This window comes from Callithrix jacchus, chromosome 10 (genome assembly GCF_049354715.1).
Source record: "Callithrix jacchus isolate 240 chromosome 10, calJac240_pri, whole genome shotgun sequence".
In the NCBI taxonomy this organism is placed as follows: Eukaryota; Metazoa; Chordata; class Mammalia; order Primates; family Cebidae; genus Callithrix; species Callithrix jacchus.
In genome coordinates, this window is record NC_133511.1 from 70,001,850 (window position 1) to 70,059,201 (window position 57,352).

General features: G+C 41.3%; 4 protein-coding genes across 7 annotated transcripts; 3 read left to right on the forward strand and 1 right to left on the reverse strand.

The window, feature by feature from the left end:
- Positions 1-8,284: 8,284 nt before the first annotated feature.
- Positions 8,285-9,825, forward strand: OR52I2 (olfactory receptor, family 52, subfamily I, member 2). Its single transcript, XM_002754856.6, has one exon. It carries the CDS (start codon positions 8,307-8,309, stop codon positions 9,354-9,356), a length of 1,050 nt encoding a protein of 349 aa, XP_002754902.4. The 5' UTR covers positions 8,285-8,306; the 3' UTR covers positions 9,357-9,825.
- Positions 9,826-13,891: 4,066 nt separating this feature from the next.
- Positions 13,892-14,920, forward strand: OR52I1 (olfactory receptor, family 52, subfamily I, member 1). Its single transcript, XM_035265588.2, has one exon. The coding sequence runs from the start codon at positions 13,907-13,909 to the stop codon at positions 14,852-14,854; it is 948 nt and encodes a 315-aa protein (XP_035121479.2). The 5' UTR covers positions 13,892-13,906; the 3' UTR covers positions 14,855-14,920.
- A 3,130-nt stretch (positions 14,921-18,050) lies between these two features.
- Positions 18,051-27,212, reverse strand: TRIM68 (tripartite motif containing 68). 4 transcript variants are annotated; one of them, XM_035265587.3, is made up of 8 exons: positions 27,014-27,212; positions 25,423-25,494; positions 24,115-24,597; positions 22,293-22,388; positions 21,231-21,491; positions 20,739-20,761; positions 20,101-20,201; positions 18,051-19,896 (listed from the first exon to the last, which is right to left on the reverse strand). In XM_035265587.3, exons 3-8 carry the CDS (start codon positions 24,538-24,540, stop codon positions 19,346-19,348), a joined length of 1,458 nt encoding a protein of 485 aa, XP_035121478.2. In that variant the 5' UTR covers positions 24,541-24,597; positions 25,423-25,494; positions 27,014-27,212; the 3' UTR covers positions 18,051-19,345. The 4 variants fall into 4 exon arrangements, with proteins under 4 accessions (XP_035121478.2, XP_078195369.1, XP_002754903.2 ...); XM_078339243.1 differs by having other exon boundaries at positions 25,281-25,494; XM_002754857.7 differs by lacking the exon at positions 25,423-25,494.
- Positions 27,213-54,333: 27,121 nt separating this feature from the next.
- On the forward strand, positions 54,334-55,362 carry LOC100406262 (olfactory receptor 51D1). Its single transcript, XM_002754885.4, has one exon. It carries the CDS (start codon positions 54,334-54,336, stop codon positions 55,360-55,362), a length of 1,029 nt encoding a protein of 342 aa, XP_002754931.2.
- Positions 55,363-57,352: the final 1,990 nt, after the last annotated feature.

Below are 57,352 nucleotides of genomic sequence, written 5' to 3' on the forward strand. Positions count from 1 at the left end.
GGCTGAGGCAGGAGAATTGTCTGAACCCAGGAGGCGGAGGCTGCGGTGAGCCGAGATCGCACCATTGCACTCCAGCCTGGGTAACGAGTGAAACTCCGTCTCAAAAAAAAAAAAAAAAAAAAAGAAAATTAGCTCAAGCAAAAAGGGCTGTGTGATTGAAATGGGACTTGTGTATCAATACTTGCATGCATGCATGTATGCACACACAAACACATGTACACACATAAGCCTGACACTTGCTTTTATGCCTAGGTGGAAAATATGAACAAAGCTTTGGCCTAGTGAATTATAGACTTACTCCTTAGATCCCCTCAACATAACTTCTGAGGTTATGATGTCTACAAGCAAAAATTTCCACTACACCCTAAAATCCATCCACTTGTCTACTATATCATCTCCTTTTTTATGCTATACTTTCTTCAGCTGTCCAATGTGTGTCCTAGTCCATTTTAAGTGCAGATTTCCATTCTAAAAAGACTACAAAACTGATCCAAACAGGTTGGAGTCATTAGAGTAACCAAATATAGACCTATATGTCAACTTTAGTTAGTCTATCTAGTTGATAGACCTTTATCAACTAGAACTTCAGCATCTAAATTCTCCTTGGCTTCACTCTGGAGCTTAACATACCACTGATTCCTACAGCACTGATGTAAAAAGTATACATATTAACATTTGAGGAGTCCCTATTCTAAACCACTCCAATATTTACTAATATTTTATTTTGTATTTTTGGGTCATTTCTTATGAGAAGATGAGTTTTTCTTTTTTGCACACTCTTTGCCAAGTTCAGCCATCGACATTAATCATCAATACTGTGTTACCTCTGAAAGGGTGAGAAAGGCAGTAAGACAGAGTAAGATGGAGAGCATTGTATGTTTACAACTAATTTGGACAGTGAAATCTCATCACTTTTGCAGAATTCTGTTTATTAGAAGTGAACCATTAGGTTCAGTCCCACTCAGGAAGAGGGACTTACACACTGGGGCATGAATGCTAGAAGGGGAACACTGGGTTTCATCTGTGATACGTACTACAGGTATCTCCTGGGGAATCTTGGGGCAGGGGACTTTGAGGACCTGAAGATTCTGCATCACTCATGTAAATAGCCAAGTTAATAGATTTAGATGTCATGTGTACTCCTGAGGACAGATCTTTGAGGTATTTCTAAGTGTCTCCCTTGTGTTGGAGTACAGAGTGGAGATTTGAAAAGAGAAAGACAAAGGAGTTGAACTGTTTTCTGAAGTTTGAAGACCTAGGTCAATATTGCTTAGGTTTCTTTAGCTTTATTATCTTGCACACAAGAAGGCAATTTTAGCTGGACACAAAATCAAACATTTCTACTCAATTTTTGAGATATACAACTCTTACCTATTTTTCTATGCTTTTTCTGTTATCTTACAGGCTATGGCAGCTTTGTTCAATGATTGGTTTTATGTAATCCTAGGCTTTCTTCCATATGATGTGGGTTATAAAGGTTGAATGGCAAGGATTGTGAGCCAATAATGACAAGTGGGGGACAATCAAGATGTTAAAAGCTCTTGCTTCCACATAGAATACCTTCTCTTGTGTCGTTACTCTGTTATCTCAGGTCTTCATCCTTTTTGGAATATTTCTATTTGGAAGTCTTCTGCCATGGGATTGGGAATGGTGAAGTGAGTTTAAGATACCACCTGTGTGGAGGATCCACTACTGCTCTGAACGCTTCAGTAGGAACAGGTTGAATCTTAGCAGAGAGTATCACAGTTGAGCTGACTCATCTCATGTTGGGGCTGCTTCAATCATGTCTTGTCTTCTGCATTTGATAGGTCACTTATCAATATTCAATATGTTAGTTGATGTTTCTGTTCTGGCCTGCTCTCTGAATGATCCTACAGGAAATAGGAAACAGGATGCTTAGTTTAAAAGACTAAGCAGGTGTTGGTAGGACTAGTTGTTTTTCAGGTTTGAAGAATGGGTCTTCTATTAGATGTTAAACTGAAGTCCACCTGGTCTTTAGGCATGTGCTAGTTTAGGATGAAGAAGGCACAAAGTCCCTTTCCACTCCCTGCTCGCCACCCCTCAAGATAATACAACAAATGGCCTCTCACCATTCTCTTAATAAATACCTATGTCTCCACTGAGGATTGGGCAAACTAGAAATATGCAGCATTGTCTCCTGATTTTTTGTATTTCCAAATATTTATATATTCTTTGCCATTAAAAAATGCAGTAAACTTTATATCTTGTTCCTGTTGACTTCTTTCTCTCAACTTTATGTCTGCCCAAAAATAATGCCCAGGCAGAAGTCATGACCTTTAAAACATGGCCCCATGTGCTCCTCTAGCCTCTTTCATTCCTTTTGAAGTCCCTTGACTGTACCACCTCTAGTTTATTATCTATTTGGAGACCATTTCCTTTTTCATATCTTTGTGCTCAGGCACATGTCATATTTCCAGTTTGAAAAGCTTATCTTCCTTGCTCTCCCCAACATCCTATTTCCCTTATCCATTCAACAGGGCATTATAATAGTATTATGGAAAATATTTAACTAGCAAAACCTACCCTGAGCCCCCTGGCATAACTGAGGAAAGGTGAACTAGATTTTGAGATATTAAGTACACTATTGGTGTGAATAGTTTTACAATACAATAAAGTGACTTATGGTTATCAAAATTTAGATCTTAACTCTCTGGCTTACTAACTTTGCGACCTTTATGAACCTTAGCTTCATCTGTAAGATGTCAATGCAATGATGGCAGCTACTTCAGGAGGTTCTGAAAACTGAGATAATTTTTGATAAGCATTTATTAGGATGCCTGGCACATAGTGAGCTTTCACAAAACCTACCAATATTGGATATTATTTTTTTCCTTCAAGATGCACTCTATATTCTTGGTCTAATTTTCAGGTATCCTTTAGAACTTGAAGAAAGGAGAACTCTCTAGCCACTAAGCATCTGCCTCCTTCTGCAATCTGGAAAGCCCTTGGGGCCAGAGCACAAAGAAAAACCAGTCTCTGGAGGAGTTGCAGTGTTTAGCTCTAGGCAGAGGCCAAGGGAAGGTGGGTGCCCAGGGACAAGGCAGGATGATTGAGTATCCAGAGGGAAAAGAGAGCTCTCAATGGGAAGTCTTTGGAAAAGAAAATACTCTCCATGACTCTCCATTGTTCATTGATTTTGTGCTATTCTTCCTGCTCCCCTCGAAGAGTCCTGTACAAATCCCTCTTCTTTTGAGTAAAATAAATGTGGACTACCAGACATCAACCCATCAGGGAAAGTTGAATAGAGAAAACTCCAGGGATGTAGGTAACTGATCTGGGAATCAGATGTTCAGCTGATAGAGATCAAATGTTGGGCTGAAGACCTGACGTCAATGCTGGGTCACCCGAGAATGAAAGTTATAAGCTCTCATACCTCTTATACAGAGCTGGCTAGGTCTAGTGGTATATCTGCTGTCAACAACTTATGGAAATAATGTTTGGATGAGAGAGGTGGAGACGAAATGGACACATGATTACTTTGCTTCAAAGAAGAGAGAGGAAAGGGTAAGTCCAATCTAGAGTTGGTAGAGTAACAGTTTTCAGGGACCAAGACTTATAAGAAAAGAATCCAGGCAGTAGAGGTGACTGGGAGTACGCTTACTTGGACAGTGGAGATACTCAGAAACAGGCACACGGTTGTCATAAATGGAAAGGCTCCATTCAGATGAGTTATGCATTCTTTATTTTACCTTTAAGACAATTTCAACTTGAATTGTGTACTTCCCACTCTTTTCAATAGAAATGAAAAATCGTCACAGGTCTTGTACTTTGTAAATCATGAATTACTGACATTAAGCAACTGTTTATATTCTGTTTTCCTTTTTTTTTTTTTTCTTTTGAGATGGTATCTCCATTCTGTCACCCAGGTTGGAGTGCAGTGGTATGATCTTGGCTCACAGCAGCCTCTGCCTTATGGATTCAAGTGATTCTTGTGCCTCAGCCTCCTGAGTAGCTGGGACTACAGGCACCCACCACCACACCCAGCTACTTTTTTGTATTTTTAGTAGAGATGGGGTTTTGCCATGTTTTTCAGGCTGGTCTTGAACTCCTGAGCTCAGGCAATCTGCCCACCTTGGCCTCCCAAAGTACTAGGATTACAGGCTGAGCCACTGCACCTGGCTGGGCTTTTTAAAGCTACTTTTCAGTGATCGGCCCTCCAGGTCTGCATGTGAATGTGAAAACAAAGGTAGCTGCAGGGCTAGAACTTAGGAGATGACTAGCTAGAACTTAGGCTAGAACTGCATGTGAATGTGAAAACAAAGGTAGGTGCAGGGCTAGAACTATGTCTTAGGAGAGCTTGGACAGAGCATTCTGAACAATTTGCCTTAACAGCCAGAGAGCAAGAGTATGCATATCTTGATTTGTGTCTACATAGGTATGTTCATGTGTTTACATTGTGATTATTCATCTAAGGAACACTTGGGATTTGTGCATTTTCCAGTATGTCCATAATGTTTCAAAAATAAAACAAAAAATGAAGGAAAAGGCAGTTGTATGAGATGTTTTGGTAAAATAGAGAGAAAAAGAGTCACTGGACTGGCAACAGATCCTTGATGGAGATCACATTTGATCTCAGCCAAGACATTTTTAGTATGAATACATTGAATAAAATATATACTTTTTTTTTAAAAAAAAACAGCCAACAAAATCAAATATCCTGTTTTTTGAAAATAATACTAATAATTAAATCTCTAGCAGTGCTAATCAAGAAGAAAAGCAAATGAAGATTAAAAAAAAAAGCACTCTTAAGGGCATGAAAGTTATTCCCAGTTAGTTTCCAGGCTGGCGAGAGGAGGGATGGGGCAAGCATCAGCTGAGGCTGCCTCCTGAAGAAAGGTGAATTTACACAGGGCAGCCAGGGGAGGAACACTCTGGATCAGAGGTGAGTTGGGAAGAGGCAGTTTTGATCCCCAAACTTTCTGCAGTTCTTCATGCAGTAATGCACAAGGCTGAGTTTGTGGCATCCAGAACACATGCGGCAGTCTCAAGCATATCCTGAATTTTCCTTTCACTCTTCACTATCATTCTACTTCAAAAGCTTCCCCTCATCTTCTTGTGATCCATCACCGAAGATGTCTCACCCAGTGTTTGAGCAGTTTATAGTAAGCTCCTGCAAACTGACTGTGATGTGGAGCTCACTACTCTATTCAATCTGTTCCATGATATAGCATTTCTAAAACTTAGGGATTTTCTTCTTGTTGTAGGTTTATTTGTTTTATACAGAGCACAGTTTGTAATCATGTCCCAGAAATTTGGCTTTTCAGAAAACAACAGAGGACTCCTATCACAGCTGTTATTGGCACCTGGGTGTAGAGCAAATCAGTGCTAGGCTCTCCAGGAGGTTAATTGAAGGGGCAAACATAGGTCTTTTTGTTAGGATTGAGAACCTGGTAAACTTTCCTCTAGTGCTTGGCTAACAGAGAAAATGTCTACTGTAGTAGATGGGATTCTGTGCATAGAATTCCATTGATCTGATCTATCTCATCACTCAGGTAGAAGTGATGCCCCATGAGAATTTAAAAAGGGGAAATTAGAGACAGTATACAAGGGTAGATATATGGCAGATTCTTACTATGGAAACACTTTATTCAGGAGATACACAGGAAGTAATAGATAAAGCAACTAGTCTTGAGGCTTGGCAAATAAACACACATCATTTAAGAATGCCTGAACACCTAAGATAGTTCTTGGGCTATATATGACTACTGTGATTTCAACACAAATCACACAATTGATGTGGTGAACTAGGCTGAGGCCTTGAGAGATGCAAATTAAAGGGTTTGAGAAAAGAGATCACATGTCCTTAACATATTCGAGTCCATTCTTGGCATCTGGAGTCCAGGTCTGTGACCAACCTACATGTCCCTTTCTCTAGGAAGTGAAATGATCTAACAGCAATAGAAAAAGAGTTGAAGTAGCAATTTAGCCTGAAAAAGAAATATTTGTCATACCTGCCTCCACTGCATCCTTAATCTGAATTCAGTTTGGCAAAAGTTGTTATATGATAGCAGAAGTGGAGTCACTCTTAGGCTTTCTTTCTTTTCTTTGAGACAGAGTCTCACATTGTTGCCCCAGCTGGAGTGCAGTGGTGCGATTTCAGCTCACTGCAATCTCTGCCTCTTGGGTTCAAATGATTCTTGTGCCTCAGCCTTTTGAGTAGCTGGGATTATAGGCACCTGCCACCAGGCCCAACTAATTTTGTGTATTTTTAGTAGAGATGGGGTTTCACCATGTTGGCCAGGCTGGTCTCGAACTCCTGGCTCCATGATTCCCCCACCTTGGCCTCCCAAAGTGCTGGAATTAAAGGCATCAGCCACTGTGCCAGGCTGACAGAGTGGATTTTTAAGTCTACGGGTATGAATCTAGAACAGCGTTTTTTCCTCTTTGCTATCCTGTCTCTTGATGATGTAGGATCAGTACCACATTTTGAGTGTGGTACATGAAAGTATGCAGGATTTGTATGCTGTATTCTGAGGAAGAAAACCTAGGGGATCCATGAAAATCAACCAATGTCTCCCAAAGCTAAATGTTACCATTATAAGAAGCTGTGCCCCTTGCAAGGAGTATTCTCACATGGCTGGGAAAATGTGCCCATGACCAGACACCATATGAAATCATGGAAACCAATCAACCTAAGGAGAAGGTAACTAAAGGGCTGTCACACAGAATGTAATGGTAGTTTAGGCTGACTACTTGTATTTCGGGTTCTCCAGCCAGATTATTACACATGATACGATATGGTAATCAGGTATTACACCTGAAAGCGGCAATGGATAGTGAATGCAGCAATAAACAGAGATCAACAAGTTGTGGAGCTTAGCTGCTGCCTGTGCACAGCAGGAGTTCTCTTTGTCTTACGAGACCTGGCCAAGTGAAGCCTATAGTGTTTGTTTTGTCAGGACTCATAGTTTTCTTGACTGTCCATATTGGGCTGGATGGACACCTGGGAGTCACAGCTGGAAAGACTGGATTTGAACCTCAAATTTATCACACACTTGATACATGATCTTGGATAAAATATTAATGTAATTGTGTTAAGTTATACAAACTGTATTGCATGGAAGGGATATTTGTCCTGTTTTACAAATGGAGAAATATACTCAAATTATGAATACTGCACTTTTTTTTTTTTTGAGACGGAGTTTCACTCTTGTTACCCAGGCTGGAGTGCAATGGCGTGATCTCGGCTCACCGCAACCTCTGCCTCCTGGGTTCAGGCAATTCTGCCTCAGCCTCTTGAGTAGCTGGGATTACAGGCACATGCCACCATGCCCAGCTAATTTTTGTATTTTTACATGTATTTTTTGTGGTTTCACCATGTTGACCAGGATGGTCTCAATCTCTTGACCTCGTGATCCACCTGCCTCGGTCTCCCAGAATACTACACTTTTTAACACAGCAATAGCAATGCTATATTCATAATAAAGTACCTGACATTATAAAAGATAAAGCTTTCTTGTTGCCTGGAATATTTAGGTAGTTTATCAGGAAAAAGGAGTTAGCTGATTGAAAAATCATAAAAGCTTCTTGGGGAAAGTTTATCTATAAGGTAGCCCCAAGGTTCTCTTTGTAGAAATTTAAACTATTAATTGAATCTAAGTGAACAGGATATTCAAAACAAAGTTTAGATAAGGTCAGATTTCCAGATAGTTTATCATCTCCTATGGAAGGTGACTATGTTGTTATCCAATGACTTTATTTTTCCCAACTCATTCATGTATTTCTTCACAAGGACACTTCCTTCATATTTTTTATATGTGCTGTATCAAGTATAAAAAATATGATATGTTTGACCTCAGGAAGTTTTTGTTTATACAATTAGTAACAGCATACAGAGATGAAAGACAGTTTCATTTCTCTGTTTATCCTTGATTCTGTGGCAAATTTACTGTAATAAAGATACATTAATAGACTTCTTTTAGTAGGCTTGTGACCACAATTATGGATTATATCCTTGGTATAAGATCATAAACAAGAGACATACACGTAAGTGTATATGATAAAGTCCAGGGAGAGCATTACAACGATTAGTTTAGTCTCTCTGAGGTCATGATGGATTGCATGAAAGCCCAGAAGAAAGGGTATGGAATGGGGAAGAAGGAAAGCAGAAAAGGCTTTCCAAAGGAGGGAAGCCATGAGCTGATCCATGAACAATAAATAAAAGTTTGTAAGGCAAGAATATTAAGAAGAAAGAAAGTGGCACAGGATAATTTTGTCAGATGCCACATATTTTATCTTGAGATTACCACCAAGCTGAGAATATCCCTAGATTTTTCCAGCACCACATGTATCAACAAATCTTACAGGACTGCATTCTTGTCGTACATCGTTATTGCATTAAGAGGAAAGAAGTCTCACCTGTGATGCTGGGTCCAGCCTACAACCACACAATGGAAACCCCTGCCTCCTTCATCCTTGTGGGTATCCCAGGACTGCAATCTTCACATCTTTGGCTGGCTATCTCACTGAGCACCATGTACATCATAGCCCTATTAGGAAACACCCTCATCGTGACTGCAATCTGGATGAATTCTACTCTACATGAGCCCATGTATTGCTTTCTGTGTGTTCTGGCTGCTGTGGACATGGGCATGGCCTCCTCAGTGGTACCCAAGATGGTGAACATCTTCTGCTCAGGAGACAGCTCCATCAGCTTTAATGCTTGTTTCACTCAGATGTTTTTTGTCCACTTAGCCACAGCCATAGAGACAGGCCTGCTGCTCGCCATGGCTTTTGACCGCTATGTAGCCATCTGCAAGCCCCTACACTACAAGAGAATTCTCAGACCTCAAGTGATGCTGGGAATGAGTGTGACCATCGCCATTAGAGCTATCATAGCCATTACTCCACTGAGTTGGATGATGAGTAATCTACCTTTCTGTGGCTCCAATGTGGTTCTTCACTCCTACTGTGAGCACTTAGCTTTGGCCAGGTTAGCATGTGCAGACCCTATGCCCAGCAGTCTCTACAGTCTAATTGGTTCCTCTATTATGGTGGGCTCTGATGTGGCCATCATTGCTGCTTCCTATATCTTGATTCTCAGGGCAGTATTTGGGCTCTCCTCAAAGAATGCTCAGTTGAAAGCATTAAGCACATGTGGCTCCCACATGGGAGTTATGGCTTTGTACTATCTACCTGGAATGGCATCCATCTATGTGGCCTGGCTGGGGCAGGATGTAGTGCCCTTGCACACTCAAGTGCTGCTAGCTGACCTGTACCTGATCATCCCAGCCACTTTAAATCCCATCATCTATGGCATGAGGACCAAACAATTGCGGGAGAGAATATGGAGTTTTCTGAAGCACTTCTTTGATCACTCCAACTTGGGTTCATGAACATAATATCTGTTCAGATCTGGAGCCAACTTCAAAGAAAGATGTCTTAGGCATCTGGAGCTGGATTGGTTTACCTGGGAATTCTAAGATAAGGTGTAAAGGATATCTTTGCATAGCTTTTCAATTACTAGGAGGAGTGTGAATGAAATGTTTCTGATTTTCTGATAGCTTCAGTGGATTCAATCAACTTGATCTGAATCAGAGATAAGTTTTGGTAGAGAATATAGATTTGGTTGAACTTAGGTCCACCTAATCTTTAGTAATGTGTTAGGTTAGCCTGACAAGGCACAAATCTCCTTCTGGCTTCCCCCTCACCATCCCTCAAAATAAAAGACAACAAAAAGACCACTCACTTTTTATGAACTATTATGTGTCCAGTTAGGATCTGGGGAACTGAGAGCATGCATGCAACAGTGTGTCTTAGTCTTCCATATTTCCAAATAGTTATGTGTCTTTTGCATTAAAATAATACAAGAAACGTTATAGCTTGTGCCTGTTGACTCTTTTCTCCCAATTTTATTCCTTCCCACAGAAGATGCCCAGGCAGAAGTCATGACCTTTAAAACATGGCCCCAACACCCTTCTAGTCTCTTGTAATTTCAATCCCTTTCAAGTCTCCTGACTCTACCAACTCTGGTTTATTCTCTGTTTGGAAAACATGTTTATACTCCATTTGGAGCAGAACACAAGTCCAAAGGAGGGGACTTAAAAGCTGATCCTTCAAAAATGAATAGAAATTTTTAAGAAGTAAGAAAAGTAGCATAGCATTAGAAGTCATTTTTTTTTTTTTGGACCCTGCAATATCACCAAGCTGAGAATAGCCCTGTTCTCATACTTTTGTGCTCAGGTGCATGTCCTACATCCAGTTGAAAAACTCATCTTCCTTGCTCTGTCCTACATCCCATTTCCCTTCTCTGTTCAACAGGACATTATAACATCATGGGAAACATTTAACCAGTGAAGCCTGGCCTGAGTTCCAGGCAGAACTGAGGAAATGTGAGCTCAGCTTTGAGATATTGAGTACACTATCAGTGTGAATAGTTCTACAATAAAGTGAAATGAATTATGGTTTTTGGAATTGAGATCTTGACTCTCTGGCTTACTAGTTTTGTGACCTTTATGAACCTCAGCTTCATCTATAAGATGTCAATGTGATGATGGCAGCTACTTCAGGAGGTTCTGAAAATTGACTGAGATAATATTTGAAGAAAGCATTTACTGGGATGCAAGGCACATAGTGGGCTTTCACAAATCCTACCAATCACAAGTCTTTGGTTTTCCCAGGATGCACTCTATACTCTTAGTCTAACTTTTAGGTATCCTTTGAGGACCTGAAGACACAAAGACTCCTCAGCCACTAAGCATTTGCTTCCTCCTACAATCTGGAAATCCCCAGGGTCCAGAGCACAAAGAAAACCCAGTCTCTTGAGGAGTTGCAATGTTTGTTTGCTGGGCAAAGGCCACGGGAAGATGGGTATCCAGGGACAATGCAGGATGATTAAGTATCCAGAGGGAATAGAGAGTCCCCAGTGGGAAGTTTTTTGAAAAGACAATATGACTCTCCATTGTTTGCTTATGTTAGATTTTGTTTGCTCTTTCTGCTCCTCCCCAGGTGTCCTGTATTAACCCCTCTTCTTTTGCATGAAAGAAATGTGGACTATGAGGCCACATTTAGAGAAAGTTAAACAGAGAAAACTCTTGGACTATGGGTAACCGACTTGGGCATTGGTGTTGGGCTGACAGAGTATGAAGGTCAGGTCACCCCAGAGTGGAAAATATAAGCCCCCACTCCTTTTGTACAGGGCTGATCAGGTGTGCTGGGTATTTCTGATACCAAGAGCTCATGAAAATGATAGTTGGATAGGAAAGGTTGGAGGGAAAATGGACATAGAATTACTGTGAAAGCAGAGAAGGTAAGAAGCACAATACTGGGCATGGTGGAGAGACAGTTTTAAGAGACTAAGTAGAGTTGTGAGAACGGAACTCAAACAGTAGGGGCTGGATGGGAGCAGTTCAGTCAGAGATCAGAATAACTCAAAATTATCATAAACCAGACAGGCCCCATTCAAATGTGTTGTTATTAGTTCTTTTTTTTTTTTTTTTTTTAAATTTTTTATTGGATTATAGGTTTTGGGGTACATGAGCAGAGCATGCAAGACAGTTGCGTAGGTACACACATGGCAGTGTGCTTTGCTTTTCTTCTCCCCTTCACCCACATTTGGCATTTCTCCCCAGGCTATCCCTCCCCACCTCCCCCTCCCACTGGCCCTCCCCTTTTCCCCCCAATAGACCCCAGTGTTTAGTACTCCCCTTTCTGTGTCCATGTGTTCTCATTTTTCATCTCCCACCTATGAGTGAGAATATGCGGTGTTTCATTTTCTGTTCTTGTGTCAGTTTGCTGAGGATGATGTTTTCCAGATTCATCCATGTCCCTACAAACGACACGAACTCATCATTTCTGATTGCTGCATAATATTCCATGGTGTATATTAGTTCTTTTACCATTAATACAATTTCAATTTCAATTATGCATTGCCTATCCTTTTAATAGGAATGAAAAATCCTCACATATTTTATGGTCTGTAAATCATAGGTTATTGAAGTTAAAGAACTTTCCCAAGTTGGTTTTCAGTGACTGACCCTCCAGGTCTGCATGTGAATGTCTTCACAGGATGAAGGCAAAGGCAGGTGCAGGACTGAAATATATCTTAGTTGAACTTGGCCAAAACATTCTGAAAACAGTAAACCTTAACAACCAGAGAACAACAGTGTGTCTATCTTGATCTCAGTACACATTGTGGTGTCTAGGTATGTGTCTTCCTGTCTTCTAATAATAATTATTTATAAGGATATATGCCTCATATTTTTGTATTTTACAGTATGCTCATAGTGTTTTAAAAAGTTAACAAAAAATCAGGGAACAGGCAGTTGTATTAAATGTTTTGGAGATGTCAAGTAAAATAAATAAAGAAAAAGAGTCACTAAACTGGCAACAGATCCTTGGAGATCACTGTTGATCTTAGCCAGAAAATTTTAAGTATCAATAGGCTGACTGAAGTAAACATTTAGAAAAAGAAATAACGAACCAAACCAAGTGCCCTGTTCTTTGCAAAGACTGACAACAACTGTAAATCTCCAGCAATGTGAATTGAGAAGAAAAGTAAATGGAGATTAAAAAGAAAAGCCCACTCAAGGGTATGAAAGGCATGCCCAGTTTAGTTTCCAGGGCTGGCAAGAGGACCAATGCGGCAACATCAGCTGAGGCTGCCTCCTAAGGAAAGGTGAGTTTACACAGGGCAGCCAGGGGAGGAACATCCTGAATCAGAGGTGAGTGGGGAAGAGGCTGTTTGGACCCCTGAACTTTTCTACAGTCCTTGTACAATAATGCAGAACCCGGAGTTTGTGGCATCCAGAACGCATGTAGCAGTCTCAAGGATCTCCTGAATTTTCCGTTCACTCTTCACTACCATTCTACTTCAGTAGCTTTCCTCATCTTCTCATGCTCTGTCATTGAAGATGTCTCACTCAGTATCTCTAGACAGTAAGCCTCCTATAAACTGACTGTGATGTGAGCTACGTACTGTATTCTATCTCTTCTAGGATGTAGCATTTCTTAAGAATAGGGATTTTGATTTGTTTCATAAGGAACACAGCTTGCAATCATATCCCAGAAAGTTGTCCTTTTAAAAGACTCCTGAAGTTGCTGCTGGAACCTGAGTGTGGAGTCAACAATCAGTGCTAAGCTTTCTAGGAGGTAAAAGGAAGGGACAAATATATGTTCCATGATTAGGATTGAGAACTTGGTGAATGCTCGTCTAGTTTTTATTTAACAGAGAAAATGTCTACTGCAGCAAATGGGATCACAAGCACAGAATTCCATTAATCTAATCTATCCCATTACTCAAGGAGGAGACACATTTCTAATAATAAGTTAAAAATGGGTCACTAGAGACAGTATCTAAGGGTAGGCATATGGAACCTTCTCATAATGGAAGCTTTTTAAAATTTTTTTAGGAGAGGCAATAGTAAGTGATAAAGTCGGCTTATCCTGAGTAGTAGTATCTTTTAAGAGACTTAAGACCACAGTTATGAATCATATCTTTGCTATAAGGCTATGAATAATATACATGCACTTAAGTGTATACCATAAAGTCATAGGTAGAGTTTTAGAATTGTCCATTTAGTCCATTAGAGGTCACTATGGCAGATTGTGTGAAAGCTCAGAAAAAGGTAACTAACTTAGCCTGCACATGGAATAGGGGAGGAAGAAAACAGACTTCCTAATTGAGGTAACCCTCGAGCTAATCCTTCAACAATGAACAGTAAGTTTTAAGGCAAAGAATACTGAAGGGGATAAAAGGTGGAGCATGATAACCTTATTAGATGTCCCTTTTCTGATCCTAAGAATACCACCAAGCTGAGATATCCCTCTGCTTTCCTATCATCACAGATGGGAATAAATCTTGGTGGACTGCACTCTTCTCTTAAATTATTTATACAATAGTCAAGAAGTCTCACCTGTGATCCTGGGTCCAGCCTACAACCACACAATGGAAACCCCTGCCTCCTTCATCCTTGTGGGCATCCCAGGACTACAATCTTCACATCTTTGGCTGGCTATCTCATTGAGCACCATGTACATCATAGCCCTGTTAGGAAACACCCTCATCGTGACTGCAATCTGGATGAATTTTACTCTACATAAGCCCATGTATTGCTTTCTGTGTGTTCTGGCTGCTGTGGACATGGGCATGGCCTCCTCAGTGGTACCCAAGATGGTGACCATCTTCTGCTCAGGAGACAGCTCCATCAGCTTTAATGCTTGTTTCACTCAGATGTTTTTTGTTCACTTAGCCACAGCCATAGAGACAGGCCTGCTGCTGGCCATGGCTTTTGACCGCTATGTAGCCATCTGCAAGCCCCTACACTACGAGAGCATTCTCAGACCTCAAGTGATGCTGGGAATGAGTGTGACCATCGCCATTAGAGCTATCATAGCCATTACTCCACTGAGTTGGATGGTGAGTCATCTACCTTTCTGTGGCTCCAACGTGGTTCTTCACTCCTACTGTGAGCACTTAGCTTTGGCCAGGTTAGCATGTGCAGACCCCATGCCCAGCAGTCTCTACAGTCTAATTGGTTCCTCTATTATGGTGGGCTCTGATGTGGCCTTCATTGCTGCCTTCTATTTCTTGATTCTCAGAGCAGTATTTGGGCTCTCCTCAAAGAATGCTCAGTTGAAAGCATTAAGCACATGTGGCTCCCACATGGGAGTTATGGCTTTGTACTATCTACCTGGAATGGCATCCATCTATGTGGCCTGGCTGGGGCAGGATGTAGTGCCCTTGCACACTCAAGTGCTTCTATCTGACCTGTACCTGATCATCCCAGCCACCTTAAATCCCATCATCTATAGCATGAGGACCAAACGACTGCTGGAGGGAATATGGAGTTATCTGAAACCCTTCCTCTTTCACCACTCCAACCTGGGTTCATGAATACAGTATCTGTTCAGATCTGGAGCATTCCAAATTCAAAGATGCCTTAGAGATCTGTGGAGCTAGACTGGTTTACCTGGTACTATAAGGAATTCTAAGATGAATGTAAAGGGTATCTTTGTGCAACCTTTAAATTTCTACCAAGAATATGAATGAAATGTTTCAAATTTTCTGACATTTTAAATGAGATAATACAATAGTGTCTGAATCAGAGTAAGTTTGGTACGGAATAGAACTTTGGAATTTTTCCTTCTATAATTTCTGACCCATGTTTCCTACCTAATATTCCACCATCCCCTCTGCTGAAGAAACCACCTATTTGGTATCTCCCTCTAAAACTGACTGATATTCTCAGAACTGTTCTTCCCTCCATGTGATTACATGGAAAAAGTTATTAATGTATGACCCTGCCCTCTGGGCCAATAGTGATCTCACTCCATTTGACTCCTATGCTCACACCCAGACCAGAGTCCTTCCTAAACCATATGGTTTACTGTGCCTCTGGGGAGATATGGACTTGTGATCAGAGATTATGGTAATTCTACAACACATAAACTGGAAGGAGAAAAGTGGCCCATGCAACAAAAGCCAACTGCCAAGAATGGATGAAGAGATTAAGACTTTGGTTCTCTGATTCCAAATCACTTTGAACACCCAGGTATATTGTTATGTTCTGTAAAATACCACTAAACTTTTAAATGTATCCTCTATTGTTAACCTAGTTGGAGTTAGTATACCAATTACCAGCTTTTTGTTTTTGAGGAACAGAAGCTAACTAAGTTTGCTTTTGGAAATCTTTCTTGTTACTTCCTAGTCCTGGTCTATGTAACTCAACCTTAAGACATAGAAGATGGGGATCAAATATACACAGGTCTTTCTTCTTGTGGGCACCTCTTGTGGGGTGTGCGCTGGGATAAAGAGGTTAATAGACAGCAATACAGATAAAGAAGTTGAAATGTAACCACTATTCTCCAGGTCACTGGATGCTTATGTGATTTTTGGTTTTGTTTTTCCCCTTCAGAAAGTCATGAACTGAGTAATCAGTATATGTTAAAAAAAAAAAGATCTCACATATAAGAGAAACATGTATTTAACTCTGGTACATTTGAAAATCTTAATAAAAAATAATTTCCTAATAGTGTTAAAATTCAAAGTGCAAGAAGAAACTGGGCAAGTTATTGTATCTGACTCAACACTTCCTGTCTACTGATAGAGAAAACAACATTAATTCATAGAGTATTAAAGATTAAATAAATGAAACACGGAAAGCATATAACACAATCTCTGACATATTATATGAACTTAAAAATATACCCAACACATTTCTAATTCCATAATTTTAAGGGAGTAGTCTTATACGGACCAGTACTTATATGACAACTCTTTCAAACAGACAAGCTACTTAGTAACTTAACATCCATACCTTTTGCTAATAGTAGACTTGTTTACCTGCCAACAATGTATTCAATTTCTGAACACCAGCAGAGTAGAAATCAGCCTTTTAAAAATCTGTTAGAGGTCCCAAAGAGCAGTAAAGTGAAATTTTTTTTCCCTCACAATCCCCTAACATAAAAACGAGATTATAAGGTTGTTAAACACATTTGATAAGATTTTCATTTTGAAATGTCACATGATTCTTTCTCCATAAGAAACCTGAAAAATGGGCTATGTCCATTAAATGAAAGCATATTGGATGTATTACAGAACCTGATGTAAAGCAACAAAGGTATAGTCCAGCCGGCACCCCAAACAGTAATTTCTCCACAGCATTTCCATCAGGAAGCTTGCCCTACCAGCTTTGTGTTTCATTCTCGTTGGTTTTTCCTAAAACCAGGTGGAACCCACTGCTAGAACTCAAATATTTACTGAACCACATACTTCCCAAAGTGTGCTGATTCCTTTCCATGGCTATGCCGAATGGGAAATCCTGTGCTTCTCACCTTACATTCAGATATGGTCCTGGCCCATCACATGAAGCAATGCATGCTCTCTTAATTAGTGCCTGGGATGCACAGTAGCCCCTTCATGTTTAGATTTTAAGAGATTACAACCAATCTTGACTGAACAAATGAAGACTGCATTTCTGTGGGTAGTTTTGAACTGAAGGATTTGCCCCTATGTCTCTCTCTTTTTTTTTTGTTATTGCAGTACCCAGGCATTTTACCCTCTTTGCAGTCTTCTTCCGTAAGGCTCAGGTATTGCATCCCTCAGTTTCTCTACAAAACATGGGTAGGCAAAGCTCCTCCCTGCCTTGCAGTGAATGCTTGGACCAAACTGGGGATGCCACCCTATGCATTTCAGGGAGCAGTGCAGTCTCTCCACCGCCACATGGCCACCTGCCTCCTGTCCTACTAGACCACTTATGAAAGGTACAGTAAAAGAAAATTTCCATTAAATTCATATTTGAACACGAATATAATTAGGTATCCTCTAGTTTTTACTACTTTAATATAAAAGCAGGTTACTTTTGTTTTGATTCTAGTCACACGAAAGTTCCCCCACTTAAATATTTAATACACACACAACCCCACCCCCACCCCCACACACATACGTGTGCACACACACACAGTACTAGGCTAGGGCTACAATGGTGAACAGACAAATAAGGTCCTTGTTTTCATATGGTTCTCAGGAGGGAAGTGTAAACAACTACTCTGTAGAGAAGGGTTTTCAGGCACTTAAGAGCTTTAATCTTCTTGTCTGGTCTTAAAAATCAGACAATTTGTAATAATGTAGCATTGTTTAACCTTACAACTCTTCTAACAAATAAGCAGAGTGCCCAAACAGGCTTATACATGTAAAATAAATAAATAAATAAATAAAACTAACCCAAAAAAAGTATATTATGAATGAGACCATTTCATTCCTTCCTTCATTCTAGATTTGAATGAATTTATCACCTAATAATCTTCTATTTCAAGGAAACTTCCAAAATTTGTCCTAATAGCGAAAGAACATTGATTTTCCCTTAACCCTTTGTGCCAAGTGTTCACAGACATAACTGAAGTCTTTTCTAAGGACCTACTTCTCAATTATCCCTTTGCCAGGGAATCCCCCGACAAAGATACTCCTCTAACAAAGGAAGGCTCAACCCTTTGCCAGCACCAGGGTCTGTGACTCACCAGCTCATTCCCCTCCAAGCAGCTGCTGGAAACCTCCCCTCCTACTGCTAATTCTCAAGAAGCAACCTGGAAGCATGGTGAGCAGAATGAGTTTATTTCTCCAGTTTGGCCTGTTTTAATTCCTACATACATGAACAGCCAATACAATTAAAGTAGAAACACAATTTTTAATAGTCCTTATCACAGCCATTTGAAGCACCTTTCTGCCCAAAAGGCTCTCTAGACTGTCAGGAGAGTCCTGAGACAAAGGCGCTGCTGTAAGATGCAGGCTGTATCATGGCACAGTGGGAAGGTCACCACGTGACTTCCACAGCTTGCCTTCCTCTATGCCTCAGAAAGGAACAAATGCATGGGATGCATCTGGGATCTATACAACAACTCTACGAGGAAGGACAATAATATGAGGTTTTATGCTGAATTACACTCATTTTCCCAATGGGGACACATAAAACCTTCCGAACATGTGAGATATTTTAGACTCAAATGTAATAAATGATGTAGAGACATGTAATCTGAGAAGTGAGTTTGTCAACCTTGTTTGAGTGTGAAAAATGCTTTATAGTTTTTATAATCTTATCTTCAATAGCTCTGTAAAACATAACTTGCTTCATTAAGGCCATTTCAGTTTCCTCATTCATAAAGTGAAAATACAAACTAAGGCTCACAGGTTTTCTGATCCTGCCACTTAGAGAAAAAAAGCAGGACTAGGACACTGGTCTCCTGGGAGTCCGAGGAACAGTGATTTGCCCAGCTTGTGCTCAAGAGGGAATGGAGGTGGGGTGGCCTGGGCAGCTTTGTTTGTGTCCCCTGCTGCACTGAATTTCTCTCACCAGGAGGTCACAGAGTGAGGGTCACATAAAGGTTGCTTAGTTGTAGTAAACCTCAGGGGAAGTATCCTCTGACTGGCCTCAGCACAACAACCAGCTCTGGGTATGGGCAGCATTTTTTTTTTTGGCCTACTGGGAAAGCCTACCTAATGAGGTCCTGAAGATTATACCAACTTCATCATCTTCAATGACTTAGCTGTGACACTGGACAGGAATAAGGGAAGAGGGGTGTGGGCTACCAAATGGACAAAGCCCTGATCCTTACCCCAGCAAGTCACCTTAGAAGTGCTCTGATCCTCACCATCAGCCCTGATGCTTCCCCTTTGGGGTGCAATGCTCATTTGACTGGGCCTGTGCTTTTTAAAATAAGTGGTTTCATGACAGACTTTAGCCTGATAGCAAGAAACCAAAGGATCAGACAGAGGAATCCTTGGATTCTGGGCTCAGCTCAGTTTGAGGGGATACCTGTCAGTGGCTGGGTCCTCCAAGCCCCGTGGGGGCTAGCCCCAGTTCCAAGGCCTCTCCTTAGGATGGTAGCTCTCTTAGTCCTCCCCGTTCAGGGAGCAGATGGCTAGAGGGGCAGTGTTGTTGGTTCCAATGCTGTAGCAAGGACTAAAATAGGGCAGGAGGCGCCCAGGGAAGGGAAAGTGGGGGAAAGTGAAGATGTGGGAGCCATTGTCAGTCACATTGTAGAAGGAAATGTCATGAGCCTCGTAATCCACAAAGATTCCCACCCGCCGAGGAGGGACTGGCAAGGACAGGAGTGGGTACTCATCGGTGCCTGCTCGGTACTCATTTCCCTTCCTCAGCCTTATCACCCAGAATCCATAGTGGGGGGATAAATAGACCACCTCCTTCCGGTCTACATTCTCCTTACATACTCCCAGGCCCCACTCAGACCTGTCTCCCACCTCCACCTCCCAGTAGTGCCGGCCTGAGGAGATGCACTGGCTGCCCAGGACAATATTATAGCGGTAAAATCTCTCAGGATTGTCAGGCAGTTTCTGGTTGGTGTCTCCATAGTGCACACATTTTCTGTCTTCAGACACAATGAGACGGGAGTAAGCAGTATCTGGATCCAGGTGCACGTCAGCTAGAAAAAAAAAGGTCCTGGTTGGTAATAGTGATATAAAGCTAGGGGTCAGGGGTGAGGTCTCTCTGATAAATACAGCCACAGATTTATCAATGATGAGTGAAAGTCAGGCTGGATAGAGTACCCAGAGGGCACTGAACCATTTTATTTCTCTGGGTGGGGTGCCTCCCACTGCCCAGTATAATCTCCCCCAGCATCCATTACCTGCATAGGTCTTTAGGATCTCTCTTAGCCCCAGCACACGACAATCTGTCTTCAACTCCAGGGAGATTGGTTCTGGCTGCTGCAGGCTCCAAGACTTGCTCCTGGTAGAGTAGCGTGAACCTCAGGGCCAGGAGTCCTGGCTTTGCCACATGGGCCTTATCTTAGTACAGGGAAGAGGGGCTTGGCCAATGAGGTAGTGAAGTGCCCCACCCCAGCAAAGCAGAGACATGATGGTTATTTGGCTGAGCCTCAAACTGTTTGTGTGCAGAGGTGAGAACACTCACATGCCCATGCTGTGGGAGGGGCTGGATGTGTATTTGATTCTGGGAGAGGAAGAAGTATATACATTTTCTGTTGGACATGCAGGAGTCACGGGCAGTCTTTTTCCTCTTTGAGCAATCTACTTGAAACCACATATTTTATTGCTTCACTTGATATACATTTGATCAAGTACAAAGAAGAAAAAGGAAAGATCAACAAAGATTCCTTAGCAAGTACAATGTAAGAGGGATGAGACGTCAGACTAGCACCTGCTTTTCTGTGTGTACTGAGTCTGTGCTCTGTCCCTACTTCTGGCTCTAGCCAGGCCCCACTATCCTTTACAGGGCTGCTTAGAGGCTCCAAGGGTGAGAACATACCTGTTTAACACTTCCTGAATATCCTGGAAGGAGAGAAAAAAAATGCAGCACTTGAGTATGTGCTGTTCCTCAGAGGGAACAGTCACTGAACTCTGGCAGGGAGTTTCTCTAAGGGAAGGGAGACAGATACCAAGAATGGAGAGATGCCATGCAGAAGTGAAAGAGAAGCCTACGGGAAGGATGGAAGAGCAGGCTGAGCTTTGGCTGGACCGGCCAACTTCAGGCTCCATCTCTTGAGCTAAACGAGAGGGGCTGGAATGACACCAGAGCTGCCTGAGCACTGCCCCACCTATGACGCTATAACAGACCAGGTCATCCACCAGCCAGGGATAGGAAAATAGCATGTATTAGGTGGGGAAACACAGGATCCACGACCAGCTAGAAGAGTGCTGAGTGCTGGCAGTCCCTGCTGGAGACTAACTGATGCTGTCTCCTGGAGTTTCAGTCTATCTTCAGCCATCACTCAGGGTCCCAGGAAAACCTCCTCCTCACCTGCAACATCCAGCGGACAGGCCTCTGAGATCTCTCTTTCAACTCTGCAATCATCCTCCACAGGACCCGGCTCTGCTGGATGAGCTCACTACGGTTCAGCTCCAGTTTCTGCATGGTCTCCTCCTCCTCCCTCTGTAGGCTGGCCAGAGCTGATGCTACCTCTGCCTCCAGCTGCCGACGTGATGGCTGCTTTTTCTCTAGTAATCGCTGATATTTCTCAAACTCCCACACAATACTCTGTTTTCGGGTTTCCACCTGTATCTGTGGAGTCAAGATTGAAATCAGCGCTGACACTTTCAGTCACCCAGTATCAAGGATACTGACATACGCTTACACACATACTCTGCAATGGTACCAACCACGTGACAGGCTATGCAGGGGCAAAGGTAAAGGATACTATTTGTCCTAGCTTCCTGTTCTCCCAGCTCCACCACATGCATCTAGGTCTCTATTTCCAAGCTCATTAATTCCAGTAGGGTGCAGGATATTATCTTAGTACTACATTCTCTAGATTGTTTTCCATTTTGAGAATAATGACAAGACGTGTTACATTTAAGTCTTTAAGGCAGTATAACTTAACTACAGTTAGGTGGTTCATTTTCATGTTGATATTATAGCTGTTCAATGTGCTATTTCAGATTCGTTTGGTGTTACTTTCTGTTGATAAAAAGTTCTAGTAGTTTGATACTTATTGGCCTCAAATTTATTTCAGAGGTGATTTTCCAATATTCTAGTAACCAAACTCTTACCAAATATGATCTAACTTGGGAAAGTCAAAGAGAAACTCTGCTTTACTTACTAAGCATGATGTAAGCCATGCCACTGTGAGCTGACACATGTACAAGACCAGAGGTTATCCCTATTATCACCATCAAGAAACTGGAATTAAGAGGTGGCGTGGCCTACCTAAGCCTGGTACAGAGAAGGCAGGGATTAGAACCCCAGGCTCTCTGATTTTAAGCATCACATTCTGCCTCACAGAGATGGGAATGCTACCCCCAGGCCAGCTCCAGGACCACACAGGACAACCGACATGAACTCCTTTCCCCACGAGCAACCTGCCTTCCAGGTGGCAGTTTGTTTCCTCTCGCCAATTTCCAGCTTCCAGGCTTTTTCTTGCTCTTTCTTCAGATGTTCGAGGGCCTCATGAAGTTCCCACTGCAAGAGACAAAAACCTCATGAGGCCACCTCCAGCAGCCTAGGCTTCCTAGCATTGGCAGGCTATGGGAGAGAACCAGAGTCCTTCAGGCAACTGGCCATAGTGAAGGCTGTGGGGGAACAGAATGCCACAGAGGAAGCAGACTCTGCCCAGGTGACATCCAAGGTAGCTCTCTGAGCTGAGACTCACTTCAACTCCTATAGTCTCTAAATGTCTGTACAGTGTGAAAAAGGGTTGATTTCCAACCTCTCCAGAAAAGTACCTTGGACTTTCCTTTCCATGCTGATTTTTATCCTTATCTTACTTATTTTTAGCTTACTGTCTGCTAGAACCTTGTTACTCTAAATACGGTTCAAGTGGATCAGTGGCATCCACATCATGTAGGAAGATGTTTGAAATGCAGAATCTTGGCCTCATCCTAGACCTACCCAATGAGAATCTCAACTTTAGCCAGATGTCCCAGGTGGTTCATATGCATATGAGGGGTAAGAAGCACTTTCCGAGAATAGTAATGCAAGGGATTTCTACTGAAAAGCATAAAGTGTGCAGATATACCACTTAATTATGATATTTTAACAAAATAGCAACTATTTTGTTAAAATTTATCAAGTGCCAGATATATTTTAAGCTCTAAATATGCATGTGATACTTACAATCCCCGCAGGCTGGTACTAACCTTATTTTATAGACAAGAAAGCTGAGACTTAGAAAGTGACCTACCCAAAGTCATTCAGCTTATAAATGGTTGAGCTGGGATTTAATCCAGCCCTTTACCCCTATGTTATACTATCTCCCTTTTCTAATATTCTCAAAAGCAGAGTTTGTAAATACTTTTCACATTTTAGAATCCTTCCCATATAGGAAAAGCTAATTCAGGGGATTTACAATCTCACTTTCCAATTTCAACTCCAAAAAAAGAAGACTAGTGATGGATCACTGAATAACAGAATCGCTGAGATAATCCCTCAGGGGACTGTAAGTATCACATGCATATTTATCTGAGGAATCAGTAAAGAGAGGCCCAGAAGCTGAGATTTGATGAGGTTACCTACAAAAAAGGAGTCCCAGGTGTGTCAGAGATGACTTGTCAAACAAACTTGGGAGAGGAGAAAGAACACTGAACAAAGAGCAAGAAGACCTGAGTCACAGCCTCTGATCTCCCTTTCACTAACTGAACTTCAAGACAGAAGGGGTTAGATGACCTCTCTCAATCCTGTGACTCACTCATGGTTCTTTCCACCTCTAAAATAAATTACCATGTTTTCAACTTTCTAAGCCTCAGTTTTGTCTATAAAATGAAGGAGTCAAATGATCAACTCAGTGCCAAATGTCTACTTGCAGCATTGCTAGGAGAATTTTGCAGGTCAGGTACAGCCTTGACCATCTAATTCAGAACCTCACTCCAAACTCATCCAAGGTATCCAGAATCTCAGTTAAAACCAAACTGTTTTTTCTTCACATTCTCAGTAGTGAAATTACCCTAGATTAGGCATTAGGCCATGTTAGGATCTGGGATAAGGTGTAGAAGTAGGAGGGCAAGAAATCAAGAAAGGTCATGAATACAAGGAAGGTATAGCTCCCTGTATCTGATTCCAGGGATCTGTGGGTGTCAGGAACCAAAGGAGTCAACTCTCAGTCTGTGGTGCTGGTGGTCAAGCCCTTGATCTAGAAATAGCCAAGTTAGGGGCTGGGGGAAGACTGGAGTGGCCAGCTTCCATCTCTCACCTTGTACTCCCAAGCGACATCCTCCATTGGCACAACACTGTGGGCCTCATGTTCTGGGGACCGGCTACAGGCCTCACACATTATCAGGACATCCTCTTTGCAGAACATCTTCAGCTCTTCCCCATGGCACTCACACAGGTCACCCTTCAGCCCCATTCCTGGATGTAGCCTTAGCAGACGGACTTTTTCTACAACATTGGCCAGCTGCCAATTAGGCCGCAGGTTCTTTGGCTGGACAGGAGCTCGACAGAGGGGACAGGTGTAACCCCACTTCTGGGTTTCTCCTGGGACTTCCCAGAGTCCGGAGAGACAGCTGTGGCAGAAGCTGTGGCCACAGTCAATGCTCATGGGCTCCCTCAGAAAGGTCATACAGATGGGACAGGCTACTTCTTCCACAATGGCTGCCACCAAGGCTGTGGGATCCATGGTTCCTTCTCACACCCTCCTCAGAGCATGAATGAAACCAGGGAGGGGTAGTAAAGACTAGACGAAAAGAAAGACAAATAAGAGAAAAAGATAACAGAGGAATAGAGAGATCAGTAAAAGCAGTAACTAATTTCTGGAAAAAAACCACTTTCCTTTTGACCTTCTTTAATAAGCATTGACCTTTCCAACTGAAAGGTGTATGGTCCAATGGGCCACATTACTCATACCACGAAGGGGATCATGGGGATATCTGAGTGAGTGAATGTTGAGAGTCCTGTTTTCATTCACTTGGTCAACCCTGATTCTCCTCCGGGTTCACTCTATCAGACCATTACCACTCCAATCATGCTCTAAAAGCAGCATTGTTTCTCTTAAACTTGGGTAAGGTCACATAAAATGTGGTATTTCAGTATCTGAAGGCCATAAATACCTCCAGCCTCACTCTCTGGTATGTTTATATTTACATTTATATAATTCATAGTGTCAAAAGGTAGTATGCCAGAAGCCCATAGCCTACATGCTCAATTTGTTTCTTGTGTTGCACACTAAAATGTAAAAATTGTAAAGAAATAGCAGTTCTTTCCCTGTGCCTTTTACACCCCTGTCTATTTCTCCAGCGCTAACATACTTATTATTCACCAAGAGGCCAAGATATTGAGCTTTCAGTAATATGTTAGAAGCAGAGATGAAATAACATCCCTGGGATGACTAAAACAAAGATTATTTGATGATCATCACACCCGTATTGATGAAGTCACTACTCCAGCAAGAAATCTGGGATTTTTGCCAGGGCCACATATAGGCAAGCAACTTGAATGGTCAATGGCAGGCTCTTGGCTTAGTTGGCAATATTTATTCATTCACTTTGCTAGTTTGTGTTACCAGCTAGAGTCTATACAAGGAAGGGCCATGTTGCTCCTAGTTCCTGTAGTATCCTCAGCACCTAAACAGCACCTGCAATGCAGATATTTCTGAGTAAATATTTGTTGAATAAACCAGCTAGACATAGAAAATAGTTCCTAAACCCCAAATCATTTTGTAATTTGTTAGGTAAATTGAGAGCATAGATTAATAATAAATCAAGCATTCTTTGAGAACTTACATGATGTGCAAGGCACTGTTCTGAGCATTTTACATGAATTAAGTTGGTTTATTTCACAACCCTAGACAGAGGACATTATTCTTCTAATTTTACAGATGTTTGGCTTGGGGCTCTGCCATTTTATCTTGGGCAAATTTCTTAACCTCTTTAGCTTCAAAGTATAATATAAATTCAAAAGGAGAGAGAGAAATCTCTGTGGTTTAGGGCAGTCCAGTGGTAGGAAGCAGAAAGCAGAAAGCAGAGCAGTAGATCTTTCAGGACTCTGTGATATGCCATTGGCAGGGCATGCTTTCTCACTCACTAGATTCCCTGACTCCTGTTTTTTCTTCCTCCCACGATCACTACCAAACTGTGGGATCCAGTATCCTAAAATCTCATTTTGGTAAATCACTAACTTACTAAAGAGTCTATCCTGGCTCCCTGTTAGGAAGCTGTCTCCTTTTACCCTTGAAACACCACCTGTACCTAGCTAGGCAAAGGAATAATTTTCCACACAATCCCAAAAACCCCTCGTCCATTCAATCTACCTGACTTGGGTTCCTGCTATTCTCCCAGCTGAAAGTGACTTCTACATGATCCTGCTTTTGACATCATTTGCCATGTATTTGTTTATTGTCTTACTTCCCATACTGGAACTTTGTCATGTGGAAAGGGTCATTCTCTGTTTTGTTCATTTCTATTTCCCCAATGCCAAGAACAGTGGCTCAAATACTTGTTGAGTATGTGAAAACTAAATGTAAATGTTGAGGTCCAACTGACAGTGGATTGAAAGTGGAGGATGTGTGAATATCCTTAGCTAAGTCAGTGAAGACATTAAGAGCCACCATCAGATACCTGTTATTTAGAGCTACAAATGGAAGACCTAAAATAGCGATGGAAAATTGATACGGCAAAGAAACATCAAAATGGTAAATCCAGAAATCCAGTGGAAAGCATATTATTTTGATTTAGGGTCATAAAAACATCTATACGTGGAAAAATTAAAAGTGGCAGCCTCTGCAACCATCTGGGGACGGGCAGTCATTGCTCTTCTAAATACGACCTGCTTTAATGTTTGACTTAAGATATATGAATTACTTTGAGAAAATTCAAATAATTAAACGTACGGTTGCTTTGACTGTGCCTTCCATGGGTAAAGCGCCAGTCTGAGAAGGACATTTGAGGAGGGGGCGGGGCCTGGAAGACTTCCAGGAAGACCCAGTGGGAAGGGGGTCGCGGGCGGGCGGTAACCTTCGGGGTCAGGGAGCAGCTGGGGATACTAAGCTCGTGGCCTGGCCACAGGGCGCCGGGCAGGTCCCCAGGGCAGTGGCGGGTGAGGTTACAGTGAGCTTGCAGGATCTGACTTCAGAAAAGGCAGCGTTCTCTACCCACCTCCCTCCTCGGCCCGGACTGGCGCTTCGCGGCGGAAACTCAAAGTGAAGAAGCCACGTTCCGCGGCGTCCAGAGGCCCAGCGTCAGAAGCGGCCGTTCCCGGCAGCTCAGCACCTACGGCCAGAGAGCGCCCCAGGCCCAAACCCCAATGCCCGGCAGCGCAGGCCCTGTAGCTCGCAGCTTCTAGGATATTACACCCGGCTCCAGGCTCCGTTCGCAGGGCCGGCTTCGTCAGGGAGGCGGTGTCTTTGTGGGGCCAGCCAATCACAGGCAGGAACCTGGATAACCCTAGCCAATTGGTGATGAGACGGGGGCTCAGTCGCGTCTCGGCTCGTCAATGTTTTTTCTCTACTTCCTGGGTTTTTCTGGTTCCTTCACCCACTCAGGTCCCCTTAAACTGTAGAGGGTACCAGAAATTAGTTCCAGGATAGGTCAAAGGATTGAGGCTCCCGAATGACGCTGCTCAGGCCCTGCATTAATTGAGGCTCAGGTGGCTATACATTTGCCAGTTTGCCTTGTTAAACTGAGCAGCCTGAGATTGGCCAAGTCTGGTTCTGTGACCCAACTTAGCGTAGGTTTGGGCACACATGTGGTGTGGACTCTGCTGTTCCTGGCAATATTCTCGACCTCTCATGGTTCCAGGCAAAAAAACCAACAAACCAAACAAAAAAAAACCCTCTCTTTTTTCCTGGCATAGTCTTAGCCTTCAATACTCCAGCAAGCAGCTTGTCATCACGATTGCCACATCCACTTGTGAAGTTTAAACGAGACCACAGAGACCGGGAGATGATGGAGAAATGGAAACCCTGGTCAAAAACTGTCTTTAAAAAGGATAAAAAAAATTAAACAACTAATATCCCTCCTTCACCCAAACGCATAGACACAGGCACACACACACATAAACTATTATTTAAGACAGTGATTTGAGTTTTTCATTGTACTCCCAGTACCCTGTCCTTCTCCTGACACTTAGGTCTTTACTTAATAAGCAAGTGAAGGCACCTCCTATCCACATAGAAAATAACCAGGAAATCCTCCGATTGAAGCTCAGTTCAAAATTATATTTTATCTTCACTGTTAGGACATACTCCAGAATGCTCTTGCCAATGTCTGAGCCCAGGCCATGGTTAAAATTCTGAAAGCCTCCACTTTTAAGGAGCTGAAGGTCGAGTTAATTGTACTGCTCTGGAATATCTGTGAAGTTAATATAATTAATGGGGAGATTATTTTCATGTGTTAGGTGCAATTTGTAACTATGATTGACTGTCAAGATACCTGCCAGTCAGGGTAGCTGGGGGTGGGGGTTGTGTTCATTCCGGGAAGGCTGGACAGAGGGCTTTTGAATACAGGTCAGTCTACTTCCAAAGCATAGGAGACAGATCAGTCTACTTCCAAGGCCTACTTCCAATTTGTAGAATTCTGTAAAGCTTTCCTTTACAGGTGTCTTCAGAGTGTTTTGTTTGTTTATTTGCTCTGCGACAGGTGTGTCCAGGTGAGGCTTTGTCTTGGATAAATTCTGCAGCTGTAGCTGCAGACCCCAACCCTCTGCCCTGAATCCAGTATAGACCAGGACAACAAGATGTGTGGCTGACTGAGGATGGTGCCCCTCTATGCTCTAGGGGAGGATAGCATAAAAGGAGAAGATAGAAGTGAGAACTCTTTGGGGAACAGGGACAGAGATATACGCACTGAAGAAGTAGGACTAAGGAGGAATTAAAGTGGTAGTATGAATCAGGCCTGATTTTCTGGAAAGAGACCAGAGACTGACCATATTGCATGTCATACAACCTGCTTGCTTAGAGACCCCTAATTAATTTTATTTTTTTACCCTTTCTGAGGAAGTATGAGCCACACCCTCAATAAGTTTTGTGTAATTTTAGCTTGAAGGCTTTAAAGGGGAAGAAATAGCCACATGTGGTAGTGGGATGTCAGTCAGCAGGAGAACCTGCTAGGGGTAGAAGCAGGAGACTAGGAGTATAGCCTAGGCCATTGGTAGATAAAACCTGCTCCACCTTGAAAGTCTCCTATTGGACCTCTTATGATGGAGCTTATACCTCCTGTTTTCTCTATTCCAGATTGTTTACAGTTTTCGGAAGGCAAAGCTGACAGCTCCCAGGAGTCTAAGTAGAAGTTCCCCCATCTACTCTGTGCTAGTCTTGGCTAAGAGAGAGGAAATTCCAGCCCAGAGCAGCAAAGCTGCAGGACTTTGTTACCACTTTCATTTTGGCAGAGGAAGGAGGTAAGGGATGGAGGGGGATGTGAGTCTCTAAATTAAAACATAGAATTCTGTCTAGAGTTGGTGGAGAGCATTTCTGAAAGTGTTTCTGGGTTGAGGTTCTCACCTAGAGTATATATTAAGGTTTAAGTCTTCCAAGAAACTGAGAAGCAGGAAGTAGAAAAGAGAGAACAATTTCAGAAGCAGAGGAAAGGAACAGTAATAGCAAGATCTAGCAAGGATATGGTGGGGCAGTTTCAGTGTGAGCTGTCATGGACAGGAATGTAGCAGCGTATATGTATGCCTGTGTGTGCATGAGACAGAGACATAAAAAATAACTAAATAAAGGTATATATCAGAATATAGATATATATTACAATAGCAACTGTTAATAGTTATACACAATTAACAGCAAGGCCTTTATATGGTCAGAAGCAGAACGAGCTGTTCTGTTTTTGATATCAGAATTGAATTAGATGAAAACAAAAACGTAGCTTTATAAGTCCTTGTATTTGATGTCTAATTCAAGTTCTTTAAATGTCGAATCTGTTTCAGTAAGTTACTATTCCCAAAGTATCAATGTCTCCATGGTTAAGAACAATTACACAAATTATTACTTTATTTTTATTTGTCTCCACTTCTTTTTTTCTTGATTCTAATCCCTAATGTTATGTATTTACCACTACTCATGTTTGTTTCTCCTGAAAGACATATCTTTCTTTCTAAAGATCTGTCTAGTTGATTGTTCCATTCAAAGAAACTAATAATTCATTGTTTCAGTTTTCTGGTTTTACATTTATTATTTTTTATTGATTTATTTTACTTATATTTATTGTCTTATTTTTCTTGCTTCTTGCACTGACTAAGCAGTGTAAAGTTTTCCCTAAATATAAGTCAGGTTGTATCCCATAAATTGTTATGTTGCTTTCATCATCATTTGTTATTAAATAAATTGTAAGCACAGTTTTGAATTTGGTTTTCTCTTGAAATTACTTAATTTAATTGAAGACACATACATATGCACACTCACACATACTCATATATGCGTACAGGTACTGTATATTGTGTGTGCCTAAGTGTATGTACATCTATACATAGTATTTTGCATATGCATACATATATGTATATAAGTATACATTTAAAATATACCACACTATTATTTACAACAACTTCATCAAAGTTATTTTTATCAATTCTTTTCTTATTCATAGGTTCATAGACTGGGCAACCCTGAGTAGTGGAGAGATCATCAGCCATGTTTCATGTTGTATCTAAGTTACCTGATCTCCTGTTTCCAGGCCTGTTTCCTGTCTTTAAATTAGGTATATTAATACTTATCTCATGAAATTGGTATTTGCACTTAATAATGATGTATCTACCGCTCCTACTAATGTATCTACTATGTCTAAGAGTGTTTTGCACAGTTACACATGGGAACTGTAAAGGAAGGAAAATGCACTTTATGGTGTGTGCTACAGGATTGGAAACACCTCCCCATACTGGAAATTTAGCACTAGTTCAAAGTCTGTTCAGTTTGAACTCAATGGCAGGTATTGACCATCACTGTGTCATCAGCACCAGGATTGTGCCTGGCATGTATTAGATGCCGAATATATTTCTGCTAAACGACTAGAACAAACTGCCATGGAAACTGAGTGGGGTATTAAAAAGGCCTACTAGGAAAGGACTCACTGCCTGAACCTCATCCTACAACCCGATCTCACAGCAACAGAAAACGGAAAAGCTGCCATAGGGAAGGGAAGGGTAGTATTTGCTTCCACTCTGAATCCTCATAGAGGCCAGCTCAACCATAAGTAATTGCTGAGGGCCAGACGACCCTGGCATGCAAATGTGCTTTGAGGACTTTTCTGCCTATCCCTGGGAAAATGCATTTTTGAGTAGACAGTTGGAAACAGGAACAAGGACCATGCCAGCCATTTGGAGATAAGCAGAGACTCTTGTAGTCCCTCTGTACTGAGAAAAGAAGGAGGGGGCAGTGTGCAGTTTCCTTCTGAGGCTCAGTTTTTCCTGCCATCTCCTTGCCTTCCTGGAAAAGGACAACCAAAAGGAAGCAGGTATTAAATGTTCTCTAAAGCTTTCCTCTGCCTACACATGGTCTTTGGAGTTGCACATGGGCTATTCTATCCTGTACCACCTTCCCCAATCTGCAAAGATGTGAGATGAAGGGCATAATCGACACACAGTGTAAACAGTACAAATGTAGCCCAGATCTCACAGGAAGATAGCCATAGTTAGATTTGATACAAAAAGGCATTCTTTGTAGAATGTATTTCACATGCAAAGACACAAAGACACAATAGAACATTGCACAATAGGAAAGTCCCTGAAGAAAACAGCAGGTACTACATCATGCAGGACTATTCCCACTGCTAAGGAGTATGAGTATAAACTTTATCCAAAGGATAAAGTCATTTAAAAGTTTAAGATGGGGAATGACATGATAGGATCTGAATGTATACTAGACAATAGGTATCTGCAAATTTAAACAGATTTCTTGGCCATAAAAGTTTATTATCAGATGGTTACTCATAAGCGTGTATGATCCAGTGTGATTTGTATAGCGTGAAATCAAACAAATATTTTCACCTGTTTAGTTCTGTTTATAATTCTCTTTCTTTTTCCATTAAAAATGTTCCAAACATCATACATTCTGACTGATATGTGGGAGCTTAGCGATGAAGACACGAAGGCATAAAAATGATACAATGGACTTTGGGGATTTGTGGGAGGGGGACAAGGGATAAAAAGAATATAAATAGGGTGCAGTGTATATTGCTCAGGTGATGGGTACACCAATATCTCACAAATCACCACTAAAGAACTGATTCATGTAACCAAATACCACCTATACCCCAATGACCTATGGAAAAATAAAAACAAAATAAACAACAACAGCAAGAATAAAGGCTGTTCCTTACTTCACTGTGCACATTTGTCTGAAGTGACAGCAAAGCTTTTAGTGGAGGCACTGTGGTCAGGCATTAACATCCAATTTCCATTAAAGTCTTTCAGGGTTCAACCTTCTAACTTTCGTTAAATTAAGATTAGCCTAAAGCTTCCTCCTTACATATTTTAAGTTCAGTCTAAAGGTTTCTGTTTAGTTGTGAACGATAACCTAACAAAATGTGTAAACAGACTATAACCTACTCTTGTATCAAGCAAAGTTCTGGCTAATCTGTGAGAAATACCCATACCCATCCAAACCTAAAGGATGGGCTCAGGGACCCAGAGAACAGCAGAAGCAAGACTTTGAATGGTGGTCTTGCAAGACCAGTGCCTGGCACACAGACACACCTGGGATGGTTACAACAAGCAATTTATTCCCTTGTGCGCAAGTCCTTCCCCGGTTCCTCACTGGCTGAGTACTATGAGGTTATAATCTTCCTGAACGTCACCTATTGGTAGTTGGGTTAAGGCTTCAAGTGTGTTCTTTTGGGTTTTCACAATGCATTGCAGCCCACAATGCACTGTAACTATTTCAGGACTCTTTAAACATTTGACTTATGGCCCAAGTGGCTGTACTTAACTGATAAATGGTATAATTACCTAGTTGTAAACTAGCCTAAACTAAATTCTTTGGTGGGGTGGGAGGGGGAGTTAAGGAGGGGCTCGACTGACAGGCGCCTAGCCGTTGGGTGAAAAGGGAAAGCAAGAAGAGGGGATGACTTAGTACATTCTGCTTTTTTATTTCTTTGTAGCCTGCTTAAACCTATTTTAAGGCTGTTAGAATTAGAAACCGACCACTACATGTATGTTATTTTCTACAAATTTCAGGCAGTCAACTGTTCAAACCATGTTCAAATAAGACAAATGCTCAACTGTAACCAATCTAGCTGTTTCTGTACCCCACTTCCATTTGTTTCTGTGTCGCTTTCCTTTTCCTGTACATAAATATTAGATCATGTGGCAGCCCTAGAGTTGCTCTGAATTTGTTCTGGTTCTGGGGGCCACCCAGTCACAAAGCAATATTTCCTCAGTTAAACTCTATTAAATTTCTAACAGATGTTGGTGAAAGTGGGATTCAAATTAGAGCTTCCAATGATCCCTAGGAGCATTGATTGACCAAGTGAGGTACCCATTTTACCCATTGTGTCCATTGCTCCCTCACAGCAAGTGGCAAAGTGGGGATCATGGGTATGTTCTTGCTTTAATTCTAAAGCCCCATGGATTTGTGTTTTGAATTGTATGAGTTTGAGCACATTTTTCATCTGATTTGGGCTCAGAAGTTGTGACAGAAACTGGACTGGGATCAGATGGGATCTGATAATTAAGTGGATTGGAACAATTTAGAAGCCTTGAATATCTGACTGGATCAGACAGAAACTGGCAGTAAATGGCATTACTGAAGCAGCTATGTTGCCTGGAAGATATACCCTGGGGTTCATTGTCACGTGTCAGGAAAATTTAGAACACAGACACATGTGAGGAGTTTAAGAGCAGAGGTTTAACAGGTGAAGGAAAAGTGAAAGACAAATAGGTTCCTCTAGAGAGGAAGGGTTCTCTGAGTAGAAAAGACTGAGTGCAAAGAACTCAACAGAAAAAAGTACCAGAAATATTCCAAGCAAAAGTCAAAAAGTTTGCTTTAACTTTCTGAGTGCAGTCCATTAGTTCTTGTTTTGCTTGACATTCATGAACATTTCAGTTCTTCATGAGTTGCATACGTTTTTTCTCTATTCCAATGTTACAATCTTCAAAGTTATTAAAAACCTGGTTTGAGAACATCTATTAAAGTCTTACAGCTTGATTATAACCCATATTTTGAGAAGGAACAAAGCAAGACAACAATTGTTGGCAAATGACAAAATTTTCATGGTAGTTACAGTTAAAAACATGACTGACAAGGAATTTTAGTTATCTCCATGGCTTACGATAACTCTACCCTTAATTATGATTGATAGCATATATTCAGACATTAGAATTTTAGAAATCTCATACAATTTTGGAACATATATTAGTATTATTCACCAAACTATAACTTAAAGAAGACTGAACATCATTTTGGCAGCATAACATTCCTTCATGAGAGATCAAACACCTGAGTTAAATTTTGGAAAGCTTCTATATACCTATCAGGGTCATTAGAAAATTGACCAAAGTTTCCCTTTATTTGCCTAAGATCCTGTAATGGGAAGGGAACTTGCAGGGGCCCCAAATAAGGGGGATCCTCAGATGGTTCCCCTGCAAGTTGCTTCTCTAATTTTGGGGAATGATTCTCTTTGGGCCTGCCTGATATGATTGCTAAAAGAGCTGGATTGATTTTGCAATGCTTTCAAAGGTCAAATAAAAAGGTCATGCCTTTGGGCAAAAGAAAATGAGCCACTTTTTGGTTAAAGTTTTAGGGTCACAGAAGTCCTTTTGCTTCAGAATGCACTCCAGAGGAACTAAGCGACTGGGGCTAGTCACGTTCACCCAAGTGGCGCTAGTCCTCTGCCTGTGATTTTCTTTTGACTTCCTAGACTTGTATGATCTGCTTGGCTCCCTAAAAAAATGGATCTCAATAAAGCTATGTACTAGTTGGGCAAGGCCTCTTTAATGGAGGAGGCGTGCTGGATTGAACTCTGTGTCCTTCTATTATGGCCCGTGCTGAAGCATTTACCTGAATACAATCGTTCTGGTTAACTTATGAACTTAAAATCCCCTTACTAATTAGATTCCACTCTAATTGTAGGCAGAATAGGTGCCTTAAGAGAATAGAGGGATGGAATGTCATTTTCCTGCTAATGGGACAGTATTGAGACTAAAATTTGGCTATGGAGGACATTTTACTCCTGATTGTTGAAGGCAGAACTTTCCCATTCACAGAAGAAGCTTTTCTAGCAGTGTGAAAAGAAAGAAATGGGAAACTACAGTCCTCTGTAAGGCTCTTCTTTTTAATAAAAATCAGCCCCAAATTATTTTCTAACAAAGAGCAGCCTGCAAGCTGGGAGCTTGCATGGGTGAATGCCACAGAAACTGAGGACTAGACATTTTCGAAATGGAGGCTCCATCTTCCCTTCTCCTGCCAGCCCCATGTATTGTAAGGAGCAGACAAGATGGGGAGGATCAACTGAAAAGCCCATTTGCATAAGAAGACTAGGGTAAGATGGCCAGCCTTTCCCATGTGCTATGCAAATGTCATACCTAATTGAAAAATCTGTGCGCCCTACATAAATCAGACACTACCTCGTCTTACCAGACTATAAAACTCGGAGCATTTGCTGCCCAACAGGGTTTTTTTCTGCTTGGTCCTTTCTGCTCGGAGAACTCTTCCTCTATAGAAGAAATTGTTTCTCTTTCTCTTGTCTTCTCTTCTACCCGTTAAACCTCTGCTCCTAAACTCTATGTGTGTGTCTGTGTCCTAAATTTTCTTGGCATGTGAAAACGAACCCTTGGCATTATTCAAAGTCTTCTGGACTGAAACAGCTTCCAACAATCCATCCAGGTGTTGCTAAAGGATCACAGAATTTTCCTTTCTTTTCTATCCATGGTCGCTATGTTTCCTATCCTCTCTGAATATGCAATGTGCAGGAATTTTTACGATTCAGGGAAACAGTTCTGTCAGGAAAGATCTTGCAAAAACTTGATGAAAGTCTTTACCATTTCTCTGGTGAGTACATGGTATTTCTAGGCCAATGGCGTCACCTACTGGAAATAGAAATAGTCTTCATAAGGCACATTGTCAGTCCTTTGAATTTAGGTGGCTATTCTGAAATGCTTTTGAAAGGAAATTTACATCTATAAAGGAACTGTCCATTTCTGAGGGTGTCAGCCTCTGTACATCAAAGAGAGGAAGGACTGAACCACTAGAAATTCTTACCATTGTTTTTTGGTTACATAACATGTTTTACTTTTGTTTAAGGTGCTTTCCCTGGCCATCTTGTCTTAAATAGGCTTTTACCTACATGCTTTTTCTTTGTTTGAGGAAATGATGTTAGGATATTTAGATCTGAAGTCTTAGCTTTGTACTTTTAAGATATAAATTTTCCACCTTCTTTTACCTGGGAGTCATCCCTTTAGAAGTGCAAATTTAGGACTGCCTAGCTAACAGTTGCTTAGGGCAATGAAACAGGCCATTGTTTCATTGTCAACTTCCAAAGAGTTTTTATTTATTCATAGTCTGAATGGGGAAAATAAAAACTGTTTGGAAGTTGACAAATGAAATATCTTAAGGAAAGCTGTAAGATGTGCTTCTGTTTATATATGTGATATTTCTATGTGACTTAAGATAATATATAGTAAATAAAGCTAGTTTTAAAATTATTGTTAAAATTTCTATTACCTTGGTTTTCTTCCTGGATTTTTATAGTTTTGGGTTTCCATTTAAATCTTTAATTCATCGTGAGTTGATTTTTGTATATGGTATATGGAAGGAGTCCAGTTTCAATTTTCTGCATATGGCTAGCTAGTCCTCCCAGAATCATTTATTAAATAGGAATACCCCCATTGCTTGCTTTCGTAATTTTGCACCACATAACACTTATTCTAAAATTAACCACATAATTGAAAGTAAAACACTCCTCAGTAAATGCAAAAGAACGGTGGCTCAATAAACACATATCAATAAGTGTAATTCATCACATAAACAGCACCAATGACAAAAACCACGATTATCTCAATAGATGCAGAGAAGGCCTTCAATAAAATTCAACACCCCTTCATGCTAAAAGCAATCAATAAACTAGGTATTGATGGAACATATCTCAAAATAATAAGAGCCATTTGTAACAAACCCATAGCCAATATCATACTGAACTGGCAAAAGCTAGAAGCATTCCCTTTGACGACCAGCACAAGACAACGATGCCCTGTCTCACCACTCCTATTCAACATAGTATTGGAAGTTCTGGCCAGGGTAATCAGGCAAGAAAAAGAAATAAAAGGTATTTGAATAAGAAGAGAGAAAGTCAATTTGTCTGTTTGCAGATGACATGATTGTATATTTAGAAAACCTCATCGTCTCAGCCCCAAAACTCCTTAAGCTGATAAGCAACTTCAGCAAAGTCTCAGGATACAAAATCAATGTGCAAAAATTGTGAGCATTCCTATACACCAACAGCAGACAAAGAGCCAAATCATGAGTGAACTTCTATTCACAATTGCTACAAAGAAAATAAAATACCTAGGAATACAACTTACAAGAGCTGTGAAGGACCTCTTCAAGGAGAACTACAAGCTACTGCTTAAGGAAATATGAGAGAACACAAACAAATGGAAAAACATTCCATGCTCATGGATAGGAAGAATCAATATCATGAAAATGGCCATACTGCCCAAAATAATTTATAGATTCAATGCTGTCCCCACCAAGCTACCATTGACTTTCTTCATAGAACTAGAAAAAAGTACTTTAAATTTCATATGGAACCAAAAAAGAGCCCAGATAGCCAAGACAATCCTAAGCAAAAAGACCAAAGCTGGAGGCTTCATGCCACCTGACTTCAAACTATGCTACAAGGCTATAGTAACCAAAACCATGTGGTACTGGTACCAAAACAGAGATATAGACCAATGGAACAGAACAGAGGCTGTAGAAATAACCCACACTTCTAAAACCAACTGATCTCTGACAAACCTGACAAAAACAAGCGATGGGCAAAGAAATCCCTATTTAAAAAATAATATTGGGAAAACTGGCTAGCCATATACAGAAAACTAATACTGGACCCCTTCCTTAAACGTTATACAAAAATTAACTCAAGATGGATTAAAGACTTAAATGTAAAACCAAAAACCATAAAAACACTAGAAAAAAACCTAGGCAATATTATTCAGGACATAGGCATGGGCAAGGACTTCAGGACTAAAACACTGAAAGCAATGGCAACAAAAGCCAAAATAGACAAATGGGATCTAATGAAACTAAAGAGCTTCTGCATAGCAGAAGAAACTGTCATCAGAGTGAACAGGAAACCTACAGAATGGGAAAAAAATTTTGCAATCTACCCATCTGACAAAGGTCTAACATCCAGAATCTACAAATACACAAATTTACAAGAAAAAAACCTCATCAAAAAGTGGGCAAAGGATATGAACTGATACTTTTCAAAAGAAGATGTTTATGCATCCAACAGACATGTGAAAAACAGCTAATTATCACTGATCATTAGAGGAATGCAAATCAAACCCACAATGAGATACCATCTCACACCAGTTAGAATGGCGATCATTAAAAAGTCAGGAAACAACAGATTCTGGAGAGGGTGTGAAGAAATATGAACACTTTTACACTGTTGGTGGGAATGTAAATTAGATCAACCATTATAGAAGACAGTGTGGCAATTCCTCAAGTATTAAGAACCAGAAACACCATTTGACCCAGCAATCCCATTACTGGGTATATACCTGAAGGATTATAAATCATTCTACTATAAAGACATATGTACATATATGTTTATTGCAGTACTGTTCACAGTAGCAAAGGATTAGAACAAAGCAAAACACCCATCAATGATAGACTGGATAAAGAAAATGTGGCACATATCTACCATGGAATACTATGCAGACATAGAAAAGAATGAGTTCATGTCCTTTGCAGGGACATGGACAAAGCTGGAAACCATCTTTCTCAGCAGACTAAAATAGGCACAGAAAACCAAGCACTGCATATTCTCATAAGTGAGAGTTGAATAATGAGAACATATGGACACAGGGAGGGGAACATCACACACCAGGGCCTGTCAGTGGGCAGGGGATAAGGAGATGGAGAATATTGGGACAAATGCATAATGCATGTGGTGCTTAAAATCTAGATGACGGTTGATGGATGCAGCAAACCACCATGGCACGTGTATACCTATGTAACAAACCTGCATGTTTTGTACATGTATCCCAGAACTTAAAGTTTAACAATAATAATAATAAAAGAAGCTACCAAAAACTATTTTCCAGAATAGTTGTGCCATTTTACATTCTCGCTAGCGATGCATTAGAGATTGTTTCTCTGCATTCTCACTAGTATTTGGAGGTGTCTCCATTTCTTATTTTGGCTGTAATAATAGGTGTGTAGTTATCATGGTCTTAATTTGCATTTCTAGTTTTTTTGTTGTGTTTCTTTTGTATGTGTGTGATGGAGTCTTGCTCTGTCACCCAGGCTGGAGGGCAGTGGCATGATTTCAGCTCACTGCAACATCCACCTCCTAGGTTCAAATGATTCTCCTGCCTCAGTCTCTCAAGTAGCTGGGCTTACTTGCACCACCACTTGCCCCACCCACCCCCAGCTAATTTTTGTATTTTTAGTAGAATCAAGGTTTCACTATGTTGTCCAGACTGGTCTTGAATTCCTGACCTCAAGGGATCTGCCCACCTCAGCCTTCCAAAGTGCTAGGGTTACAGCACTGAGCCACCACGCTTGACCTTTCCTGTGTTTATATGCCATCCACATATTCTCCTTGATAAAAAATCTCTTGATGTCTGTTGTCCATTTTCTACTGGAATTTCTAATTGTTAATTATTGAGAATTCTTTATTCTAGATATAAGTTCTTGGCTAGATATAAGATTTGCAAACATTTTCTCCCAGTCTGTAGCTTGTCTTTTCATCATATTGACAGGGTCTGTCAGGGAACAAAAGCGTTTAATTTTGGGGAAGTCCAATTTATCATTTTTTTTCTTTTCTGGATTATATTTTTGGTATTAAGCCTAAGAAACTCTTCACCTAGTCTTAGATATCAAAGATTTTCTCTGTTTTCTTCTAAAAATGATACACTTATATTTTATATTTAAATGATAATCTATTTGAGTTAATTCTTATTTAATGTGTACAATTTAGGTAGAGCTTGTTTTTGTTTGTTTGTCTAAGATGTCCAATCCCCCAGCACTATTAGTTGAAATTTCCCATTTCTATTACAAATTCCATGGGAAATTCAATGGAAATGACAATTAAGTGGAAAAATGGACTGTCTTTCCTCCACTGAATTGCCATTTCCTTTGAATTCAATTCCATGGAATGCCAACACCGCTAAGGCAGGGATGGTGTAAGTCCGGCATGAAGTAGCACAGTGCTGCTGTCAGTAAGTATGTGTTTTAAAAAGAATGAGAGAGGGAGGACTAAACAGGGGAAGAGAGAAAGATACAGAGATTAGGCAAAATTTCAGGAGGTATACGTTTCCTAATCAGGCTACTACATATGAATTATAATATATTGGGAAGTAAATTGATGGATTTAAAAATATATACTTTTAGAGGTGTTTTTGATCTGCAATCAGTTGAATCTGCTGATATGAAACCCGTGGATTTGGAATGGAGGGAACAAATGTAATGATAACAATAAAACAGAGTGTGCAAATTATACTGGGAAAACTTTCTCCCTGGCCTCTTTCCCATGTAGAAGAATTTCCATTAGAATAGAGCTCTTGGCTTCTTTCCATCCCCTCTGGCACTGAGTGACATATATAAGTGAGTTTTGGAGAAGAAAGCCATCGTGGCTCAGCCCCTTCCAGGTCCTTCTGTTGAATCTGCCTGGCTATAGACAGTATACATTCAGGTTTGGTCTCTGCCATTTCAGGAGAAACTCTCCTCCGTGAGGGTGGGGGAGTCCCTGTGATGTTACAACTCTGATTATGACTAGGTGGGTAGATTAATTTGGAGATGAAGAACTGAAAGTCAATGGGCCACATATCAAAGCTTGAACCCTCCAAAACAGCATTTTTTTTTCAGTTATCATACCTACATTTTAATCTTTATCTGACTCCTATGTCAATGACTCTGAACCAAAAGATGGAAGAGAAATATCTTCTTGAATTTCTAAAACTTCATTGTGTACATTAAGAAAAAAACTTAATAGAAGCTGAATAGAAGCCAATTGGGCATTATCTTTCTGCACAACATTCTGAGTCTCTCAAACTAATCATGGTTAGTTCTTTTTCATCAGATATATAGCCAGATGAGAATAAATAAAAGACATAGAGGAAAAATACACATATTCTAGATGGAAGGAAAGAGGGTAGGGGGCAGATGGAGTAAAATCAACAATCAAGAAAATAACTGATAGAAAATGTCCGTAAGTTTGAATCCAGGAGTTTAAGGCTGCAGTGAGCTATGATCATGCCACTGCACCCCAGCCTGGGTGACAGAGCTAGATTCTGTCTTGAAAAAGAGAGAGGGAGAAAAGATTTACAAGCTAAGCTACAGATCCAAGTCTTAAGATATGCCATGCTCACTTATTTATAAAATAAAATATCTATTTCTAGATAATTCCTGGTGACATTTATGAACTCCAGGTAAAAAAACCATCTGGCATGCATTGAGACAGATATACCTACAGAGAAAAGCTAAATTGTACCTGCTGGTATGTAAGCTCCACAAAAGCAGGAGATTTTGTCTGTTTTGTTCATTAAAGTGTTTCCATTACTTAGAAGAGTACCTGTATTAGGCACTCAATAAATATTCATGGATAAATAAACTGCATTCAGAAGTCAATCTTTACTTGAGGTCATAAAAATATTCTTTTATATTACTCCAGGAAAGCTACTTGCTTTGCCTTTTGTAATTATATATGCAAACCACAAAGAACTAATTATTATAAGTAGTGTAAATTTAGGGTTCAAATTTTATTTTCTCCACATGGATATTCAGTTGTCATAGTACCATTTAATTAAAAAATATTCTCCTTTTCTGCTTGCCTCACAGAACTACCTTTGTCATTTAACAACTGGCCATGTATGAGTGGGTATGCTTCTGAAATTATATTTCTTTTTTTAAAATTTTATTTATTTATTTTATTTTTATTCATTTATTTTTATTGCATTTTAGGTTTTGGGGTACATGTGCAGAACATGCAAGATAGTTGCATAAGTACACATGTGGCAGTGTGATTTGCTGCCTTCCTCTCCTTCACCCACATCTGGCATTTCTCCCCATGCTATCCCTCCCCAACTCACCCGCCCCCGCTGTCCCTCCTCTATTCCCCCAATAGACCCCAGTGTGTAGTGCTCCCCTCCCTGTGTCCATGTGTTCTCATTGTTCATCACCTGCCTATGAGTGAGAGCATGCGGTATTTCATTTTCTGTTCTTGTGTCAGTTTGCTGAGAATGATGTTCTCCAGATTCATCCATGTCCCTACAAAGGATACGAACTCATCATTTTTGATTGCTGCATAATATTCCATGGCGTATATGTGCCACATTTTTCCAGTCCAGTCTATCATCAATGGGCATTTGGGTTGGTTCCAGGTCTTTGCTATTGTAAACAGTGCTGCAATGAACATTCATGTGCATGTGTCCTTATAGTAGAACGATTTATAGTCCTTTGGATATATACCCAGTAATGGGATAGCTGGGTCAAATGGAATTTCTATTTCTAGGTCTTTGAGGAATCGCCACACTGTCTTCCACAATGGTTGAACTAATTTACAGTCCCAGCAGCAGTGTAAAAGTGTTCCTATTTTTCCACATCCTCTCCAGCATCTGTTGTCTCCAGATTTTTTAATGATTGCCATTCTAACTCGCAGGAGATGGTATCTCAATGTAGTTTTGATTTGCATCTCTCTGATGACCAGTGATGATGAGCATTTTTTCATATGTTTCTTGGCCTCATGTATGTCTTCTTTTGCAAAGTATCTGTTCATATCCTTTGCCCATTTTTGAATGGGCTTGTTTGTTTTTTCCCTGTAAATCTGTTCTAGTTCTTTGTAAATTCTGGATATCAGCCCTTTGTCAGATGGGTAAACTGCAAAAATTTTTTCCCATTCTGTTGGTTGCTGATTCACTCTAGTAACTGTTTCTTTTGCTGTGCAGAAGCTATGGAGTTTGATTAGGTCCCATTTGTCTATTTTGGCTTTTGTTGCTGATGCTTTTGGTGTTTTGATCATGAAGTCCTTGCCTACTCCTATGTCCTGAATGGTTTTGCCTAGATTTTCTTCTAGGGTTTTTATGTGCCAGGTCTTATGTTTAAGTCTTTAATCCATCTGTAGTTAATTTTAGTGTAAGGTGTCAGGAAGAGGTCCAGTTTCTGCTTTCTGCACATGGCTAGCCAGTTTTCCCAACACCATTTATTAAACAGGGAATCCTTTCCCCATTGCTTGTTTTTGTCAGGTTTGTCAAAGATTGTATGGTAGTAGATATGTTGTGTTGCCTCTGATGCCTGTTCTGTTCCATTGGTCTAAATCTCTGTTTTGGTACCAGTACCATGCTGTTTTGATTACTGTAGCCTTGTGGTATAGTTTGAAGTCTGGTAGTACGATGCCTCCTGCTGTGTTCTTTTTGCTTAGAATTGACTTGGCTATGCAGGCTCTCTTTTGGTTCCATATGAAGTTCATGGTGGTTTTTTCCAGTTCAGTGAAGAAGGTCATTGGTAGCTTGATGTCTGTAATTATAGCGTTGAGTCTGTAAATTACTTTGGGCAGTGTGGCCATTTTCACGATATTGATTCTTCCTAACCATGAACATGGAATGTTTCTCCATCTGTTTGTGTCCTCTCTTATTTCATTGAGCAGTGGTTTGTAGTTCTCCTTGAAGAGGTCCTTTATGTTCCTTGTTACTTGTATTCCTAGGTATTTTATTCTCTTTGTAGCAATTGTGAATGGCAGTTCATTCTTGATTTGGCTCTCTTTCAGTCTGTTATTGGTGTCTAGGAATGCTTGTGATTTTTGCATATTGATTTTGTATCCTGAGAGTTTGCTGAAGTTGTTTACCAGTTTCAGGAGTTTTTGGGCTGAGACGATGGGGTCTTCTAGATATACTATCATGTCGTCTGCAAATAGAGACAATTTGGCTTCCTCCTTTCCTATTTGAATACCCTTTATTTCTTTTTCTTGCCTGATTGCTCTGGCTAGAACTTCCAGTACTATACTGAATAGGAGTGGTGACAGAGGGCATCCTTGTCTAGTGCCAGATTTCAAAGGGAATGCTTCCAGTTTTTGCCCATTCAGTATGATATTGGCTGTTGGTTTGTCGTAAATAGCTTTTATTATTTTGAGATACATTCTATCAATACCGAGTTTATTGAGGGTTTTTAGCATAATGGGTTGTTGAATTTTGTCAAATGCCTTCTCTGCATCAATTGAGATAATCACGTGGTTTTTGTTTTTGGTTCTGTTTATGTGGTGAATTACGTTTATAGACTTGTGTATGTTGAACCAGCCTTGCATCCCTGGGATGAATCCTACTTGATCATGGTGGATAAGCTTTTTGATGTGCTGTTGTAATCGGCTTGCAAGTATTTTATTGAAGATTTTTGTGTCTATGTTCATCATGAATATTGGCCTGAAGTTTTCATTTCTTGTTCAGTCTCTGCCGGGTTTTGGTATCAGGATGATGTTGGTCTCATAAAATGATTTGGGAAGGATTCCCTCTTTTTGAATTATTTGGAATAGTTTCAGAAGGAAGGGTAACAGTTCCTCTTTGTGTGTCTGGTAGAATTCAGTTGTTAACCCATCTGGACCTGGGCTTTTTTTGTGAGGTAGGCTCTTAATTGCTGCCTCAACTTCAGACCTTGTTACTGGTCTATTCATAGTTTCAGCTTCCTCCTGGTTTAGGCTTGGGAGGACACAAGTGTCCAGAAATTTATCCATTTCTCCCTGGTTTACTAGTTTATGTGCATAGAGTTGTTTGTAATATTCTCTGATGATGGTTTGAACTTCTGTGGAATCTGTAGTGATTTCCCCTTTATCATTTTTTATTGCATCTGTTTGGTTATTCTCTCTTTTCTTTTTTATCAATCTGGCTCATGGTCTGTCTATTTGTTGATCTTTTCAAATAACAAGCTCTTGGATTTATTGATTTTTTGAAGGATTTTTCATGTCTCTATCTCCTTCAGTTCAGCTCTGATCTTAGTTATTTCTTGTCTTCTGCTAGGTTTTGAGTTTTTTTGATCTTGCTCCTCCAGCTCTTTCAATTTTGATGATAGGGTGTCAATTTTGGATCTCTCCACTCTTCTCATGTGGGCACTTATTGCTATATATTTTTCTCTAGAGACTGCTTTAAATGTGTCCCAGAGATTCTGGTATGTTGTGTCTTCGTTCTCATTGGTTTTGAAGAACTTCTTTATTTCTGCCTTCATTTCATTGTTTATCCAGTCAACATTCGAGAGCCAGTTATTCAGTTTCCATGAAGCTGTGTGGTTCTGGGTCGGTTTCTGAATTCTGAGTTCTAACTTGATTGCACTATGGTCTGAGAGACTGTTTGTTATGATTTCAGTTGTTTTGCATTTGCTGAGGAGTGCTTTACTTCTAATTATGTGGTCAATTTTAGAGTAGGTGTGATGTGGTGCTGAGAAGAATGTATATTCTGTGGATTTGGGGTGGAGAGTTCTGTAAATGTCTATCAGGTTTGCTTGTTTCAGGTATGATTTCAAGTCCTAGATATCCTTGTTAATTTTCTGTCTGGTTGATCTGTCTAATATTGACAGTGGAGTGTTAAATTCTCCCACTAATATTGTGTGGGAGTCTAGTCTCTTTGTAAGTCATTAAGAACTTGCCTTATATATCTGGGTGCTCCTGTGTTGCATCTATATATATTTAGGATTGTTAGCTCTTCTTGTTGTATCGATCCTTTTACCATTATGTAATGTCCTTCTTTGTCTCTTTTGGTTTGTTGCCTTAAAGTCTATTTTATCAGAGACGAGAATTGCAACTCCTGATTTTTTTGCTCTCCATTTGCTTGGTAAATCTTCCTTCATCCCTTTATTTTGAGCCTTTGTGTATCCTTGCATGTGAGATGGGTTTCCTGGATACAGCACACTGATGGGTTTTGGCTTTTTATCCAATTTGCCAGTCTGTGTCTTTTGATTGGTGCATTTAGCCCATTTACATTTAGGGTTAATATTGTTATGTGTGAATTTGATACTGCCATTTTGATGCTAGCTGGCTGTTTTGCCTGTTAGTTGTTGTAGATTCTTCATTTTGTTGATGCTCTTTAGCATTTGGTATGTTTTTGGAATGGCTGGTACTGGTTGTTCCTTTCAATGCATAGTGCCTCTTTCAGAAGCTCTTGTAAAGCAGGCCTGGTGGTGACAAAATCTCTGAGTACTTGCTTGTTCGCAAAGGATTTTATTTTTCCTTCACTTCTGAAGCTCAGTTTGGCTGGATATGAAATTCTGGGTTGAAAGTTCTTTTCTTTAAGGATGTTGAATATTGGCCCCCACTCTCTTCTGGTTTGTAGGGTTTCTGCCGAGAGATCTGCTGTGAGTCTGATGGGCTTCCCTTTGTGGGTGACCTGACTTTTCTCTCTGGCTGCCCTTAGCATTTTCTCCTTCATTTCAACCCTGGTGAATCTGACGATTATGGTGCCTTGGGGTTGCTCTTCTTGCGAATATCTTTGTGGTGTTCTCTGTATTTCCTGGACTTGAATATTGGCCTGCCTTGCTAGGTTGGGGAAATTTTCCTGGATAATATCCTGAAGAGTATTTTCCAGCTTGGATTCATTGTCTTTGTCACATTCAGGCACATGTATCAAACTAAGATTAGGTTTCTTCACATAGTCCCACATTTCTTGGAGACTTTGTTCATTCCTTTTTGCGCTTTTTTTCTCTAATCTTGTCTTCTCATTTTATTTCATTGAGTTGATCTTCAACTTCTGATATCCTTTCTTCTGCTTGGTCAATTCAGCTGTTGAGACTTGTGCATGCTTCACGAAGTTCTTGTGTTGTGTTTTTCAGCTCAATCAATTCACTCATATTCCTCTCTAAGTTGTCCATTCTTGTTATCATTTCCTCAAACCTTTTTTAAGGTTCTTAGTTTCTTTGCATTGAGTTAGAACGTGTTCTTTTAGCTCACAGAAGTTTCTCATTACCCAGTTTCTGAAGTCTGAGTCTGTCATTTCATCACACTCATTCTCCGTCCAGCTTTGTTCCCTGGCTGGTGAGGGGTTGTGGTCCCTTGTAGGAGGCAAGGTGTTCTGGTTTTGGGTGTTTTCCTCCTTTTTGCACTGGTTTCTTCCCATCTTTGTGGATTTATCTACCTGGCGTCTGAGTAGTTGCTGACTTTTCGATTGGGTCTCTGAGTGGACACCCAGATTGTTGATGATGAAGTATTTCCGTTTCTTAGTTTTCCTTCTAACAGTCTAGCCCCTCTGCTGTAGGGCTGCTGAGGTCCACTCCAGGCCCTGCTTACTTGGGGAACACCTGTAGCAGCTGCAGAACAGTGAGGGTTGCTACCAGTTTCTTCTTCTGTTACCTTTGCCCCAGAATGATGCCCGCCAAATGTCAGTCTGATCAGTCCTTTGTGAGGTGACTCTTTGGATATACGGGGGTCAGGGAGCTGCTTGAGGAGACAGTCTGTACTTTATAGGAGCTCAAGTGCTGAGCTGTGAGCTCTGTTGTTCATTCAGGGCTGCTAGGCAGGTGCATTTAAGTCTGCTGCAGCAGAACTCATAAAGCCCATTTTTTTTTCCTCAGGTGCTCTGTCCCTGGGAGTTAGGGCTTTATTTATGAGTATCTGTTGCATTGTCCTGCCCAGCAAAGAGGCAGTCTAGTCACTGCCTGCCTGCAGAGGTTATGCTGAGCTGCTCTGGGCTCTGCCCTGCTTCTGTGGGTTCCACCCTGCTGCCATGTATAATTCCCTGTAGTTCTGTTTATATGGGTGTGGTTAGATCTATCATGGCGATGGTGGCCCACCTCTGTTATGGCGGCCTCTCTCTGTTATGGTGGGTTGCCTTGGCAATGGCAGGCTGCGCCAACAATGGCAGAGTACCTCCGTAGGGGTGGAGTGCCTAGGTAATGGCAGACGCCCCTCCCCCACCGAGCTGCACTGTCCTGGGTTCAGCTGTGCTTGCCGTGAAACTCTCAACCCCGAGCATTTCCAATTGCTGTTTTGTTTGTTTTTGTGGGGGTGGGACCCGCCGAGCCTGATTACCTGGCTCCCTGCCTCAGAGCCCTTTTTTTTTTTAAGTTGAATGGTTGACTCTCTCCCAGGTGTTCCAGTAGCCTGCTGAAATGGCACTGGGATCTGTGTGATTTCCCATGTGGTGACCCACTGCACCGGCTGAAACAATGTTGCTGCTTGGGAATCTCCTGGCCTGGCTTACTGTTTAAGTCCCATTTAATCAGATGAATGTGTTAATCTGCCTTCCCAAATCTCAAATTGCCAGTTTAATAGGGCAACCAGACCAGTGTATTTTGTACGGAGTGCCACTGCGCTATGGCGCTGGCCAAAACAGCTGCGCTGGCGGCTTGTGGGGCTCCTACACCTGGGAATCTCCTCGTCTGTGGGCAATAAAGATCCGTCTGGAAATGTGGCGTCCACTCACCCTCTGTGCTTTCACTGGGAGCTGCAATCCTGAGTTGCTCTTATAGTGCCATCTTCTCCGCCTCCCTGAAATTTTATTTCTATTCATTGGCTCAGTTGTCTATCTCAGTATCACATATGCAGAATTACTATAGTTTTAAAATTCGTGATATTTGGTAGATAAAATCTCACTTTGTCCTATTCTTCTAGGGTTTTGTGGCTAATTTTGGCAGTTTACATTTTTATGTATATTTTAATTAAGCTTATCAAATTTTATGCAATCACCAATTAGAATATTATTGGAATTATATTGATTCTATAGAAAAATTTTGGTGCTAATTAAATTCTTCACATTATTGAGTTTCCCAATTTAAGAGAATAGTATTTTCTTCCATTTATTTAGGCCTTCCTCAGTTTCTTTTAAGGATACTTTATGGTTTTCTGTGCAGAAATTCCTCTACATGTTTTGTTAGATTTACTCTTAGACATATGATTTGTCTATGTTATTGTAAATGGTTAAAATGTTGTATAAAGAAATATGTGGAATTTTCTAAGTGGACCTTGTATTTAACATTGTTTGCATACTCATTATTTCTAGTAACTTATCAATAGAGTCTTTTGGATTTTCCTACATATACAATCACTAATCTACAAATAATGACTAATTTCTTTTTTCTAACTCTCATACTATGTTTCTTTTTCTTGCCTTATAACAAGCAGGTTATGAACACAAGGAATTATTTTCATCTTTGGGTAAAACCACAGACTTTTTTCATGAGATGTTGTAGGGCTTTGTGTGTGGCACACACATTGTCTCGTAACAAAAAACAATGGTACTGGTCATCTGAAAATAAAATTTGGATACTACAGAAATAAGAAAACATCTTTGTACAGGAAAGACTTTCTTATACAAAGTAGCACATAAAACAGAATCTAAAGCAATGTTAGTTTTTAGAGGAGGGAAACAAAGAGGTTGACCATTCCAGACAAAACCCACTTGAGCAAATGCTTGGAAGGAGGTATACAGATAGAGAACTTTCACTTAAGAAACTAGAAGAATGCCAGTGCAGGGCCATATTGAGGGAGAGTTGAGATGTCATGGGATGGGGCTGTTAAATTTGGCAAGTTCGTATCTTTTAGGACCTCCTAAGCCATGAGTATATGTTTGCCAAAGCTCTCCATTATCCATTGGACCTTTTAACATTATATTTACATTGAATGATTTTTCCTCCCTTCTTTCCTTTAAAAAATATTGAAACAAAAGTACAGGGAAAACCATTATTTTAAAATCATACTGTGGGCCACCTTAATAAGATCTATTCTTACTACTGTTAAAAAGAGAGAAAAAAAGAATGCCTGAAAAATGCCTGTGGAAATTATGCCAACTAGGTGCATAATGTTATTAATATTAATAATAATTTAACAGGGCCTACCCATCAAACATACCTCAATTGAAGTAATAGGGTTGTAAGTTATGAATGCACATCAACAAGAAGACCAATAATTTCTGCCTTAAGAGTGAATGGAAGAGGACTCTGTACATGTTTTCTTTTATACATACAATTAGTGTCCATCCCCCCTACAAAGATAGAAAGATAGATGAAGAATGATCTCTCAATGTTAAATGCTATCAGTAAAACAAAGGGAAAAAGAGTAAAGTGGTCCCGCCAAGATTAGGGGTCAAGAAAAGTCTTTCTAAGCGAGGGTGTTTAAACAGAGAAGGCTAAGAATTAAAGCTGGTAATGGGATGACTGTTTTTACTGGGGAAAAGTATACATGAAATTTGAAGGGTGAGAGAGAGCATGGCACTTTGAAAAGGTGGAAATACTTTGTTGCCAATAGGACTTATGTATGCACAAAGGAAGGTAAAATAATTGGAGATGAGGATGGGAGAAGAAGAGCTGCACTGAGATGGTTCATGGAGTTCCTATGAGCTGGGCTAAGTGTTCATTCTGAAGGCAATGGGGAATTCAGCTGTTTTTTCTGAAAGCAATGGGGAATTGCTGTGAACTGATTTGTGGTTGGAAGATCACACTGGCCACAGCAGAGACAATAGATTGGTAGGAAAGTTCTTCGGTGAGTCTGACCAGTGAACAAGTGATTCTGATGATCTAGGCAAAAGATTGCCTTGGCTTGGAATGAAGAAAAGGCAAAAAAGATGGAGAAATGCAAACATATTAATAAGATAGATATCTAGTAGATACAATAAGAGAACTTGGTGACTGATTGGATGTGTTTGGGGAGGAAGGTGAGAGAGAGAGGGGAGAAGGTAGGGATGATGACTTCTAAGTTTTGACATGCCCAACAGAGTGATTTATATGACAGGGAACATAAAAAAGACAGGGAGCGGGATCCAGATTGAAGACCGTAACTGATAATAGCTGAGAATGAAATAAAATAGCTTAGAAATAATGAGTTAGGTGTTGAGTTTGAGGTTTCCAAGGGACGCTTATGTCCAATAGACTTTACCATATCTGGAGTTTAGGAGATTGGTCTGGCATGCTTGGGTGATGAAAGCTATTGGACAAAGATTACTCATGGTTACTATATAGAGGAGGGGAGACAGATTGTCTTCCTGGGCCATAGCTACCTCTAATGTGAGGAGTAAAGGACAAGGAGCCTCCTTACCAACTCCATCCTGTTGACGTTTATTCTCTTGTAGTTCCAAAATACACATTTAAAAATCTCTGTGGAGGTATAAATCTTCCAAGTATTGTTCATTTCACTCCTCTTTTCATAAGCAAATATCTTGAAAGGGTTGTCTACATCTACACTCTTCATATCTTCCTAACACATTCCTCCCACTGCTGCATCAATATTCCACCCCACCCACCCTGTTCGTCAGGGAGCCAGTGACCTTTGATTTCAGTCCTTTCACTGCTTGATCTCTCAGCAGCTTTCTGAACTTCTGACCAATCTTCCTTCTCAATATAATTTTTTCCTCTGCCTTTTGTGGCACTGTCTACTGGATTTCCTCCTACTTTATTGGCTCTTCCATTTGTTTTGACTAATAACAATGAACACAAACATTAACTGGAGAATTTCTAGTATTTTATTTTGTTTTCCACATTAAATGGATGCTTAGAGTAGTCATACTGTTTATAAATGGGTGGATCCAAGTCTGTTTCCTTCCTCTAAGCAAGGGTGTTTAAACAGAAAAGGCTAAGAATTACAACTGGGAATGAGATGACTATTTTTACTGGGGGAAAAATATAAGTGAAAGCTGAAGGGTGAGAGCATGGAACACTGAAGATGTGGAAATATTTTGGTACCAATATGTGTGCAAAACGGGAGGTAAAATGGTTGGAGATGGGAATGGAGAGTTGCACTGAGATGCTTCATGGAGACCCAAGTCTGCCCGATCTTCAGGCAAATATGCCACATGGCCTCATTTCTGGAGGGTCAGGACTGCTATGATTAGCGACCCAAGGAAGAGAAGGTGGGCTTGAGTGAGTGAGAGGGAGAACTAACGGGCAGCGTAGAGCAGTAGAAAGAGCTCAGACTCCAGTCAGTTAGATCCTTGGTCTTTAAAAGCATTATCCTCAGAGCCATTGCCTAGGGACGGCCACGAGGCTGCAAATCCCCTATGGGACCACAGGGAGGCAGCATGAAGAAGCGAGAGTCGGTCCCTAGGGCTCCCATGCCCTTGGGAAGTAAGTGTGTGCTGAGCGCTAGCATCCCTGTCTGTGTGCTTTCTGCGGAGTGCTCACGCCTCTATTCCACAGCTCCTCTCTTCCAGCCCCTTTATTCCTCTTCTCTCCACACCGCGATACAGCCTCCCTCGAGAGTCTCCGGAGCTGGGCTCAGAAGGATCGTAACAGCTCAGTCCCTCTGGGCGGGAGTCAGGGCTCAGCTTTCCTGGGGCGTCTGAGCGGAGCGTCTGTGCCAGGGAGACCCTAGTCTTTCACTCTTTATCACTCCTCACAATCCCGAGGGGCCCCGGAGAAGCTGTATACGGGCGGCCGCCATGCCTGGGGGGAGGCATTGGTGGTGAGTGCGCCAGGCTCAGCCCAGGGAGGGGAGGCAAGGGGAAGAGACGGGCACAGAGGGCTCATTGCATAAGGAAGCCGGGCCTTTGATCAGTCAGCCTAGCTGCTTGGAGAGGTCTTCCAGCGTACACCTTTTCCAGATTGCAGTAGCCCGGTTCCTGGACTTTGTTCCTACACAGAGGAGTTTCTTCAAGCCTGTGAGACACATTCCAAACTTTGCCTGTCCTTTGTCCCAGGACAGGACTCCTCAGTTCCTGCCTCCTACTCTTCACTTAAGCAAGGCAAGGGGAATTACTTTACCAGGAAAAACGTGTGTGTATGTACGTGTGTGTATGTGCACCTGTGTGTGATGGTGGTGGTGGTGATTGGTGATGAAGAAGGAGACAAGCTGGACTGGAAAGTTAAGTTAGAGGAACACTGTGAAGGGCCTTGTGTGCATACTGTGGAGTTCTATTTCTCACTTTATGTGGAAGGCTATGGGAATCACTCATAACTTGCTCAACAGGAGCCTGAGGTGTCCAGTTTTTCTGTTTAGATGGCAGTGGGTAGAAGGTGGTTTGGAATACACTAGGTTTGGAGGCAGGGAGGTAAGTTGGCTCTTTTTATAATCAGGGCAGAGTGGATAATATAACAACATTGGGAGAAGGTGTATTAAAAGGAAAGGTCCCCATAGATTAATTGGAAAAGCTGAATTCCATGTGGGGGTGACAGAGAAGAGGGGTCAAGATGAGACCAGCTGCCTGACTTGAATATTGTGGGTGCTGGGCAGTAGCACTCTCTGAGATCAGGAACAGGTTTGGAAGGGGTCCCTATTAGAGGCAAGATGAGTGGGAGGCTCGTAGGTTATCCAGGTAGAAATATCAAGAAGGCAGAAGGTTATATGGCTGAATCTCAGGACAGAGGCTTAGAACAGTGTGGTCTGTGGAAAGAAAGAAATTGAGCCTGGGGCATTGTGTGATCACCAGGGACAGTAGGTGGAGGGCGGGGTGTGCCGGTAAACACTGTGGAGTAACAGCGGCAGCACTGGCTGATTTTCTTTTCATGTCTCAGCTGCATCTGATTTCCATGACATACTCCTCTTGCTGAACACAAGCTGGGACTGACTCTTACGTGGGCCTTGAGAGACCCTAATAGCACATGCTGTTCTATTGTTGGTTTGGGAGCTTGAAACCGAAAAGATAGTCCCTCTTCATTCCCAACTTCCTACTCTCCAGAACACCAGAACAACTTTCTCTGAAGTTCTCTGATTTGAAAAACAAATTTCCTAGGGGAAAGGGGACTATTGTTTTTTAAACACATTTCCAAAACCCTTCCCTGGCAATTCTGATTCTCTGGGCCTGGAGTAGGACCTGGAGGGATGGTGTTTTCCATTAATGTAGATGATTCTATCAGGAAAATTTGAGAAATGGTATTCAGGCCTAAAAACAAAACCTCTCTTGAAATCTCATTCCAGACTGAGCCCCTGCTCCCTATCTTAAATTAGATTATAGTAGGTCTTAAAGGAAGCTATAAACCAAGCCTCTAACTCTGAACCCAGACCCACCCTAATCCCACCATACACCAGAAGAGCTGGTCAGTGTGGACCATTTGGAGCAACCCTACAAGTCTACTCTGACGGGAAGAAGCTAAGAGCAGTACCCTGGGCAGCAACATCAGCTCTGAAGAAGCAGGACTGTCTTACATGTTTTATGAGTGGGTCTTCACATGCTGAGATTCATGGGACAGTAATAGAATCTGCTTGTGCAGCGCTGGGGCCTTGAAGGGCCAGGGTAAGGCTCAAGGTGTTCAGGAAGTTTATACAAGGAGAATCAGAGCAGAGAAACTAGGGTTCAGAATTTCTGGGGGGACTTAGTCCTGTTTGTTACTGTCACCATTCCAATGCCCTTTCCTCACTAGTCCTTTCTCTCCTCTGAGCCATAACCGAATGATATTTCTACCTTCCTAGGCCCTGGATTTGGGATGCAGAAGCCCCAGCTCTTGCTCCCCGTCATAGCCACTTCAAATGGAACTCTGGTCCACCCAGCATACTTCCTTCTGGTGGGCATCCCTGGCCTGGGGCCTACCATACACTTTTGGCTGGCTTTCCCACTGTGTTTTATGTATGCCTTGGCCACCTTGGGCAGCCTCACCATTGTCCTCATCATTCGCATGGAGAGGCATCTGCATGAGCCCATGTACCTCTTCCTGGCCATGCTTTCTACCATTGACATAGTCCTTTCCTCTATCACTATGCCCAAGATGACCAGCCTTTTCCTGATGGGAATCCAGGAGATTGAGTTCAATGTTTGCCTGGCCCAGATGTTCTTTATCCATGCCCTGTCAGCCATGGAGTCAGCTGTTCTGCTGGCCATGGCTTTTGACTGCTTTGTGGCCATTTGCCACCCATTGCGCCATGCTTCTGTGCTGACAGGGCCTACCGTGGCCAAGATCGGACTAGCTGCCCTGATCAGGGGGTTTGTATTCTTCTTCCCACTGCCCTTCATCCTGAAGCGGTTGTCCTACTGCCGAACATGTACTGTCACACACTCCTTCTGTCTGCACCAAGATATTATGAAGCTGTCCTGTACTGACACCAGGGTCAATGTAGTTTACGGACTCTTCATCATCCTCTCAGTCATGGGTGTGGACTCCCTCTTCATTGGCTTTTCATACATCCTCATCCTGTGGGCTGTTTTGGAGCTGTCCTCTTGGGGGGCAGCACTCAAGGCTTTCAACACCTGCATCTCCCACCTCTGTGCTGTTCTGGTCTTCTATGTACCACTTATTGGGCTCTCAGTGGTGCATAGGCTGGGTGGTCCCACCTCCCTGCTCCATGTGGTTATGGCTAATACCTACCTGCTGCTACCACCTGTAGTGAACCCCCTTGTCTATGGAGCCAAGACCAAAGAGATCCGTCTAAGGGTCCTCCGTATGTTCTCACAAGGTAGCAAGTCAGACACCCTGGTGTTCTCAATACTACAGAAGCTGGGACTATTAGGATCCTATTGAATGCCTTGGTGATTGAAGTATCAAACTTTTTGTGCTGTCTTCTTCCAGCAATTTAAATAGACCATGTATTCTGTCTCCAGGAATGTGTCGGTACTGAACTTATGACCTTGTCTGGACATTCTGGAGAATGATTGTCCTGGTCCCTCTGCTATGATGGTCTTGGCTTCTCCTTCTTTCTCAGCTAGAAAATACATCTAGTTTTGACATGGGGAGGCTATAAAGATCATACCTCATGATTCATTCCAGACTTGAAGTATGATTTTAATGTTCTTGCCCCCATGTACCCATGTTGATGAATTTGTGTTGACTGTAAAAGTTATTGCAAATACTTAAAAATGGTTACCCAGTCATAATTAGGGGTTTTGAAGGTATTTGGGGGATAGTAAATAGAGAGACAGTAACAAGAGAACAAGCAGCTCACATGCAATGTTTAAGTTTCTGTATGCAGGAGGATGTATTGGCAGATTTGTGAAATCTGCCATGTGCTTCTGTGTGGCTCTATAAGACTATTTGTCCATAAGAGTGCCATGTATTCTGGTTGTGGGTGTGAATGTGTGGGTGTGTTTATGTGGACATGTGCTTTTCAGTGTGTGTGTATGTGAGCGAGAGAGTGTACACATGGACACATGATATGTGTGGGCCGTGTCCTGGTGACTGTGGTAGCTATGTCATGGCATGTATGTTTCATAAGTCATGTCTCTGATTGCACATTTATTATATTTCTGTGGAATCTGTTAGTTGGTATATGATATGCGTCTACGTGAGAATGCTGGTGTTTGTACCTGGATGGTGGGCAGTACCTTTATGTGTATCTGGTAAGAATACATTCTGTCACACACTCCTTCTATCTGCACCAAGATATTATAAAACTGTCCTGTACTGACACCAGGGTCAATGTAGTTTACAGACTCCTCATCATCCTCTCAGTCACAAGTGTGGACTCCCTCTTCATTGCTGCCTCTACCTTTTTTTTAGATTTGTAATATGTGAGTGTGGTGCATGAATGTGTGGAATGTGTAGTATTGGGATGCCTATATCTTTCAGCATGTTTGGGCATATGTCTTCTGTGCATAATATTTGTGATGTAAAATCATTTTGTGTGGTATATGTATTATTAGTGGTAAGTTGGTGAAATATAATGTCTGAATTCTGTGTGCATATTGTTTTACTGATGGTATTTTAGTGCATATGTTTTGTGTATATGTTTTAAGGCAAACTTTGTATTGGGTGTGTATTGTGTGACACAAAGGTGGGAACAGCATCTGTATTTCTGAGCATTGATTAATGTGTGGTATCTGTATGTATCTTGGACTAGAGGAGGGAGATTGAAGAAGTCTAGCTGTGAGCAGCAGAAATAATTTCCAAAGTTGAGAGACATGACTCTAAGATGCCCTGTTTCTTGGCCTGGGGTCAGCCTGGGTTATAGCTTAGTCTGTGGGAAAGAAGGGAAACATGGTGTTTCCTCACTCCACCTTTTCACAGGCTGGACCACACCTTCATCCTGAACACAAGGATTTCAAGGGCTTTTGTCACCTCTTCCTACCTTTCTTGCCTCTGCTACCTGAGGCACTGGCCTCCCTAAACCCTGCCCTTCTGCCTCAATAGCAGGTCACACTATCCTCACCTCTTCCTTCCCATCTTTGCTGGTCTTTCAAAGGCCGAATGCCCATCAATGATAGACTGGACAAAGAAAATGTGACACATATACACCGTGGAATGCTATGCAGTCATAAAAACTGATGAGTTGGTGTCCTTTTAGAGATATGGATGAATCTAGAAACCATCATTCTCAGCAAACTGACACAAGAACAGAAAACCAAACACTGCATGTTTTCACTCATAGGCAAGTGATGAACAATGAGCACACTTGGGCACAGGGAAGGGAACAACACTCACTGGGCTAGGTGGGGGGTAGGGTGGGGAGGGACAGCGGGGCCCGGGGAGGATGGGGAGGGATAACACTGGGAGAAATGCCTTATGTAGGCGACGG

Excerpts from the sequence above, each read along its gene's own strand:
- OR52I2 (XM_002754856.6), top strand. The coding sequence starts at position 8,307 with ATGTATCAACAAATCTTACAGGACTGCATTCTTGTCGTACATCGTTAT.
- LOC100406262 (XM_002754885.4), top strand. The coding sequence starts at position 54,334 with ATGCAGAAGCCCCAGCTCTTGCTCCCCGTCATAGCCACTTCAAATGGA.
- TRIM68 (XM_002754857.7), bottom strand. The coding sequence starts at position 24,540 with ATGGATCCCACAGCCTTGGTGGCAGCCATTGTGGAAGAAGTAGCCTGT. Across the intron at positions 22,389-24,114 it reads ATGTCGCTTGGGAGTACAAG|TGGGAACTTCATGAGGCCCT; the intron begins GTGAGAGATGGA and ends TGTCTCTTGCAG. Across the intron at positions 20,762-21,230 it reads CTGTCCGCTGGATGTTGCAG|GATATTCAGGAAGTGTTAAA; the intron begins GTGAGGAGGAGG and ends CTCTCCTTCCAG.
- OR52I1 (XM_035265588.2), top strand. The coding sequence starts at position 13,907 with ATGGAAACCCCTGCCTCCTTCATCCTTGTGGGCATCCCAGGACTACAA.